Source organism: Trifolium pratense, linkage group LG3, assembly GCF_020283565.1.
Source record: "Trifolium pratense cultivar HEN17-A07 linkage group LG3, ARS_RC_1.1, whole genome shotgun sequence".
NCBI classification, from domain to species: Eukaryota; Viridiplantae; Streptophyta; class Magnoliopsida; order Fabales; family Fabaceae; genus Trifolium; species Trifolium pratense.
The window spans coordinates 42,175,889-42,244,075 of record NC_060061.1 but is presented as its reverse complement, the minus strand read 5'-3'; the positions used below and the strand labels follow the sequence as shown (position 1 = coordinate 42,244,075).

At 32.7% G+C, this 68,187-nt stretch overlaps 6 protein-coding genes across 8 annotated transcripts; 1 reads left to right on the top strand and 5 right to left on the bottom strand.

The window, feature by feature from the left end:
- Positions 1-8,498: 8,498 nt before the first annotated feature.
- Positions 8,499-27,862, bottom strand: LOC123912837 (DExH-box ATP-dependent RNA helicase DExH11). 2 transcript variants are annotated; one of them, XM_045963413.1, is made up of 23 exons: positions 27,484-27,862; positions 26,098-26,343; positions 25,652-25,906; positions 25,459-25,527; positions 25,160-25,238; positions 24,799-24,977; positions 24,561-24,668; positions 22,873-22,974; positions 22,196-22,396; positions 21,983-22,093; positions 18,804-18,871; positions 18,011-18,368; positions 17,476-17,631; positions 17,299-17,409; positions 17,052-17,105; positions 16,230-16,487; positions 14,966-15,075; positions 13,610-13,763; positions 10,403-10,865; positions 9,584-9,798; positions 9,239-9,477; positions 8,930-9,056; positions 8,499-8,831 (listed from the first exon to the last, which is right to left on the bottom strand). In XM_045963413.1, exons 1-23 carry the CDS (start codon positions 27,616-27,618, stop codon positions 8,619-8,621), a joined length of 4,011 nt encoding a protein of 1,336 aa, XP_045819369.1. In that variant the 5' UTR covers positions 27,619-27,862; the 3' UTR covers positions 8,499-8,618. The 2 variants fall into 2 exon arrangements, with proteins under 2 accessions (XP_045819369.1, XP_045819370.1); XM_045963414.1 differs by lacking the exon at positions 27,484-27,862 and having other exon boundaries at positions 26,091-26,228.
- A 2,555-nt stretch (positions 27,863-30,417) lies between these two features.
- LOC123915886 (serine/arginine-rich splicing factor SR45a-like) lies at positions 30,418-33,817 on the top strand. Its single transcript, XM_045967161.1, has 7 exons — positions 30,418-30,604; positions 31,107-31,129; positions 31,226-31,330; positions 31,471-31,579; positions 31,696-31,845; positions 32,841-32,904; positions 32,997-33,817. Exons 1-7 carry the CDS (start codon positions 30,602-30,604, stop codon positions 33,590-33,592), a joined length of 1,050 nt encoding a protein of 349 aa, XP_045823117.1. The 5' UTR covers positions 30,418-30,601; the 3' UTR covers positions 33,593-33,817.
- Positions 33,818-34,938: 1,121 nt separating this feature from the next.
- Positions 34,939-41,922, bottom strand: LOC123916201 (alpha-glucan phosphorylase, H isozyme). Of its 2 annotated transcripts, none has more exons than XM_045967591.1 (16): positions 41,713-41,922; positions 40,944-41,187; positions 39,961-40,140; positions 39,521-39,697; positions 39,345-39,430; positions 39,056-39,245; positions 38,719-38,811; positions 38,321-38,499; positions 38,083-38,200; positions 37,864-37,992; positions 37,432-37,650; positions 37,136-37,339; positions 36,555-36,713; positions 36,102-36,365; positions 35,566-35,756; positions 34,939-35,250 (listed from the first exon to the last, which is right to left on the bottom strand). In XM_045967591.1, the coding sequence occupies exons 2-16, from the start codon at positions 41,163-41,165 to the stop codon at positions 35,124-35,126; spliced, it is 2,538 nt and encodes an 845-aa protein (XP_045823547.1). In that variant the 5' UTR covers positions 41,166-41,187; positions 41,713-41,922; the 3' UTR covers positions 34,939-35,123. The 2 variants fall into 2 exon arrangements, with proteins under 2 accessions (XP_045823547.1, XP_045823546.1); XM_045967590.1 differs by having other exon boundaries at positions 41,623-41,877.
- A 2,079-nt stretch (positions 41,923-44,001) lies between these two features.
- Positions 44,002-47,649, bottom strand: LOC123916895 (calmodulin-binding receptor-like cytoplasmic kinase 2). Its single transcript, XM_045968469.1, has 6 exons — positions 47,208-47,649; positions 46,774-47,015; positions 45,957-46,122; positions 45,755-45,844; positions 44,543-44,841; positions 44,002-44,433 (listed from the first exon to the last, which is right to left on the bottom strand). Exons 1-6 carry the CDS (start codon positions 47,464-47,466, stop codon positions 44,107-44,109), a joined length of 1,383 nt encoding a protein of 460 aa, XP_045824425.1. The 5' UTR covers positions 47,467-47,649; the 3' UTR covers positions 44,002-44,106.
- Positions 47,650-51,454: 3,805 nt separating this feature from the next.
- On the bottom strand, positions 51,455-51,961 carry LOC123913654 (histone H4). The gene has a single exon (XM_045964461.1). It carries the CDS (start codon positions 51,887-51,889, stop codon positions 51,578-51,580), a length of 312 nt encoding a protein of 103 aa, XP_045820417.1. The 5' UTR covers positions 51,890-51,961; the 3' UTR covers positions 51,455-51,577.
- Positions 51,962-54,393: 2,432 nt separating this feature from the next.
- LOC123913653 (histone H4) lies at positions 54,394-54,968 on the bottom strand. The gene has a single exon (XM_045964459.1). It carries the CDS (start codon positions 54,877-54,879, stop codon positions 54,568-54,570), a length of 312 nt encoding a protein of 103 aa, XP_045820415.1. The 5' UTR covers positions 54,880-54,968; the 3' UTR covers positions 54,394-54,567.
- Between the last annotated feature and the right edge of the window lie 13,219 nt (positions 54,969-68,187).

Here is a 68,187-nt window from a genome sequence, read left to right as displayed (position 1 = left end):
TTTCCGGTTCTGCAGACTACCGGTTCTCAGCACTAGCCCGGACCGCTGATGTGTCCGGTTCCCGGTTGAACCGGTTGAACCGGCCGGTCCGGTTCTTAAAACATTGGTTTGAACTATACACATATCAGTGTGTCAAAGTGTCCACGTGTGACAAAACTGATGGAAAAGACTAAATTGAAATCTAATGGAAACGTAAGGATCAAATTAATACTTTTTAAACGTAAAGAACCAAGTTGAACCTAAAATAAACGTAACAGACAAAATGTGTAGTATATAAAAAAATTAACAAACATAATTTATGAACCTATCATAATTGTTCACCTCAACAATATACTGATACACATAAATAAAATGTGTACCAAAAAAATTCAGCTTAAAAAATTTACCTCCTCAAATGACTCAGCTGGATTGATCTGTATGTTGAATGCTGCAAAATAATAGGATGAGGAGGTGGTGTTTGTATGGTGAGTGTAAAAAAATTCCACAGACATTATTATGAAATATAAATATTTATAAAACCAAACAAAAATATTAATCTCAAGCAACCTATTATTATTTTGAGTAAAAATAAATTAATTGAGAAATTTTTAACCAAATTAAAAAATTCCGTAAAAAATTAAAATATTCATTTAAAATTATATCACAAATGAAAAATTTGAAAGACAGTATCATATTTATCTTTTATTTTAAATAGACTTGCACATTGAGACATAATGAAACCAAAACTCATTGGACATGATTAAATACATAACCAAGAGGTATCCCATTAACATGTACTTTTTTTTTTCTTTTTTTTTTTTGACAATAATTTAGGCAAAACATGTATCATTGATGTACTCCTTGAGAAACTAGGAGTATTAATTATCTAATTTAGGTAAGATTAAGAAACATACCAGGAGTAATATTTTCAGGCAATTCATTCATCTCTTCTTGAGAAGCTAACCATGCTAGGAAGGCTTCTGTCTCCAGTGTCTCCTGTGATAACCCAAAATGATTGAGATTAACTAGAGGTAGTACATTATTACACTGATAAATATTAAATCAGAGTTTATTTTGCATTCCAACCATTTTCTCAAACATCATCCGTTACTTAAGTAGCGGACGACGTTTTTCTCTAAAAAATTTCATTTTTACTCATCTTTTATTTAACTAGCAGATGAGTAAAAATATGACATGCGAGAAACTCGTAGGGCGGCAAAAAAAATCTAAAATTAAATTGAAGTGGCCCAAAGTCCATTTTATTCTATAAAGAGGTTTGCTAATAGTGTAACCTACATATAGATGGAGACATTGGTTAAAGATTTCAAGGTTATAGTTGTACAACCACCATTCTATTGCTGAAAAAGAAGGAAAAAATATATACTTTTAGTTACAAGAGTTTGTTGTCACATAATAATTGATAACTCATCATATTATATAGTATAGAATTAATGCATAAGTAGTGATAGATTTCTATAAAAAAAATTGAGAGAAAATCACTATAAAATAATTATTGGTAAAAATATTTACAAAATTTAAAATAAGAAATACAGTACATCATAACAAAAGCACATATACCAAATGTGACAAAAAAGAGGAAGAAACAATAAACGATATTATTAAAATAATTGGTAATTGTGATCCTAAAAATTAATGCAGTATTATATAATTTAACTAGTAAAAATAAACTTGTTTTTTTTACTAATAGTAAAAATAAACTTATATAATTTATATAATACTCCAATTTAAGTTAATGGAGTATACAATTTATAAAATTAATGCATTATTAAAAAAATGGAGTATATAATAATTATTTTTTGACAGAATATTATAATATATAATTATTCAACTTTACATTTAAGTTTAGTCAAACAAAAAAATAAACCGATCTTCTCATTATATTGTATTTTTATTATTTGGAGAATGAGAAGGGTATACTGTATGACTTGAATTGAATGTGTGTGTAATGATCTCCAAATTTTTTTTATAAAAAAAAAAAAAAACTAAAAATGATCTTAAAATATTACGCCAAATTACATATGCAACTCTTTCATTATAGGATTATATTTTTATGGAGGCATAAACTATACATTTTTCATTTCAACATATCAATGCTCGGTTTAAGTTTTTGTTTCTTGTGTCCGGGTTTTCCACATTTTTAGATGGTTAAGGAGAGAATTTGTGTTCCCCAATAATATTGGTCAAATTTTTGAGAGTTTTCTTGGGATTAGTGTGAGGTGCAAGGGGCATCCAGGTATGATGTTAGTGTGACATATTGTTGTGTGGTTTACTTGAACTTTTTGGAATAATGTTAATTTTGTCAGTAGCGCTTCATTGGTGGAAACTCTCTAGTGAATAGGGTGAAACTTTTCTACTAAAGATAATTTATAGCTAAAAACCTTGATAATCTCTGCTCTTTCTAAGAATAAGAGATGCAACATTTCTTGTATTTGGTCTACTGGTGCTTTTGGTGCCCGTTGAGTTGCATTTCTTGGAATGTCTCTCCATGCTAGTTTCTCTCCTCCTCTTTATTTAGGAGTTACTCTTAGGTGTGATGTTTTTCAACGTTTGGGATATCTTTGTTAATTTCCTATTTGCTTTGTTTTTTGAGTACTCCTAGTACTCTTAGCTTGTATTAATAAGCTAGGTCTTGTTATGCTTGTTTGAGGGTCCCCCTCCCCCAATATTCTAAAATAAAAAAGCCAAAGCACATATTGTAAAATGATCATGGTGTTACAAATATTAATAAAATAATAATAATAATAATAATAATAATAATAATAATAATAATAATAATAAATGTGATAATATATAGTCATATTTTAAAATGGGAGCTTTTATTATAAAAAAAAAGGTGAGCTTTTAATTTCTCCAAAGCTAGCTATCAAATAAATATAAAAAAGTTAAATTATGTTTAGAAAAAAACTAGTCAAATTAATTTTATCATTCATTTTTGGAAAATAGAATGATGATGGTCAATGAAAGATATTATTGGTATTTTTTTTTATCACTACCAGTATACGGCCAACCAGACCGCCTAATCTAGTTCGAGAGTCAGTTCTAACATCAAGTAGTCTCAACCGCCTCCTGATCGCTATTGGTATATCTTTTCAATGAAATACACAACTCATCAGGATATATTGTGCGCACTAAATATTAAACAACTAAAAATAAGATGAAATAATTTATGATAAAAGGAAGCAAAATGATGAGCAAAGAAATCTATATCAACAACATGCAAGCTTGAATATCAAAGAATTAATAATATTTAAAAGAATAATAAAACATATATTTTACATACTCTGAAGATCATTGGGATTGAATTGAAGATTGGCCTCATTCCTAAAAACCTCAGCAGTTTGGTGCATGTTGCTTTTCATAAGATAATCATACATGTAGCATTCAACTCTTCAACAACAACAAAAAAAAAAAGGAAAAAAAGTTAGTCAAAAAAATTAAGACCATAATAAGTTGTTAGTCAATGAGAGATCCAAAGAGAAAAAGGAAAAAAAAAGAAATGAAGAGAAAATGAAAAAATAGTGCGAGAGATATATAGATCTATACATATGACGATAGTAGTACTCTGGATCCATGAATGACGTTTGAGTGGGATTATGGTGATGGTGCGAGTTTATAAGAATAAGTAACAAAGAGAAATGTATATATGGTGAATGAATGAAGATGGAATTAGAGAAGAGAGTGAGAGTGAGCTAAATAATGAATGAAAATAATATTGACATTGAAAAAATAAGAAACAGACACATCGAAAAAGAAAAAGAGCCGGAAAGAAGTGCAAATATATCGGTAAAGGGTTCTATGAAACCAATAGATAAAGGACATTAACATCTACAAGATCGTCACCTCGGCTGTATTCCTCTAGTGTGAATGTTACGTTGCTTCTTAAAACCAAACTCTATGTTATGTTGATTATTTCATGCGGTTACAAATTTGAACTGTCGGATTTCAAATCAACGGCTGATATTTACTGCAACGTAAATTCCTATAGCATAGAATTTGTGTCCTTGTTAATAGTTATCACACCCACTTAAGAAAAACACCATTTTTCCATATTTTTATTGATTGTCGTTTTTCATTTTTCATTCTTTTAAGAAAATATTGCTCTAGTGGCCCTTAACTTAATTTCATATAACTCGGAAATCTGGAATCTTCATTTTGAAAAAACCTTGAAATTTCATCAATTCGAAAATCTTTCAAATAAATCAAAATCTTCATCTTCATTAGCGATGACAACAACATAGGAGATTATTCATATATCATGCGAATTTATTCATATATTGTGGATTGCAGAGCTTTAATGGGCTACACCGAAAAATCCTAAATTCCATAATATTGAAAACCCTAACTCTAATAATTGTCGTTTGCTTATGGCATTCAAAATCAACTTTGTTATTGTTAAATATTCATGTAAATCAATTATGTTGTGATTAAATTTCTGATTTTGGCATTGAATTGCATTGGTTGTGATGAAATTTTTCTAGGTTGATTTTTCATGTGTTCTAGTAGTGTTAGTAAGATAAATGAGGAAAATAAAAGAACCTATTTATAGAGTTGAAATTTGATATGATGTTGTAATTATTGGAGATGAAAATTCGGGTTAAATTATTTGAATAGATGGTTCTGGATTTGATGTAATTTCTAGATTGTTTTGAAGATGAAGATTCTGGGTGTTTTGCTTAGTTGAGATGTAATTAAAAATGATAACATCGTTAACATCGCAAAATATAAAAGACCAAATCGTGAAAAAAGGACTAAGATCAATGACTAGATCGTTATCTAAAATCTAGTTAAAAGAAATCGTGAGAGTAATTGTTCCTTCGTTTAGTTATTGTCTTGATATTAAGGTAAATTCTAATATGGACATGGTCCACGGTGAACCATGTCGATAAAATTGTTAAAAACATCAACGATGATAAATGTTGTCTAATGGTCTTCAGAAGATGTTAATGATCTTCATAATTTTAATAATAGAAAAAATGACTAAATTAATATGGTGTGATTAAAACAATGGAAACAAATATGTATCTGCTATTGAAGCGTTATCAATTAGATCATCGTTTAAACCGTAGAAAATGAGGGTCGTGATTTTTTATTTCATAAAAATATAATCGACAATTATTATAATTTCTGATCATTTTTTGACATCGATCCATAGTGGATTACATGAAGAAAAATTGGAGAGGATCCAAATCCCCTATTTAAGTGATCTATGTTAGCACCTGCTTAATATCAATATTTTTTCTTTTATTCTTTAATTTTATATTTACATGTAGTTACGGTAAAACACAAAAATACATTATTTTATTATATGGTGGATTCTAGGAAGAGAGTTGAATTAAGTTAATTACCGGTGGAAAAAAAACAATAGACTATAAGATTTAACTAATGATCTAGATTTGTTTAAACTAACAATAGATCATTATTTGTCACTTAAACATAAAAAAGTTGAATAAATAAGTTTACAAGAAATAATTAACACAATAATTCCACTTATATTTTAACAATATTATCTAACAAATTTTTAAATATTTAATTTTAAATAAATTTTCTACATTAATATAGGTCGAATATCGAATAAAATTCAATAGACACATGCGAATGCACGGGTCTTTAAACTAGTTTCTTTTTTAAATGTAACTCAGTTGTTAATGTTAATATGGCTAGGTTGAACGTTTCTATCCAAATTCGAACCTAAAACCTCACATTTATGTGAGAATTTCATTGATGTTTATCACTTTGTCTACGAACATATAAAATTGTATCTTTTTGTAAAAGTTATATCATAGATTATGAGATTACATAGTTTTTTTTAAACCAAAATTACATCTTTATTTAACTTAATTTTAGATAACGGTATCCAAATTCGAACCTAAAATCTCACATTTATGTGTGAATTTCATTGATGTTTATCACTTTGTCTACGAAACATATAAAATTGTACCTTTTTGTAAAAGTCATATCATAGATTATGAGATTACATAGTTTTTTAAAAAAACCTAAATTGCATCTTTAGTCTTTAACTTAATTTCAGATAATGGTTTAGTCCTTTTTGTTTACATCATCTTTGTCATTTTTGGTCCTTTAGTCATCCTTGTATATGATTTTTCATGCTTCAAATCTATGATATTCTTTTACGGCATAAGATATATTTATGATTGAAAGCGAACAAAGAAAGATGACTAAAAATTTGAAGCTTGAAATTCATATATAAACATGAAAATAAGACTAAAACGTTATAAATAAAAAAAAAAGGACTAAAATGTTAAGTGTAATTAAGTTAAAGGACTAAATATGTAATTTTATTTATTTTTTAATATTTTCTATCAGAACATGTGCAGAATATAAAGATCACTATCACATCATCTTCCTCTTAAAAGAAACTCTAAAATAAAATTAAAAAATAGCTACATCCTCTTCTCCATAGTCCAACCCCTAGATTCTCTCAAATTTAATGTAATTTTCACATTAGACAATTAAGAGCGATCTTTTCACTTCAAAATTAATGGTATTTAATAAAAACATATAAACTATTAATCTTGTTCGATTTCAATAACATGGAGATCTATATGATATAAACTTTCAATCTAATGGTGAATATTATAAAATTTATATTCATTAAAATGTTATTAAAAAGTATAACATTAATCAAATATTACACCAATGTAAAATTCCCTACGTATAATCTTAATTCACAAAGCATAAATTTGTATGTCTTACTTTTTTCGGACTCTTACAACAAGTTGTTTTAAGGGATATAGTTCATCTTATCTTAAGATTTTATTATAATTTAGGCTTAAATGCAGTTTTGCCCCACCTGTTTTAAAACGCGGACTTTTACCCCCCCTGTTTTATAATTTTTTGGATTTTGTCCCCCCTAAAATTCTGATTTCGAGTCACAACTTCAAAGCTTCGCACACAACTCAATTTGGATCAATAATTCACCAAACAGATATCGAAATGACCGTAATCGAGTTATCTTTCCACAGAATCAAACCCCACTAAATTTCGAGTTACAAAAGAGATTAATTACCGTTTTAGTAAAGGTCTGTCCAATTACTAATTTTGTAGAAATCTACTTATGACCTTCAAATTCAGCATCGTCTACCAAACACATCGTAACTCCAAATTTGACGAAATTTAAATGACAACAAGGGTAATTTCGTTAGCTTTCCGGACATGTAAATACTATTAAAAAATGAGCTACAGGGTCAGAGACATGACAAAAATATCAGTAGTAGTTCCATACAATAATTGATTTGGACAGACCTTCACTAAAATGATAATTAATCTCTCTCTGTAACTCCAAATTTAGTGGAGTTTGATTATGTAGAAAGCTAACTCGATTGCGGTCATTTCGGTACCCGTTTGGTGAATTATGGATCCAAATGGAATTTTGTGCGAAGTTTTGAAGTTGTGACTCGAAAGCAGATTTTGTGCAGAATTTTGGGGGACATTTCTTTACCAAAACGGTAATTAATCTCTTTTTGTAACTCCAAATTTAGTGAGGTTTGATTATGTGGAAAGATAACTCGATTACGGTCATTTCGATATACGTTTGGTGAATTACTGATCCAAATTGAGTTGTGTGTGACGCTTTGAAGTTGTGACTCGAAAGCAGAATTTTAGGGGGGGCATAATCCAAAAAATTATAAAACAGAGGGGGTAAAAGTCCGCGTTTTAAAACAGGGGATAAAATTCCGATTTAATCAAAATAGAGTGGGTAAAACTGCATTTAAGCCAAGAATTTATTGTAAAATGATTCCTCTTATTTGAAGCAATCTTCATTTTAGTATCATTATCATGCGTAGTTTTTACAATTAAATAACTTTAATTTTAACATGTCGATATTTAAATCATAGTTTTAATAATGATCTTAGAAACACACTCTCCAAGACACTAACTTATATTAGTTGAAATTTGCGAGTTACACCAAATCATGTAGGATTCATATAAATGGCAGAACCCATAAGAATTTTAATCAATAGATAACAATGTATTGAAATGTGTGTTAGAGATTGTGTTTTTGGTGCTCCAATTTTAATTTTAAAAAGGGATCAATGATGTGAAAAACTACCAAAAGATGTGACAAATTTTGAATGATGAGAGAAAAAAGCTAGTTCCTTTCAAGAAAAGTGTCCAACCAGGACAATATTTAGTTAATGCAAGAAAACAGTAGAGACTAAAGAGAATAGTTGCAATAGGGAAAACTCAAAGGCAAAAGCAATATTTAATCATCTAAAATTTTTCGGTCCTTTCAGACTTGCAATTTTGGTTGTCTAACCACACTGGTCCCACACATGGTTCCTAGCTCAATTGGCTAATTCGGTCGGATTATTAAAACATTGCTCTAAACACTAAATCCATCCAAGAACAAATGACACGTATGTAACAACTGAAATGTGAGGAATAATGTGATGAGTGGTAAGTGCAATATTTGTGATTGAGTTTTAAGTGTGTTATTTTTCATTGGATAGTTTTAAGTTAAAAAAATGAAAATGTAATGTGCACAATGAAGTAGCATATATGTGATATGCATTGAAACCATTATATACAAAAGCATCATTTGATATATGCACTGCACCAAGCTCAAATAAACATAAATTAACGCTTTAAATAAATGATCATACACCAGTAACATACAAGCTAGCTGCAAATACAATGTCACGCTTTATGGCATTAGAAGCGATTTCCATTTTTTTGCAGAGCGCAGAATTACCCATAATTGCTGCAGAATTCTTGAACTCTCGACATGTCTCGTCCAACCTGACAATGGTCCTCACAATCAATCCTTCAGGGACATCAGTCAGTTCACATATTTCAGCAAAAGGAGTACCCTGCATTCAAAGTTATGGATTGGCTTATTAGTCAGGCCATAAATCAGTGATGAAATTATAGAACTAAATAAATAGTGTTATTTGCTGCAGAAGGAAACCTTTGCCCATTCATAAACCACTTCAACGAGACCAAATTTGAGATTTTCTTGGGCATACTCTTCTGGGCTTATTGGGAGATTAAACTGTGCTTGTAGCTCTCCTAGTCTTATAGCTGTTTTGTACAATCTGTAAAAGATTACATATGTTAGAATCCATATGTTGATTCCAATCAGACTTTTGAAGCCGCGGGAAGGCAAAATGATAATAGATGGTACCTTATAAAAATGATTAAGATTTAAGAGGGATTTATTTAATGTTTTTCTTATGAAGACCTAATTAAATACAAATAAAGACAACTGAAATTTTACCTATTTTTCGCATCAGACAGCCTGGGTGTGAGTGAAGGCTCAGATGTATTTTTCTGCTGGAACACAAAAGCAGACATTAACGCCACTACCTCTTCTGGTTCCAGTTCATCAAGCTGGTTCTCAAATAAGCACTCAGTACATATCAATTCCTCCCCAGAATTCATTTCACAAGCAACCCGGCCTTTCATTTGAACAACAAGGTCTTCATCAATGCATCCAATTTCCTTTAGAACATCTATCTGGAGAGAGTAAAATGAAATAGAAGTCACCATAAAATTAGTCCTAAAACAAAATATCAAAATCTATTTACAAGCGCAACTGAATAATAATATTAATGTGGTATACCCGGCCCTGAAAGTCTGGCATCTGTTGAAGTGCTTCATCTGACATTTGAAACTGAAGGGCACATACTTCTTCTTTGTGTGCTTTTATCTCTTTTGCTAACTTGAGGTGGTCTGCCAATTTTATACACCCATTACACTGGTTCTGGGACATCTTCTCCAATAATTTAGTCCACTTACGGTATGTTTCCACAAGTGTTGCCTCTTTCAACTTTAGATCTATAAAAAAGGAAAATAAATTAAGCAATATTAGCTTAAGGTAAGAAACAATTAAAAGAACTTATTTGATGTATCGTCACGTAAGCACTTAGTTTAAGTATCTATAAGAAAAACTGTTTTTATAAGCTCTTATAGATACTTAAACTAAGTGCTTATGTGACGATACATAAAATGCTCATTTTGATAGGCTCAAAGCTCCAAATCCACCCTTCAATTCAAATTTTTCAGTAAGAAAAAAAAACACTATTTTTAAATGCTAGTGACATAAGTTTGCTTTCACATAAACACTTAATTAAGCTATTTATCCAAATACCCCATAAATCTAGGTTTTTAAATCACAGCAGGTAACCGAAGTATTAAAATAAAAGAAGACATTCCACCCAAATGAGGACGCACAACACCTAAGCTCTAGAAACATCAGTGTTCCAGATGGGAGAGATTTTGTTATAAATAAATCATTTGACCAAAAAATGGATTTCATAATAACCATGTCTCGCTTTTGGAACTTTATTATGTTGAAAACTTTTCTTTGGCCAAAAGTGATCCACTTGTTATCTATAAAAAGTAGACACAATCAAATCCTTAAACCTAGAAATGGTAATACCTTTCACAGGATCCAGAGCTGGAGGATACTTATTTCCATCTGATTTCAAATCCTGGAGCAACTGAACAGTCTTTGCATAAACAGAACTGCTGACATCTTCAAGAAGTCCAACTTGGTCAATTTTAATTTTGCTACTGCATATGCATAGAAATTCTTTAATATCTACTTCACGGACTTCATAGCTCATTCCACAGGCAGAACCACGATGAGGCAATTTGATGTTGATGACACCTTTTCCTTTGCGAGCAGAAACAGATGTACTATATTCATCTACAAGACCACGTCTTGATTTTGGCATTACAAAAAAACCTTGGTCAAATTTACTGCTTTTGTCCTGTGAATTGCCACCACTCGAGGCATTTTCCACTGGGAATGGCATGTCAGGTCTAATCACAAAAACAATGTACAGTTTATTATTTGGAGAAGGAGTTTTCACAATCACAGCAAGCAAGTGGTCCTGGGCCTGTAAATCAATCAATTGTGATACAGATTAAGCACCAATTAATGTGTCAGGGAGCTCAATATCTACTAAAGATCCAAACTTAAACAATACATGAACATATTGTAACTCAAGTAGTACACCTTATCTATGCCTGAAGGTTTGTTAAGGACCAAGGGCCATGAAGCAATTATAGACTTGTGGTATAATAATAATAATAATAATAATAATAATAATAATAATAATAATAATAATAATAATAATAATAATAATAAATAATAATAATAATAATAATAATAATAATAATAATAATAATAATAATAATAATAATAATAATAATCAAACTAGAACCACTCTTATATATAGATAGGAAGTACAAAAAAAAAAAAAAAGTATATTTAGATTTATTATGAATCTTAAATCAATGAACCAGATCAAGTGAATATTAAAGCATTCAACAGTATAGACTTTACTATTTGAAGACCACCCTCAAATTATCTAAATGAGTTTTGCTTGCTGACAACAATGTCATCAAAATAACACCAGTTCAAACTTCCTTAAGTAACCCAAAGGCATAGCCATATAGCCGTAGTGTCCTTTATGAGTCATAGAGGCAATCTTATGAACAATTCTTTCCTTCATCCGTATTTGATGATGACAACCAGATTTCAAATGTAGTGGGATGGACATGGAAGTGTGTGGATCATTCTCTGGTGACACTGCAAGTGTAGTCGATCATAAACTTATGTGTGCTTTCCTTGCCGATGAATTTTTTTGAATGTACTAGGCTAAAAGTGTTAGATGAGATGGCAAAACCAAACTGAGCAAAGGCAAGACCAAGTCTGCTCTATTACGGACTTGAGAATAGGCTTGGAAAATGTTCAAAAGTTGCTTGAGTAACTACCACTTAACATTATTATTGATATTAAAGAATAAATAAGTTTCTTGGGATAAAATATGTCAAGGAAGAGTTAAAGAGGGATTAGGTATTAAATATTTGAGAGCATTTAATTTTGCACTGATCGGAAAATGGCATCAGAGGTTAAAGGTGGATAAAAAATCTATATATACAAAAGTCCCGAGGAGAAAATACGGCAGCACAGAAGGTCGGGGGCCAAGGGGTCTACATGGTAGAAGGAAATTTTATCTTTGGAGGGTGCAATTACAGGTTTTCCAGAAATGTGGTTAAGCAACTCAATTGTAAAACCATTGGGCAATGGGGAAACTATTTTTATTTGGCATGATAATCGGCGGAGGGATTCACTCAATGGGGGCTTGAAATGCTAAATGAACTTCAGGAGGTAATATCTAAAGTAAATTTGAATGTAGGGAGTCTGGAAATGGAAAGTGGATCAAGGAGGGAAGTATTCAATCAAGACAATGTATGAGGGACTTATAATGAGAAAACCCTCAAACACGGATTAATTCTTTTCCAAATTACGGAACAAAATTGTACCTCTGAAGGTAACAGGTTTTGTTTGGAGATTTGCAATGAATAGGGTCCAGAAAAGCAAATCTAGTGGAACAAAATACGTAAGCTCTATCAGAATGGATATTTCTTGGTTGTCATTCTGCAGTAGAAACGCCCAATCATTTGTTCTTTGATTGTACTGCTTATTCAGAAGTTTGGAGTTTGTGCCTCAAGTGGATGGATATAACTTCAGTATTATGACTATATGAGTCACTTCTTACAGTCTCAGGGGTTGCTGTGATGCAGAAAGGAGTTTTGTGATGCTTGGCAATCTATATGGTTTGCCATTTTTTGGCTATTTGGTGGTCTCATGATCAGAAGGTGTCAAGTCAGTCTCCTTGGAGGTGGAAAAGATTGTAGAAGTGGCAAAACTGAAAGCAGAGTTGGCTAAGTGCGAGATTATCTGGTTTTAGATACCCTGTATTATATTGGCTGCTAAATCCTGCTGCTTGTTTGGGTGCTTCTGAAAGTTATGCCAAGCAGTTTAATTTTTTAACTTTTGATTTTGTTGTATGGTGTATCCTGTTGGGTTTGGGAGATAGCACTTAGCAGACTTGCTCCATCTCTGGTTGGTTTGTAATTCTATGGTCTAATATTTGGCATTTCTTGTGCCAAATATTAGCTTTTGATCAATAAAATTTGCTAGCTTATAATAAAAAAGGAATAAATAAAATAAACTGCATTTAGAAGAACAATAATAGTAAAGAATTGAAAAGCTTTCTATGATCTTAGAATTTGGGCTTGGGACTAACTCAACCCGACAAAACCAAGTTGCAAGGTGAGGACTGCACAAGCCTTAAAAGAACTACCTAAGTCATATTTATTTCATGAGACTCTCTCAACACATCTACTCATGCTCCAGACTACACATCTGAAGCATGGACTAATGGAAGAAGAATATACATCACATAAACCCTTACATCCACGCCTGAACATCTGGAAAATGAATAAATGTGGGCGGAATAACAAAGATCTTAGCCCAATAGCATATCTAGGATAGCTCTAATACCATCTTAGATGTTGGGTTTGGTCTAATTTAACCCCAAAAAATCTGCTTATAATATTCCGCAACCTTATAAGCACTACTAGGCTACCACTGGTTAATTTGGGACTCACAACATACTCTCCCAGTCGTGCTTAGGACTCGACATATGAAGCATGGACTAATTTAGATGGAATAATATCAATATCAAGCACTCTAATCCTTCAAATGATATAAATCAACTCCCAAAAGCCGTATCAAATTCTACCATTATTTCCTTTAATAAAAATGTGAAAAATGAATTCAAGAACTCACCAATTCTGATTTTATTACAACAACTCTTCCAGTATTGAGAAATGGTAGGGCATGGGAAGACAGCAAAACTGCCTCTGATATCTGGTTGTTGTATACCTCAGCTTCCGCATATAAATCATAGTACTCTTCAATAGTTGGCTCACCCTTTATACATCTGAATGAAAAAAACAGCATGCTTGTAAACTACAGACAGATGTTCAAATTTATGAAGAAAAAATAAATTAAATCAACAGGTAAAAATTAATACTAAGAGTAATCCTTCGTTAGACATCATAAATCATCCAAATTAATCAGGGTTCCTAATAACATGTCCCTTCAAAAGAGAACCTCGTCAATCTGAGGAGACAAGACATTAATCTGATGTATCAGTAGCAGAACAGACCTTTTTTAAAATGAAAAAAAAAAAAAAAAAAAAAAAAAACAGAAAAAAACAGAAAAGAAAAAAGAAAAAAAACTTCAAGTATACTAGTGTATGTTAATATCCTATAATCACTAACTCTCCCCCTTTTTATTAGAATTTAATTTACTGTCCATTAGACAGTTACTCTCTCTTCCCTTATTCCTACCCCCTTCTATTACAATTAATTTCCTACTAAGCAGTTTTCTGTTAAAATGATTCCCTGTGATTCTAATATTAAGTTTATTCCTCTTGAAAACCCTCTTGAGTTGACAGGTGGTTTACTAACTGATTCCCTGTGATTCTAATATCAAGACTTCATTCGTGGGTTCTAATGATCATCTTGCATACATGCTTACCAATTTTTTACTGGGTCCAAGGATAGCTTACATTTGTAACAAGTTGAATGCATCTAAAATATATGCTCCAACTTGAGGGGGAGTTATGATTATGATTACGCCGCTAGTCATTCATCTTCATTAAGCTCTCATATTTTCCTTAGATAACTTATGCCAATTTGATTCTGGTATTATGGAATTGTGTTTCTCTGTGTTCTCTCGTAAATATACTTATAAATCCCTTGTGAATGATTAAGTGAAACACTCAGATTCAAATATCTTCATTAAGCCTGAAGCACTAGGTCAACTTTTTTAGTCACCATATGCTCATACAAGGCAACACAAATGGACAAATGAAAAGGTTGAAGAATTAAGTCCCCCAAAGCTTAAGATATTAAGTGAAAATTAATAAATGGTTTTATATCTAAAATTGTCTTTACTTCAACTTTGTATCAGATTATGTGAACATTTTTCCACTCACCATGGTATCATTCAGGAACTGCCAAACATCTAAAAGTATGAATGAGCATCATAATGTGACAGCAAGCAAGATTGTATTATAAAGAGAAATGAACTTAAGCCTGAAACAACAATATTGAAGAGAAGGGATAATTTACATACTCGATAACCTTTGTAGGCTGATTAAGCTTTCGCTTCAAAAGCTGTTGCATTTCTGGAAGTTTTTTCTGAGCATGGAATTCTGCAAAACTTCTTTTAAGCATGTCCTCTACCTGCAAGCCAATTTTTTGCACAACTTGGTAACAATTCATCAAGAGAGCTAAATGTGCTAACATTAAATGACATTAGTTATAGCAGTTAGTAATAGGTTTTGCACTATTTTGGTATGGTTGAGGCTTTAATTGCACCCTGATTCGATGTTATTTAGTGGTTTACTGAATAGTACAGTGGTACCAAGATGATAGGAGTGTTTTACTGAATATGCCAAAGTTCTGTAGCATATGTTGTTGGTAATCAATCTGCATAGTCTAAGAATGGAAGTTTGAATGAGCCGATATGCGCTTAATGTGGCATACAATACATGGGGACATGCAAGGGACAACTGTTTAAAGTTTTATGGTCAATCAATTTACTGGATAGCAATTTCATCAAGGCACCTGAACCAGATGTTCATTTCTCTCCTAAACAATGCCAGCATCTGTTGACTCTCTTGCAAGCTCAATTGGCTGGAGCAACATTGCATCTACAAGATCAAGTTAATCCTTCAAAATTCATCTGTATGTCCCTTTCTTTTACCAAGTCAGGTCAGTTTTTAACTCTGACACTTATCTTTGATTCAGGAGCTACCTCGCATACATCCTATTCGGTGTAGCAGCCATACTGCCACCTGCTTCACCGCCATAGGATTTTGGGGAATGACCGCAACACTCCGCAATGCGCCACTGACTACATAAAGATCTACGAGCTTCATAGCTTTCAGAATTGAATTCCAAGTTGGGTTCTCTCAATACCCTCCCCACCCAACTTAAGCGGGAGTTTCAGGATACAGTAACTGTTTGAGTTAGACTAGATATATGCATACTTAAGTTACTTGATTAGTTAAGCAATTCTGTTAGTTGATAGTTGTGTGTGTGTGTGTGTGTGTATAAAACGACGTGGGACTCCATCTGTCGATAAATTTTTCAGCTTTCTTCTTTTCTGTGAGTTCAATATACAATGAAGCTTTTTCTCCTCTCTTGTTTGCACTCCCAATAGATATATCCCCCCTTTCATGGAAGAACTATTCATCAAAAAAATTTCCCAATGATCTAATTATATTTTAAATTGGAAAGGAATTTAAATGATACCCCAAGCTGCTCCTCTGCTCAATTTAAATGATACCACATAATATTTTAGAGAAAACACTTAGAATGATTGCTATACACACCTTCAATTCTTCAACTCGAAGGAGATGCAAGATCATAATATAGGTTAGCCGAAATTGAGATTCAAGACGAGTTGCACTTCCAACAATAACATGTTTTAAATCACTCTCTTCTGGGAGCTCATCGCGACACATCAAAATGACAGTACCAATCTTATCGAGTCCTCTTCTGCCAGCACGACCTGCCATTTGGGTATATTCTCCTGGTAGTAACTGCCTAAATTCCTTACCATCAAACTTCCTTACAGTATCAAAGACTACCTGCAAAAGAATATAAATGCAGTCTATGTTAAACAAGATTATATGATATCAAAGATTTCTGTAGTTTTTCTGTCAAACAAAACTTCATTTATCTAACCCTATTATCGCACTGCATTTCTGTTTTTAAGTTTCTGATTCAATTAGCAGTTATAACTGCTTAACTGATTAGTTAGTTATTTAGGTGTGACCCTGGCTTCACCAACTCTATAAGTGGGTACTCTGGTATTCTGTAATACAGTTCAAATCATTCGATACAGAAGTTTATTTTTCTGTCTACTTTTCTTGGAGCTTCCTTCATTACAAATACAAAGGACACTCGCTAATAAAAAGAAATAAAAGAACTGCAACCTCATTTTGACTCAACATGAACCATCATATATCAAACTTTCGATCAATGCATTAACAGCCCATTGTAATAGTGTAGTGATCAGTCAAATGAACAGACATGGACTTAGTTAGGCTAGCAAGTTCAAAATTTAATTAGACTTAGTTGAGCTTTTCAAAAACACATTTGAATTTTGAAATGCGCCACCGATTTTAGCTGAAACGCTTAAAAAGACTCACCGTTCTAGCAGGTGCATTGACTCCCATTGCAAATGTCTCTGTTGAAAACAAGACCTAAACAATAAATGAGTCAAGAAGTCATGCACCAATGTTAAAATAATTTAACAACCAAAACGCAAAAAAAAAAAATTGTAAACCTACTACTTTCGAAATAGAAAGCAGTTTGCTGCATCTTTGACACGCAGCTGGCTAAAATCGAACCAAACAAATGTGAATGTCATACAAAAAAATGAAAATTCCATGTCACCTTGATAACACCACGGCAAAATAGCATTTCAACAACTTCCTTTACAATTGGAAGAAGGCCAGCATGATGTACCCCAATCCCTCTACGAAGAAGATTTTGGACTCGAACAACCTGCATATATAATGTAATTAGAAGCCTAGCTCAATCGGGTAAATGTTAAGCTATATATGAACTGACCTGTGGTAAATTTCTGTCAGATCCCTTCAGCCGTGAAAATGCTTTGTCGCAGAAAAGACGGATCTCACTTTTCTCTGAGCTACTAGTGAGGTCAGTTCCAGTCATTCCATCAGCTGATTTATCACATCGATTCTTAGAAAAACAAAATATAACCACCTGTTCTCCCAAATCAAAATTTCAAATTCCCAATTAAGATTTAAAAATAATATTAATAATGATGTCTTGGTTTGCACCAAAAATATATAAAAAAAATAAAAAAATAGTTCTCAAATGAGGCCCTAAAATTTGTTTCACTTGGATCCTTAACTTTTTTTCAAGGACCCAGTAAAAAACAGTGTGCTTATTGGGGATTGTAAATTAGTCATATAGAGGAGCATTGGAAATGCCAGAACCACTTGAAAGTTAAATCACGATCACCAAATAGTAGCACTCAGTACTAAAATATAAGAAAATCACAAAAATAAAAAATTCTAATATTGGAAAAATTAGCTACTTAGGTGGATCAATAAGTAATTTCTAATTGTTCCTCACTTACAGGCAGTAAGGACTTTTTGGAGAGTTTGTTAATAAGCATCAACCACATTGAAGCTTCTGCTCTCCATCTGCTATGGCCAGTGCTATTATTGTGATAGCCACTCCCAGTTCCAGAGAAATTAGCTCCATGCTGTTTCGTTCGAGATGTATTTTCTCGTTTTTGACCTCGAGCATTGTCATGACCTGCTGAAGTCCCTGGCTTTGGTCCAGAACTAACACCCGCAGTCAAAAGCTTTTTTCTTGAAGCGTCTTTAGCAGCTTTCAAACCCTGAGGCAGAAATATTTCCCTCTCACAAACTTTGTACAGTTCTCCAGAGTAAAAAAGGCAGTGCTCCAATGGGACCGGTCTTTTTGTTGTCCTGGTTGAAAAATTGATCATTATAACAGGAAAGTAACAAGACAACGAGGAGGAATCATCAGAAAGTTTTTTAACTTACAATATGCCCCGTCAGTTTAAATTACAATCTTATAGTACCAATCTTTACAGTCGTAACAAAAGAACTTTATTTTTAGAATGCTCTTCAGTGTTTGAAATTGAAGGAAATCACAAGTTAAAGAGGATATCCTAATAGCCTACCTATAATTTTTATAGTAAAAAAATCATCGAGGCATATGAGCATATAATCAAATATGCCTCAATACCTTCTCTTATAAAAAAAGGGAACAAAATGCACTTCACGCATTATTGCATATTTTCAAAAGGGTTGGATGTGTTCAAATAAATTCCATCACCGGCATTATATTCAACTGCTAATTAACCCTCAATAGACATATAAGATAGATTCACAACTCACCCCGTAACCCGGATTTCCTTTTGTTTTGTCCTGCCAATCCAATCAGCAAATTCAATGGTATTAGGAACCTGCCAATTTTATTTCAAAATGATTAAACCAAAATAATTTTCCTGCAATAACAAAAGTAAAAATGGAAGGCATAACCTAAAGCCAACAGAGATAGGCAACTTATAGTAATCATGTAAAGACGTACTGCCGAAGAAAAAGCAATCTTAAGATAAATGACTACTGTGCTTTCATAAAATCAAAGATATGACATAGGGAAGAAAGGAAAAACTAGCTGTTCTGACATACACAGCCAATAAAACAAGTTAAGAGTATATGCAGTAGCAACCAGCAATTCTGATGTGCTAGAGGATTCAAATGAGTAAGGCAGGTGGATGCATATCACTTTCAAGGTTTCAACACACAAAATTATTCGAGACTTATACTTAAATTACTAAAAAAATTGTAGAGATAGCAAAGATTGTGTTTGGTAAAAGATAAGCTTGTGGCTGAAAAGCTACCAATTAAAATTTACATGTTTGTTTGATTCTTTATATAAATTTTTATAATTTTACAGTCACTATCATTTGAAATAGTATAAATTAAATGATACATCATAAAATTTCTGTTTTAGAAAAAAAAAATTATTTTAGATAGAGGAGCAAAATATTAATAGTAAGGGTAAATGTGAGAGAGAAAATAATAAGCCGTAATCAAATTTTACTTGAAGTAGAATCTAAAAATCTATTACAAAAAAAAATACGCTAGCAATTTGGCCATATTAAACAAAGCCTAAATCTAATTTTTATTATAAAAAATTGAAGAACAATCACATGTAATCTCATCAATATTTAAATGACAATATTCCATTAGTGATTAGTCCAAAACAAAATTCCCATATTTCTGATAACTAAAAGCTAAACTCTGACTCTTTGGACAAATAAAATTGATGTTCATCACCAGAAATGACAAACAATTTCTTTAGAGGACTAAATTAGTGTCATATATATTTTAAAAACCAAGGCTCTGTTTGGCAATGCCAAATTTTGAGCTTATAGCTTATATACAGCCTATAAGCTCGTATAACAAAAAAAGACTCGTATGGTAAAACATTTTTCTCACGAGCTTATAGCAAATTTTGATAAGCTAATTCAATTAGCCTATAGCTTATCATATTTTCTCTCAATTTTAGCCATGTCATCTTACTTGAAAAATTAACCATTAATTAAACATATATTTTTTATGTCATTTCTTATTTATAAGCTAATTCAACTACTAATTTTACGAACAGCACAAGATCGGTGATAAAATCAGTACTATAAGGTCCCATGTCTGTGTTACTACAGTGTTGTTAAATGGTGACAGCCGCCGCAATAGCGAAATGGCATGGCAGACTTTTTGACAACCACCATAGGCAATTTATTAAGAGATGCCCTCCATAGGCCACAATGGCATGTCTACGGCGAAACTTTGGACTGGACGCCATCAACAACACCGGTTATACTAAATTGCCCTCTATTACTGACTCCTTTTTATAATATACTACCTCCGTCCCAAAACAATGGTCCTTACGCATACCAATGCATAATTTGAATCATTAATATCTTTAGTTTTCTTTCATGAAAAATTATAAAAATTTAATATTGTGAAAATATTCATTGAGACAAATCAAACAAGATCTTATTTGCTAATATTTGACCTTATACATTAGTAAAAAAATACGGTCAAAATAAATATCAACAGTCAACAAGGACAATTGTTTTGGGACGGAGGGAGTATTTATTTTATATAATTTTACGAAAATTTATGTAAGTTTATTACTTCAAATTATATATAGCGATAAAAAATAATGTTTCAGAATTACCAATTCAACCATGATTTGATGAGGATCAATTATCTAGGAAAATGTGCCACACCAGTTCAATGACTGGTCCACAAAACATTACTAGTATATACTAAATAGTCAATACACTGCCAATCACATCAGTTCCTGAATGATTTAAGTTATGCTCGAAATTCCTGAATGTACATTTTGTCAATCACACTAGTTCCATCCAACATCACTAGTCCTATTCCTGATAACTGATTTGACCTAAAAAATACACTTTCAAGGATTAATTTGATGGACAAAATGTGTATTCCAGGACCTTGGGTATTGTTTTCATTATTTAGGGTCTAGCTTGTTATAACACAGTAATAATATGTTAGTGCTAGGCCTGGGCAGCGGTTATTTAATAAATAGGCAGGTGTTATTTAAATAGGAAAATGCTAAACAGTGCCCCCGGGCACTAGTTAAGCATATTAATATTTAAACTTCTTGGAATTGGTACATTCAATGTCTTAAAATTGAAGAAAGTTATGTTTCCAACATTAATTTACTCTTTAATTTCCTTTTTTGGTATGTGTAACAAGTGCACCGGGGGCACTGTTTAGCATGACCCATTTAAATAAGGCAGCAGTTATTTAGTAAAGTAATTATAAATAAGAGGAGAGGAGAAGGTATTGGATATTTGTATATTGGTTGGTCTGGGAGAGACTAGGCTCTCTAACTCCTAGTGGGCAATTATTTTCAGTTCTTTCCCCTTTGCTATCTCTTACTGCAGTTTATGTATTTTCGGTATTTCTCTTTTGTAATACAACTCTTGGAAAGTTTTTTGACCAACTCTTGGAAAGTTATGTCCAGAGTTTCATCAATAAATCCACATGTAATTATCCATTAAATTCAGAGAAAAACAGTAGAAGCCAAGCTGATTCTAGCATATTATTAAGGTAAAATTGAAACACCTCAATTGATGTCATCGACCTTATTAGATAATTTAAACAATAAAATTATTCCACTAATAAACACCTTCTCTAAACACAATTCTATGTTTTTGGCTCCCTTTCTTCTACGTTAAGGAATTCTTCAAGTTGTTCGAATGTGAATTGTAAGAGGAAAAAATTTAATTAATAAAAAAACTCCTCAAGCTGGTTTCAAATTTTTTATTCAATTAACGAGCATGCAGTTTTCACAGAACTTTATATTTTTCAGTTATTAAAACATTCATGACAGAACCATAATGCCTCATGTGCTTCGAGTTGCAGAAACAAGTTCAGCATTGGCAGTTTCAGAACCTGATTTATTTATTTTTTATGCAGAATCAAGCAATGCTTATCTCAAGTAATTAGGATATCAACAGAGAACCAACTAATACCGTGGCAGAAAGAAGGATGATATTGATGTGTCTTGGAAGCATGATAATTACTTCTTCCCAAACGACGCCTCTTTCAACATCATTGACATAGTGCACCTCATCAAATATAACCTACCACATTTATGCAGAAAATAAGTCATCAAATCAATATAATTGCAAGAAATTAATAATGACGGTCCTTATATTTTTTAGGAAAAAAAGAAAGTCCATTACCCATTCAATGTCTCGAATTATATCTGCACCGCGATAGAGCATTGATCTCAAAATTTCTGTGGTCATGATGAGACAAGAAGCCTCTGGCCTCAAGCTTACATCGCCAGTAAGAAGCCCAACATCAAACTTCCCACAGAAATCTCTATATTTCTGATTGCTAATGGTTTTTATTGGAGCAGTATAGACAGCTCTAGTGCAGTGCTACATGGATAAAGTTCAAACATAAAATTATTAATAAATTCAAGATATTCCTTCATGTTCTGCAGTCAAATTAATTGAAAGGGGTTTAATATAAAGGAAAAAAAACTTAACAATGTTATAAGATTGGGTCAAATTATCATAAGGGTAGTAGAATAAAAATAATATTGTCAATGTCTCATTATAAGTGTCATTCAAGGTAATGAACAATTTTTAGGAAAATAATAAGTTAAGATAAGAAAAACATCCTTATGCAAAAGTATACATCACATTAATCGGAGTGGTTGAAAGCAGAAATAGCAGAGTACTTAGGTGGTTAAAAAACTTGATAAAAAGAAATAATCCAAACATGACTGCTTTAAATCACAATGCTCCAATGATACGAGCAATATGGTTCATGGTTTCATGCAATCACACTGCCACGATGCAAAAAGGGAGCAATAAGGACATTGAACCAGCAGACAAAAATTCAAGCATACTTTTGATGCTAGAGCAAATGCATATTCAGCAACTACTGTCTTTCCAGCAGATGTGTGAGCAGCCACGAAAACAGATTCCCCCTTTTCAAGATAATAAATAGCCTGCAATCATCATACAAGAAAGAAACAAAATAAAATATCAAAACAAATTAAAGTGGTATATTTATGCTAGAAAGGACATCAAGAGATAATTCAATATAAATGATTTCTCATAGATAGAAACAAAATGAAGAGTAGAAGTATAATATTTTGTATGATGACAAGTTACAAAAAAAAAACATGAGTTTCTTCAACAATAGATGAATCATTATAATCACTACCTATATATAAAGAGGATACCAATTTTTGGTGTAGCCTTTCAATCTTCCAACTTTACCCTTCTTTTAAACTATTTTATTTATAATTGTCTTTCTTTACTTAATCAAATACTAGTAATTTAATTTTTGATACCTATTTATGAAAGGATACCAACTTTTGGTATGACCCTATTTTTTGTTTACAATTTTTCGCTTCTTTATCCAATCAAAGAGTGAAATGAAAACTGAGAACAAAAAAAGAGAACAGATTGGTACATTAGTGCCTGTCTGCATGCTAGTACAGAATAATCTAAATGTGACTAATGTTCCTTTTTTCCCTCCTCCAACCAATCCCATGTGTGCCTCCCATCCCATAATTCTTTCTGCTGGGACATATCCTATACCTCCTTCGTAAATTTTCCGGCCTTAATCTATAGGCACAATCTCTTCCCCCCACTCTCTTTTACCTCTTCTGCATAATGGGCCTACCATATTTTCTCTCCTCCTATACTCATGCTGAACCTGAATGGGCTTATCCCAAACGGCTCCCAATCATTGTACCATGAACGAATTGACAAATGGCTCTAAATAACAGAAACCATCCCCTCCACTCAAGAAGTTAGCATAGAATAGACTCCCAATCCTTGTACCATGAACTGAATACATTTGCAATAACATGTGTCAATTACCAGCAACAAAAAGGAGAAATTCTAACTGGTCACTTCAAATATGAATTTCATCAGAGAATCAGAGAAACAAATTATAAAAGAAAAGGCATAGAAAGTAAGAAGTCTAATACAAAATAAGAAAGAAAATATTTTCGTAGAAAAACGGAGAAAGAAAACTAGATGTTATTTTGCTTTAATGACCGGACAAAAGCAATAGTACAATATATAGACTAAGGCACATAAATGCTAATAATGACCATCCTAAAATTACGGAGAAAATCATAAAAAAGTAAAAGCTATGTAGAGAGAGATCTCCGTATAATAAATACAATGATTTTGCATCATAGTAAGGATGCAAAGGAAGTATTAAATGAACTGTTTAAATCAGACTATCATTGGTCGTTTCTTGCAATTTTGCAACAACGGATAAATATGACTGCAGACCTCAATGATCAATCACTTATTTGAGAACCTCCTGGGGACATTGTCACATAAGTAGAGGGTGACGCAAGTGTAAAGATCAGTTTCCACTTTCCAGCCCAGACCAGGAGTCCACTTTCCAGCCCAGAACAGGAGTAGTGAAGGGAGACACTCCAACATAGTTGTTATTGTGTCAGGTTTATGAAATAATCATTATATTTCTATATTTGTAGTTTCAATCATATGGTATTGAAATATGATCAAGGTACTTGGGTGACTATAAGATGATAAGCAACGTAAATACCTCCTTCTGAAATGCATCCAATTCGAAAGGAAAATCTAGTGCCATGTCAGGAATAAGTTCATGAAAGCGATCAGCAATTTGTTCACTTGCTTCAAGCTTAGCCCAAGCCTGCCAAAATAATAGTTTTCCTATCTCAAGCAGTGCCACAAAAACAGCAAGAAAATAATGATGCATTACAAGAACAACGAAATGTTCTTTTGAGCACAAATCATGACAAGATTGTTGCATAACCACTTACTAGCTTCTTTTGTCCTTGTCCAACTTCGTCACTAAATCCCGCCAAATGCAGTTTTGATCCTTCTGAGTCAACTGATAAAATATCATCAAGTGACATTGCATTCTCGCTAGCTTTGTTGGATACTTCGGTCGTATCAACTTCCACTTCCGATGTAACAGTCTCCACTTCTGATAAATTACCTGAACAAACGCATTGGCATTAGCCACAAAAGAGGGGAAAAGAAGTTTGGTCTAATAAAGATTTGGTGCAGAATTGCAGAGGTTTGGTTCCTTTGATTATAGGGCAATACAACGATTTCCAAACATACAATGTAAGTTGCAAGAACAGCAACTATCAAAAGTTATAAATGTACGTCAAGTACCATCTTCTTCTTGTTCTCCAACAGCATCCTCTTCCCAAGCCCTCTTAAATAAGTCGTCAAACTGTACAGACAATCCACTCTGCATTCCAGCAGTCAACATAAGAAAGAAGATCATGTCTATTTATTTGATTAATAACCAATATAATAAAGCAAGCACATTCTTAAATTGACAGTATCCCTGGTACTAGCAGTAGCGCCATCTGGCATAGGAATTAGGGGCTCTAGAATGTAAACTAAAAGAATGTTCACTGAAACAGCTTTCACAAATTTAGATCCAGAAAATGTTAAGGTTAACTAACCAAATTTTCATCTAATGAGCTCTTTGGTGTATTGGCATCCTTGTAAACATTCCATGACAAGGGAAACCGCTGCAAATAAGGTAAAACAGAACTTGCATGAGTTGCGTCAAATTTTAAACAACGAACAGGATCCAACACAAAACAAGTAGTAGTTTTCCTCATAAATGAATAACAACTAAAAATAAAAATTAACCTTGAGTGCACCGAGGTCCAATCCTTGCTTTAGGCTAGGTGGTATTGTCTGTGCAGGGCCACCATTTAAAATCTCATGCACCCATTCACCATTAGAAGCACCAGGTGGAAGAGTTCTTTCTAGACTTTGTGAATCATCCAAACCTCCTGGACGAAAAGGGCGGTTGTTGATGCTTCCCCTAACAAAATCCTTCCCAGAAGTGCGTGGTAATGGTCCAGATTCTACCGCTCCTGATGCTAGATCAGATACACTCACCTAATACAACATTGTAGGCACCGGTGAAAAGGTGACAAAAATCGATTAGAGCAACTTAAAACTGAGTCTGTTCAAATTTAACCAAATCTTTCCAACAAAGACACAGAATGTGTAAGTTCATATTGTTGTATCAAACTAAATGGACTATTAACTGGGAACACACATATATTAAACCCAGAAGCACCTCACACCTCCTCAAACTTTGGCTTCCAAGTTTCTTTCACTGGACGTCGAAAGGGAGGTTCCCAAATTGGAACTACAACAGTCCGCGGCATTGATGGCTCAAGAGGAACTTCAGCCTTGTCAAACCAATCAAATTCCCACTGCCTCCCAACTTTTTCTGGTGCAAAATCATCCGGGTCCAATCTCGGCTGGAGATAAGTATCTTCTATAAACTTCTTTATAGATTCTGGTGTCTCCTTAGGAAAGGCGGGTGGCTGAAATAAGTACGCAAAAAGTTATCAATAACAATAAAACCAATGTGGTCAAGTGGGGATACAAAACGGCATGAGCCCAGCCATCGAAATTTGCTAAACACAATGCCAACAAGGTGAAATAGTCAAAATGTTAATTGGGTGTTTGGATGAGCATTTTTCAAAGAACAGTTTTGAATAAATTTGATTCTGTAAAATTAATTTAGTTAAACTTGAGTTTGAAGCTTGAGGTGAAGTTGAAGTCATTTATGTTTGGATTTTTTACTTTAAAAACAAATTTGATGAAAAAATTGGTTAATTTTTTTTAAGCTACCACAAAATTACTTTCTAGTTTCTATTATGTTTACTTGAAACAAGGTTTAGAAACAAAAGTAATTTTATTTCAAAATAACCAAACATCTAAACTTTTATCAAAATCATGGTAGATTGGATTGAACATAATTTTGAAGGAATTGAATACAAAAAACCCAACATGCTATATAATAAAATAATAACCAATTGTCAGCTTCGATAGTTGGTACACTTTTTTGTGTTAACCCTCTGGTTCCCAGTAGTAGGGACAGGGAACCTAATAATCCAGAGTTCGGCCACAAGGTAAGTAAAGTCTGACCAGTAATTGTTCCTAGGGGGAGCTCATTAACCACTTGAGCTCGATCACTTTGTTGTAGTTGGTGCACTTAGCCACATGCAAAATAGGGTTTTGTAATAATTGAACATCTGAATCTTGTACTTTTACTACAAATGCTAGGTTTGAGTAGTTCTTTTATACTAAAGCACCAACTATTTTATATTTCCTAGTATGAATTAAAACCAATAAACCAATCCTCTATATAAAACCTACACCTACTCTACTACAGAATACAGATAACAGATTGAAAAATCTCTTATAATACACTATTGAAAAATGTGCTAAATAATCAAGAGACACAGTGAATAATCAATTCATTAATCAATTAATTGATTACTCAATTGATAGTGATTAGGGAGCACATAGAAGGTAACAAAAGCAGAATAATAATTGGAAGAAGTAAAAATATTTTTAGGTTACAATTGGAGTGATAGTGTATTGAAGAAGATGAAGCAAAAACCTAAGAAAATGAAAATGGATTCAAGAAAGAGAGCAAATAGGTCAACGGAACTGACCAGGATGAAATCGGGAATGGACTGCTGTGGTTTGGGACGTTCCACGGTGGTGAGCGGTTCCAACCTGAGATGGCCGCTGTGGCCGGAAAACCCGACCCGGAAAGAGAGTTCGTCGGATACTTTGATCGGATCCATTACACTGTGTTAGTGTGTTTGTTGATTGGCTCTTCGAATTCAGCGTTTGCGTTTTGATCTTTGGGAAGAAACAAATGCAGGGTTTTAATTTTCGCGGGTTTGGGTGAGGTTGCAAAAGAAGGTTAAAAGCCACTTACATGGAAAGAATTACGGTACTAGATAGATAGATGGATAAATTTCATGAAAATATAAAAGTGAAACACAACTGACAAGTAAAGTACAAACCGGTCCAAAATAAAAAAGTACTGTACATACCGTTTGTTCAACAAAATAAAGAACATACAGTTTTGGTAAAAAAAAAGTACATGCAGTTTTGGTAAAAAAATATAGTACATAAAGTATTTAAAAATATTTTAGTATTAACTATTTTTATTTAATTTTGTCAAAAAGAAAACTATTTATATTTTAATTTTAACTTATGCTCGATCTAGCTGGCAAGCGGTCGGACTGTTCTTTGTCTTGGGTTCCGCCGCTTGTCAACAAGGTAGTGCGGCCGATAGAGTGTTTTCCTTGTGTCGGCATGAGGATTACGCTACTATAGGTAGAGTGGCTACGCTGTTTTGGAGTATATGGCACAATCGAAATGATAAAATATGGAATGATAATGTTAGAACGCCAAACCAAGTTGGTCGAGCTGCGCTTGATAATTGGAAGAGTGGTTTGTTGTCCATAAATTGCGAAGTACCGATGATCAGGATGTCCCGCTTGTAAACACAAACCGGTGGGAGAAACCTCGTATAGGATGGTTAAAGTGTAACGTAGATGCATCATTTTTTATTGGCGCAGGCAGGACAACGATGGTTGCTTGTTTTCGTAATAATTCTTGTGAGTTTACTGCTAGACTCATGCAGTGCCAGCAAATGACTTTATCAACAGAGGAGGGTGAAGCATGGGCATTATTGCAAGCAATGAATGAAGCGAAAGATAGAGGCTTAGAACGAGTCCAATTTGAAAGTGATTCTCAATTGTTGGTTGAGGCTATTCGTACCAAGCGGCGAGGCAACTCAGAGTTTCTTTCAATCGTTAATGAAATTGTTCTTGTTATGTTATCATGTGTAAACTTTGAAGTGAAATTTATTAGGAGACAAGTGAATTCGGTTGCTCACACTTTAGCTAGGGCGGCCAATTCTTGGACTAGCTTCCATAGATTTGAGATTATTCCTTCATGTATTGAACTTTTTATAATTAATGAAATGCATTGAGTTTGTTTGGTTCAAAAAAAAGTTTTGTCACGTTTATTTTCAGCATTACACTTGTTCAAGTAGAACTAGATTTTGATATATTAGGGACTCTTTGGATTGATTTATTTTTAAGCTTAGGCAAAACAACTTATACAAATAAATATTGTCAGTTTTTATGCATTATTATAAATTTTGCAAGGTAGCTTACGAGAAAATAGTTTATAAAAATACAATTTTTATTGGTGAAAACTTATAAATTAACATAAAACTTTATTTATTTTCATAAGCTCTAAAATAAGTTGAATCCAAACGGGCCCGTAGAATATTAGGTACCAGCTTATGTAGATGATAAAATATGATTAAGAAAGAAGACTCTACTAAGGTTGGTGATTCAAATTCGCCAATTAAGATTATTCATCGACAAAGCTGATTGATAATTTGCACCAATATATGTGACTGTGTGAGTTTATAAGTATAAGTAAGACTAAGAAATGTATATGGTGAATGAATGACGATGAAATCATATAAAATAGTAAGTGTGGGTTAAATAACAAATGAAAATGATATTGTTGGAACAAAATGTGTTTATAACCCCTATGAATTTTTGATGATAATAAAGTATTAAACGAACAATTGGTAGTACCAATATTTGATCTAGTGTGCAGAAAGATACGTTAAAATTTTATATGCATCATGATCATAACTTATCAAGAAAAGAAGATTTCATGTCCTTAAAGTACAAGTTTTGAAGAGTTTACAAGTCCGGAAAAGTTATAAGTTCTGCAGACAGTCAGAGTCTCTTAGGCTTTGTTTGGATTGGTGGTATGAGATGGAATGGAGTGGTATGTGGTGGTATGAAGTGAAGTTCCATTGTTTGGATTCTTTAAAAATGAATGGAATGGAGTGGTATGTGATGGTATGGATTCCATCTCATTCCATCATTTTCTCTTATTTTTCTTCCCCTTCAATTTGGGGTGTATGGGATGGAATACAAAATGTCCAAACAATGGAATACATTTTATGCTCCATTCCATCCCGCTCCGCTCCATTCCATCTTATTCCATTCCGTTATGTACCATCAATCCAAACATAGCCTTAAAGCTTCAGAAGCTGGAGACCTTCAAAAGTCCTGAAGAAGCCAGAATCTGATATACTGACAAGTCTGCATTCAAATCTGATTCTCTGTTTTGCACATGATTGAAGGACATTCTTTATATGACGACAACTCATGATTGAGGAATAATCAAATAATACATCATTCTTATCTTCAACCTTATTATCAAATGAAGCGTTTTGTACTATTATACTATTCTTACTCCAAATTGTGAAGCGTATCTTTAAAATAATGAGGTAGTGGAATTGAATTACCTCTTTTAGTTAAGAAATTCAATTTTACACATCAAGGATTATGATTCACAACTATCCATCTAAAATCTTCTCTCTTATATATAAATATCGAAGATACTCTATGTCTAAAAGTTTAACGTGGAAATTCCTATTTTTGAAATTTAGGGTATGGGAAAAGAAATAAGTAGTCAAAAGCTTTTATTAAAAAAAAAGTCAAAAGAAAAAAACATAACAAAGATAGGCCGACGGCCCCATAAAGAATTCCAACGTGTCAAATTCTGGTTGAGCGTCTATTCTCCAGAAACTTCTCAGACAAATCACAACCTCACACTTCACCCTATATATATAACGATCTTCAACCTCCCAACGCTATTTTTCTTTCCAAAACAATTAGCGTCGATTCTCAATATTCTCCATATTCGCAAATCTCGAGTTCTCGCTGTTCACCTTCTACAATGGTAAGTTCCAATCTCATCATTCATTGCACATGCCGGGAATTTGTCATCAAATTTTATTGTTATATTCTCATATATGATCAAATTATGTCTATGCATGTATTTGAATTTTTTTAGTTTTATCCAAATATGATCCGTTTATTGTAGAATTTCGTTGATAAGGTGTAGTGTGATTTGATTCTGATATTTAGAAATTTTTGCGACAAGTTAATTAATTGGGAATTCTTTTTAGAATTTTCATTAGTAGAATAATCTGTTGTCTATCTGATAAGTAATCGTGAATTTGATTAATTTCTCTTAATTAACTGTTGGACGAATGATTTGACGAATTGTCAACGTTTATTTGTATTATCAATTCCTTAAGTATTTTTTTAATTTAATCTTATGCATACGTAGACTTAGTCATTTGAATATTGATATTTTAAGTGGATTGGGTAGTGATTCTTGTATCTTCATATTTAATAAAAGTACTGATTTGTTTTCGGGGTTTGATGATTTGTTGCAGACATCCTATTCACGGAGATCAAGGTTAGCTGCCTACTAAATTCTGAAATTTACTATATTTGAATTTTAGTAGCTTGTGTTTTTCCAATTTGGCTTATGCATTTGATTTTGGTTTCACAGGTATTCTGCCTCTCCCTCCCCCTCTCCATCGCCCTCTCCATACAGGCGATACGGTAGGTCTTTGTCCAGGTCTCTATCAAGGTCCATATCCAGAAGCCGTTCAAGGTAGGATTCCCCATCGGTCATTTTCATTTGAATTCACTTTCGGGGGTTGATACAGTTATATGTACTATTGATTATCTGTTCTAATATTAGACTATTTGATTATGCACTCATGTTCAAGTTGTTTTGTTTTGGTAATTTAGGAGCACTTCACGAGATGCAGAAAATCCGGGAAACAATCTGTATGTGACAGGACTGTCTCCCAGGATTACCAAGAGAGAACTGGAAAAACATTTTGCTGCTGAGGGAAAAGTATGTTGTTCATTGTCTTAAATCCATTTTACGCATGTTGTTAGTTTTGAATTCTAACATGTTTATTGAATTCCTTAAAATTTAACTATGTTGCTACATCTGAGTTGTGTTTGTAGGTTGTAGATGTCCATCTGGTTGTTGATCCATGGACAAGGGAGTCACGTGGTTTTGGATTTGTGACAATGGCGACTTTAGAAGAAGCTGATCGATGTGTGAAGTATCTGAATCGCTCTGTACTTGAAGGGCGTGTTATCATGGTGGAGAAGGTACACTAGAAATACTCAAATGTCTCATTTTGGGGATTTGATGCTTAATTTCTTTGATTTTTTCCTTTCAACTTCATTGCACTAGATATATATGAAGCCCATATACGTGACACGATACCAATAAGATACCGATACGGCGATACGGGAAAATTTTCAAAATTCCCAATACTATGCCTGGATACGTTATTTAAAAATTAAATTGAAAATTAAATATATAAATGCACAATATATAAACATAACTAAAATCGATAATGATAACAAATTAACATTCAAATTACTTTACATATCTTAAATTAATAAACTACCCAAGCCAAAAAAGACATAGTTGGTTATCCATAAAGATCATCATACTCTAACATCCATAAAGAACATCATACTCTAACATTCAATACTTAAGAGGAAACACAGATTGTATCAGTCTCCTCTCCTTAGTTTCCATCATCAAAGAACATTAATTACCCAATAGTATCCAACATGTATTGGTCATTTTTTTTTTTAAATTATATTAATTGCCCGGTAATTCTCTGATACGCGTATCGGTATTGGATACGTGTCGGACGTGATACTTCATCATTTTTGGAGTATCAGGGCTTCACATTATGGATGATTTGCTTTTCAAGTTCTTTATAATATTTGAAAGTTTTGTGCTTCTTTCCCTTTGAAGTTTCTGTTGCAGCAGGTTAGCTGTGTGAAGCAGCCCTTCATCAAACTCTCAAATCTCAACTAAACAAACAAATCAAATACATCAACAAGTATCAGATCTTGGGGTTGTATGCCCTGCATTTCCCTCTTCTATTTTTCTTGCATTTTTATCTTTTTATTCCATGTTCCCTTGATTTTTATGGTTATCAAGATCCTACTCTGAAAAATGCTTGGGTTTAGATATATATTAGGCCAAAATATTTAAACTTTGATTCTATATTGACGTTATTGTTGATTACATTCACGTTCATAGCAATACGTCATCCTCATGTTGTTGTCTCTATATACTGCAGGCTAGAAGACGACGCGGTCGAACCCCAACACCTGGGAAATATCTAGGTCTCAGGACTATTCGAGGTGTGTTTCATTGTTCTTTCTTGTGACTTCATTCACGACTGTCCACGAATTTTCTTATTTTTTATAAATCCTTATGATTTTGTTTAATACAGGACGACGTCACTCTCCAAGCTACTCTCCTAGTCCTCGTCGTTCTCCTATCTATTCTCGTTCTCCTATCTATTCTCCCTGTCGTTCACCTTATTCTTCAGATCGCAGTCGAAGTCGCTCTTACTCACCCGAATACAGCCGACGAAGGACCTACTCTCCTGACTACAGGCGAAGGAGGGCATACTCGCCATACTATAGTCGACGCAGGTCATACTATCGTTATGACCGGCACAGGTCTTATTCCCGGTCTCGCTCTCCTTACAGCAGGTCTCCTGTCAGCATGCGTGACAGATCATACTCTCCCTATGGCTCCAGATATGACTCACCTGATGATAGCTACTATAGAAGGTACCGTTACAGATCGGTTTCTCGAAGCGTCTCACCCAGGCCAAGGAGGAGCTACTCGCAGAGTGCCTCTCCTGTTCATAGTGTCTCCCCCAGGCCAAGGAAGAGATCAGGAAGGAGTCATTCAAGAAGCTCTAGAAGGAGTGGTTATTACAAATCTAAGCATTCTCGATCAACTAGCTCAAGTTTGAGTGTTAGTTCCAGATCGTTTTCAAGGTCCAACACTCCCGGATCTACCTCTCCTTCATATTGAACAATTAGTCTTTCCTAGATTAGCTTTAATAATAGTCTTATTAGTATAGAAGCATATATAGAGTAGTAGTATGTGGAGTTCTTAGTTCTTTAGTTTTATTCAAGACTTGTGTTGAGACATGAGACATCTAATGTTATGTTATATACTGTGGGTACTTGAATTACTTTTCTATGTACCAAAACGATCTTTGTTGATTCTTAAGGTTTGGTTGTGGTTTTTAGAGCATGTCTTTCGTTTATTGTTTTTCCTTATTTTTAGAGTAACGTCACAATTCGTAGTTCATTACGTCCAAGATTATACTGAATGATTAAGGTACTCAATTTTAATTTTATGGAATTATAAGGTGTGATTTACAATGACCACTTTGATAAATGGTCTGTAAAATTAAATTTCCTTTCGTTACCGTGTGATACAATAGTAGGTAGCTCTCAGCCTTCAACTTGGTTTATAGTTTACAGTGTAGTTTGATTTTTATTTAATGGTGGAGATTTGTAACTAAGGTGATATTGCAAAGAAATTGTGTTTTATGTCTAACGAGAGACTGAGAGTATTAAGCAATGCGTTCATCGGGAAAAAGCAATGTTTTAACGAGTGGTCATTCATGTGGTCGTAGTCGTAGATCACTTTGCAATTTGAATTGTAATATGATTCTCCATAGAAAGAAAGTAAAAAAAAAGACATTGATCAATATACTCATTGAAAGAAAAATAGTGCATTTTGGGTGGTAAAATGTTTCCGATTTCAGTTTTTATTTTAGTCCATGGCACTGTAATTTTTATATATAATAACTAGGATTTTTCTAATACGTGTGAAACTACAAAATGTTGTGTATAAATCAGGGAGTATTAAATAGAGTTGAATTTTTGTTGACTTATGCTTATATTTAAGTCAGATTTTTTTTGAAGATCTGTGCTTATAATTAAAATAGGAGGGAGTCTATAACATGAGAGTGGTCATTTTGGCATGATTAGGGCTTCTACCACTATCCAAAATTTAGAAATAAGGGACATGATACATGAAGATATATCTAATATCATGATTTTTGAAAAATATCAAATATGGATTTAGCCCTTTAAAATCTTCCCCTCCAAAAAACCCCAAGTGTGTTCCACAACTCCACAACAGCTAAATGAAAATGAGCTTCAACCCAACCAGTTCCAATAAATTGTTGTCCTTGAGCTAAACTCATAAACATAGTATTTAAACTTTCTAAAAGGAAACGACTTTATTCAATCTGAAATGAACCAGAATGAGGACCAGACTAGTGCATTACAAAATATGAAAAGTAGAGTGATCAATTTGGAAGGCTAAAAAAAAGAAAGCAAATTTCAATAACAATCCAAAAATAAAAATATCAAGTTACATGTTTATTTCATATAGAAGCAAATGCGTTGAGAAAGCGGGAACTTACTATAATAATAATACAGTTGAAACCTGATACGATATAAAGTTGTGCCATTTTTATTCATGACTATATATTTCTCATTAATTTAAATGCTCTATGCTATATGCAAAGAATATCGAGCTGAAATTATGGTACGCGGCATTCTTCTATGTTCCAAATTTCCTTAGCATACTGAGCAATTGTCCTGTCACTGCTGAACTTTCCACTCCCAGCAGTGCTTAAGATAGACATTTTTAGCCACCTTTTCTTATCACTGCACCATGCAAAACATACCAAAACAATAATATATATTTAGGACAATTTTATGGGTAAAAAAATGAAAATTGTTCAAAAAATTTGCTTCAGCAAAGTAACAAGTTAACCTGTGTTTCTGCTTTGAAAAAGTTTGATTTGATTAGTTGATGAATTTTTGGTAAATATGGTTTTAAATGAAATTGATTTTGTAAAGTAGCTTCGGTTAAAATTTAGTTTGATACGCGACAAAATCAACTTCGACACTCTAAGGTGAATCCATACTAACTTTAACCAGAAACAACTAGAGGGGAAAATGCAAGAGATTGTGTCTTACCGATATGCTTCATCCACTTTTTCCTGAGCATCCACGTAGCTTGGGAAATCATAACCAACAAGAAAGTAATCACCACGACCATAACCAGAATTTCCTTCCAATGAATCAAGCAATGGGTTGTAGTCATAGCTTCCAAACACTCCACTCCTAATAAACTTCTTTGCCTCTTCGAATCGAGGATCCGGTTTGAACTTCACATCACAAAAAATGGTAATGTTAACAAAAAAGTCATTATGAAAATTGAAAATACCAATGTTTTTACTTCCTGACTTTCAAGTTTTGTATAGAAAACCATCAAAATATTTTCATTATGTCCTATATAAAATATCAAAAACAGGAAACAAAACGACATATTTCGTAATTAAAAGCAAAAACAGTATATTTTTGCATGCCAAACAGATCCTGACGTTCAAGGAATTGGTGTGCATTTCTATTGGCTTATTCTGCAATTCTCTTGCAGCTTTCTAAAAGAGCTTTTGAAATAAAAATAGGTATCATTTTCTTCATATGTTATTTGAATGAATGTAAGTACATACCAATCCATTCTCTCTTTCCTTCCTCAGTCGAGGGACATCATCAGCTGTTGCACCGAAGAGGAAAAAATTCTCCTCACCAATCTCTTCTCTGATTTCCACATTAGCTCCATCTAACGTACCTATAATAAGGCATCCATTCAAAGCAAATTTCATGTTGCTCGTGCCACTTGCTTCCATGCCTGCGGTACTAATATGCTGTGATAGCTCACTACCCGGGATAAGCACCTCCGCCACTGATACATTGTAATTTGGAACAAACACAACCTAAAATAAGGTTTGAACTAAGTAAGAACAAGTTTCATTATAATTTTTTACTTAGTAAGCATAATATCAATGATTGTATGCACCACTAGGTATGATAATTTATGAACAAAGCACTTTGTATAAACAAAATTCAACTTTCAAAAACATAGGGATTACTGCAATATAAAAAGTTGTGCGAAATTAAGTTACCTTCAAGTAGCTATTGACCTCAGGATCACTGTTTACAACAGCACCAACATCATTGACCAGCTTGACTATCCGTTTAGCATTTGTGTATGTTGCAAATGCCTTTCCTCCAATCATGACAGTGCGTGGAGTTGTACTTTTCCGTTCTTCAGGGCTCAACTCCTATTGTTACAGAATAGTTATAAAGAAAATATTTAGTATACTCGTATCATACATATAATGCTGGGATCTTTCTGAAAAGAGTAATCTTTCAAATGGATTCTCTATAGATTAGGGTGCAGTCATGCAGTCCTCTATCGACTTTTATCACCAAATTATCTCTCAAAGATAAAAGTGTCCCTAAATTAGTCCTTAAAAATATTTTCACCAGATTTATTTAGAGGAACTTTAGTGATAATGACACAATGGGATGAATTTGGTGTCAATTTTTTACTTTTGAGGGACTAATTTGGTGGAACATTCTTTTAAGAACTAATATAGTGACAAAATATTTAGAGAACTAATGTGGTGGTGACACCCTAATCTTCGAAGGACTGAATTAAAAGAAAAATGTATTCTATCATGCAGTGAGCTGTTTCTCATACCTTCAACTTTTTATATCTATAGATCACATAAAGAATATTTAGTAGCTGCCTCTTGTATTCATGGATACGCTTGACTTGAATGTCAAATAGAGTATCAGGGTCAATGCTCTCTCCTGTCACCTTCAGAACATACTGTGCCAAGCGCTGCTTATTAGCCTTCTTTGCGGACAGCCACTCTGCTTGTAGATCTTCGTTGTCAGCAAACTATAAGAAAAAAGACCAGGAACTGAATGTTAGAGAATGTTGCAATAATAGGAACCAGTTAGTTACCTGTAGAGAAAAATAAACATACTCACCTCTCGAAGACCTGTTAATAAGTCGAGATTGGTTACCCACTTATCAGTTTTTAACCACTTAGTGATTATTTGGCTTAGCTCAGGACTGCAAAAACTTAGCCATCTTCGAGGTGTAATGCCATTTGTTTTGTTTTGGAACTTTGTTGGCCATATTGAAACATAATTTGCAAATAATTCTGACTTCAATATATCACTGTGTAACTGGGCAACACCGTTCACCTATAATATGACGGGTAGCAAGAAGTAAATAAAACTCAATCGAAATCAATTTCACAAATAATATAAAGAGGGTTACTGAGAGAAAGAAAATCCATCATAGAAACACTAGATGGGGTCGGTTACATGGATCAATCAGCGTCATAAATGTATTTCGAGAAATTAGAGGATAGAAGATGTAAATAGGGTAGGATGGATGGATAGTGCATCACTTACAGTATGAGCAGAAACCACACACAAATTAGCCATCCGAACAACCGGCTTCTGTGGATTATTGTCCAAGATGCGGATGTTGGAAAGTTCACTCTCAAGGTCCAATCGGGTATTAGTTATCAATGTAGTGAACTGCAAGCATTGTATGATTTACACATCAAATATGTCACTACACCTTTCGCAGAGTTTATTGAATAGAAACAACGAAAGTAAGCAACCTACTCTTTTGTCAATTTCTTCTATGATTTCCATGTGGCGAGGAAGCAGTTTCCACATTACAGGTTGAGACCATTTCTCCAGCGCTTCAGGGAGGACAGTGTGATTTGTGTAAGCAATTGTCCTGTTTAAGATATAGCATCACATTTTAGAAGTAAGGAAGAATACGGTAACACACTACAAAAAAATGACAGAAAATGGAAAACTATTCCACACAACGCAACAAGTTCTACAATTTACTGACTTTGATGTCACCTCCCATGCTTCATCCCATCCAAGTCCTTCTTCGTCCATAAGTAATCGCATTAACTCTGGTATTGAAAGGGTTGGGTGAGTATCATTCAGTTGTACGGCAACCTTTGTCGGGAACTCGGACCAGTTCCAGGGTCCTTGCCTCCTCTCCTTGAATCGGGAAATAATGTCCTGTAATTTGTTCAACATGAGAGGACAACAGTAAGAATAGTCCCTCAAACAAAAAATGAAACTATATTTCCTTTTGGCATTTGGTAACATCAAATTATATAACTTCGGTCCTAATTGATTATCTGAATGAAAATATCCACGCCATTGCACCAGAATACATTCTTTGTTACGTAGAGAACACTTGATGGAAATAAAATTTATCAGATGCATTTAACTTACTTGGAGTGATGCACTGCAGAGAAAGTACTGCTGCTTCAGCCGTAAAAGTTTTCCACCTTCTGTGGCATCTCCAGGATACAAAACCGAACAAATCTACAAAACAAATTTTATAATATGAAACTGCTTCACGGAACCTTATTTTTTATTATTCTTTACAGCGAGAGGTGAAAATCCAGGTTGAGGAGACAACAAAATTCAAAAGGACTTGTTCTGAAATCTTTAAAATGCATATGCATGCTTATCTTTGTATGTGTTTCATTTTTATAACTATAATAACAGAAGCTTTAAAAATAACGTAATTATTCCTGAATAGTATTCAATATTCACTGATACCAACCTGTTGAGCTCGTGAGTGAAGCACTGAAGCAGATTCAAGCTGTCCATCATTGAATAAAAATAAATCAAAATCATCAGCACGCGCTTTAGCTTCCCAGAGACGAAGACTGATGGTGTTCTTGGTCTGGTATCCAGGAATCGGCACATCATAAGCTAGTGCTTGCATAACTTCTCCACCAACCCATTTTCGGCTGGCATAAACACCAAACAGTTAATTACTTTTATATTGCTGGCTTTTACTATCATAGGTCAAAGAATCTAATCAGGTAACTCAGTAGATTTACACTTACCTTCCATTAGGACTAACCTCGACCTGGCCAAAGAATCTAATCGGGTACAAAATGTCATGCCTCACAATTTCCCAGGGGCTAAATTTCTGTTTGATTTTCATATGATTTTATGCATCAGTATCCCGTAAATATGTGATATAGTTTCGTGGATTCAAAAGAAGTAATATAAATCAAACCTCAAGCCAGTCTTCTGCAACTTCATCTTGACCTTCTTTTGCGATTATCTGCTTAAATAGTCCATACCTATACCTCAAACCGTACCCCCAAGCAGGCAAATTAAGTGTTGCCATGGAATCCAGAAAGCAAGAAGCAAGCCTACCAAGACCACCATTTCCTAGTGCTGCATCCTTCTCCTGAAAAGATTCATGTCGAAGGGTTCATCAATTGTATTTTATAAGCTAGATATCAAAATCATAGATATTAAGTAATTTATATTTGTACGAAAAGCTTTCATTTTGAGCATTAAAAGTTGAATTTATTACAACTATTCCTTGGTGATTAAATGTGAGAAATTATAATCATTTGAAATAATCCAAAATATTTTACACGGATTGGGACAATTTGATGATAAATACTGCAGAGAATATTTCACATAAAGGTTGCAATTTTGTATTACCTGCTCAGTTATTTCTTCAAGTTCAAGTCCGAATTTGCGCAAAGCATCAGCATATGCATCTTGGATATTCAGATTTCCAATAGCATTTGTCAAAGCTCGACCTTGAAGGAACTCCATTGATAAGTAGTACGTTTGCTTGGGATCAACTTTGTGAAAATGTAAGTATGTTTCATTCCATTGCTGAAATAATTAGCATCAAAGTAACATAACAGCATTAGTCCCTTCCAAACAAAACAATATAATACTAACTTAGGACTTTAAGTTAAAGTGAGGAAAGAACATTTTGCTATTCAATTTTATCTGTTACAATTTAATTACCCTTAGCTTATATAGTTTTAATCTTAACTAAGCTCCATAAAAACTAATCACAACTAGCACAAGTTAATATGACTGAAGTTCAGTTTAACTCAAGTTACACCTGAACAATCATATTGTTGGTATAATCATTTTGTTGTCCTACAACTTTCTGACACAGAAAAAGCAAAGTAACTTAATCCTCATTCAATTGCTATTAAGTTAGAAACATCACCATTATACCTATGACCAATAACCAATGTTTTAAAAACTGGACCGAAGATCGAACCAGTGAGACATCCGAGTCATGATTCAATTGATTCAACAATAGGTAAACTATGACAAAAATAAATAAGCTAAAAAGTAAATAATAAATAAAAATGAAAACTAGTTAAACCAACCGCGATTGAACTAATTCAACCAGAGAGCAATGTAACCGGACCAACCCAACCGCCGAACCGACCAGTTTCCGACTGAACCAGCTGGTTCGATCCGGCTTTTAAAACAACTATAACAATACCATGAAACTTGTTCAAAAAAAAAAAACAATACCATGAAATATGCATTTTCTAGAGGAAAAGTGAACTTCTATATAAATGAAATACCAATGACTCACACAAATGATTATTCAAAAACTAAAACACAAGCATATAGATCCCAATTCTAATGTCAAATGTATCATCATATACCTGAACGAGACGATCACGAACACTCTCAGCAGTTGCATAGTAAGCTTGTTCAAGCTCAAACTTGAAAGGGGAAAAATGGGGGCTATACTGAGCATGGTAACTGATATTAGAAGCAATTTCATCAGGTTTTTCAGCCAGTGGATTTGCAACAGCAGGAACTTTAGCAGAAACTAAAGAACCACCACCACCTTTAGCACCATTAGTCTCTACTTTGGAACCCATTCTCCAAATCCTTATTTTTCACCTATCACAAAACAAAAATTTACACTGACCTATTAATCAAATTGTCACAAAAATACCCTAAACCAGATTATACTGTCCAATGGGCCGTAGCGGTGAAAATAAAAATAAAAAAAATAAATGTCACAAAAATAGGAACTTTATAATTATAATTCAAAATCACCAAACAAAAAAAATACGCTAACCCGTTAATCAAGTTATCACAAAAATAGAAACTTTATAAGTATAGTTCAAAATCACAAAACAAAAAATAACACTAGCCCGTTAATCAAATTATCACAAAAATAGAAACTTTACATAGTATCAATCAAAATGATGATGAACAAAAAGCAAAAAATTACACTAGCCCATTAATGAAATTATCACAAAAATAGAAACTTTATACAGTAAAAATCAAAATGATGATGAACAAAAGGCAACCCAAGTGAGAAAAAAGTACCAGTTCAGAGCTGAAGTTGAATAATTGAATAAATGGGAAAGAAAGAAAGAGATTAATACGGAAAAAGAGAATCTGGGTTTGGAAGCATACGAGAAGATATTTGAAGTAATGGTATTGCTAGGCCACGAAAGAGTATCAGAAGATATGATGCTAGAGGATTCCTTCAAGTGAGACTGAGACACATGAAGTGGACACAGAAAGAGAGGAAAAATATAAGAAAGAGGTTTGGAGTATGTGAAAAGAAAAGGAGAAAATATCTCACATGATGAGTTTTTTTATTTTATTTTATTTTTTGAAAATATGAGATTTTCTTAGGAAATATAATAAATATTTGGTTTTTTTTTAAATAATAATAAATATTTGATTTAATTCTTTAGAAATTGTAGGATTGTTTCCATCTTCGTTTAATTCAAAAGATATTGTCAAAAAAATAAAAACAAAAAATTCAAAAAATATTAATTTTCTTACCCGTGTAAAATGTTTTACTTTGCAGACAAGTTACTTTTTGGACTTCGGCCCTCTTATAATAATTTACTATTTTATGATTACTCATATTTTATTTATAATACTTACGATAGCCCGTATTTATAATTTTAGAAATAGTTATGATTAATGTCAAATATATTTTAATAAAGGATTATAATTGACCGATGGCATAAATATATTTTTATGCATGATATTGTATGTGAATTAAATATTTTAAAATTGAAAAATGTTAGTCTCAAAATATTTTAAAATTGAAAAAATGTTAGTCTTAAGATAATGCTATAGATGATTAATATAATTATTTTTCTTATATAGTTAGTGTAATTTTAAAAATAGTTATGATTAATATTAAATATATTATTGAACTAAAATATAAGTCAACTATATATATTTGGCATGAATTGTGTATTCTCTACACGTTAATGCAAATACTAATCCATAAGCTTTATAGGATTCAAATGGAAGAAATAATATTAAGTAATTAAGTATTTAGTAAAAAAAAAATCATTGAATTGTCTCGTAAGTACATTTATAAGTAAATTTGACTATTTTTTTGACACATTGAATAACATATCTATAGGTCATATACATTCATACATTCATTATTTAATGTATAAAAAAAGTCATATTTACTTATAAATCTGATCGGATAGAGTATAACTTAATTGTAACACGTTGATTTGCAAAGAATTGAGTTGAAACTGAAATTTTTCTACTCTCACTTGATGTGAGAGCTAGCCTTTGGTATACTATTAAGAAAAGTATGATTGAAGTTGAGAAAAGAGAAAGAAATGAGCGTAAAGGAAGGAAGGATCACATGAAATGAAATGGTTAGATTTGGATTTAGCATTGGGATTGCAAAATTTTGGAGGACAAAAAATGCAATGTAGGAATAGAAGAAGATAGTTTTAGAACGGTGAGAAAGTGGACACGTGGTTTCTTCCATTGGAATCGGTTGCAGTAGCACCAAAGTGGAAAGGTTAATGAACGAACGGTGAGAAAGGTGGACCTCACGGACAAAGGTACTAGCGTCGGTGTAAGCTACGTTGTTTTGATATTCATTCATGTGTCACAATGACATGTTCCTTTTAGCACAAAAAAAGGAATGTTATTCTAATCGAAAATATTCATAAGTTTGAGTTTAACTGATAAATACTGATACTGAAATTGTTAGGCTGAATGTCTGTGTTATCTTGAGTTCGAACATAAAATCTCTCATTTATGTGTATGAGTTTCTTGTAATAGTCTGTATGATATTGAACATGTTTAAATATTGATTGAATGATACTTAATGAACAAATCAAACATTGTAACACTTTTTTACAGTAAAAAACTTTATTTCATTTAGGAAAAAAAACGAACGTGAGAGCTAACACGTGACTTTGATGTCTTAGCAACAAGAGTCTAAGTAACTAGGCTTGCTTGCTAGGTAGGATCTTGAGTCACAGATGCAAATTTTTTATGTTGTATTAGAGATAAAGTTTGTTGATAGTTAGTTAAGAGTTGGTTAAGTTAGTTATCATTGTTATAGATTCATATGTATAAATAGGGGTCTCTTTGTATTTATTATTCATCAATTGATAATTGCACATTTTCTATACTTTTGACTTCCATGAAGTTGATGCAGTGACATTTTGTCACATGCCAATAGACTTAATTAGATAACATAATCTTTCGTCCATATATTTTAGCTCAACCAGTAATACTGATATTGTTAGGTTGAATGTCTTCACCCGAATTCAAACTTAGGACCTCACAATGTGTGTAAGTTTCGGTAGTATTTATCACTCCGTCTATAGACCCAAAAAAATAAAATAACATAACGTTCTGACATAGAAAAATCTTGAGAGTTTCAAAATGGAAGAGGGAAAAAACCCTCATGAAACTAATAGCTTAAAGTAATGAACATGATATAAACAAGAGTTGGTATTGTATTGCACTAGCCAAAAACTATCTGATACTTAAAAATCAATGAACAAATTTCAGAAATGAATTTAATTATGCTGATACAAATTTAATTTTCTTATCATCTTCAGTACCAAATGTCTTATGTCTTTTCTTCCTAGAATCTTTTTGAGGAAAATCTGCCGAATGGTGAGGACCAATCGGTGGAGGACGAGAAAAGACTTTTTCTCTAAACTCTTTGCGGATTTCCCATAAAACCTCTTGACAATTCTTCATGGATGGCCGCGATCGTCTAACAGGCGCAAGGCATTGGAAAGCAAGCTTGAGAACCTTTTGTACAGCTTTGTTTGAGGTTGAATTTCTCCTAAGCCTTGGATCCATTGCAATCACAGCTTCTCCTTGTTTCAATAACTGCATTGCCTGCATAAACATAAAGCACGTAAATCATAGCTTAGCAGAAACATGAGACAGGCTGATCTCATTTAGCAAAGATTGTTGCAATGCTCGAATTTGAGAAATATATACTTACCCATTTAATTGTAACTCTCTCATCGAGTAGTTTATGCGGTTCAACTGGATGTCTTCCTGTCATCATTTCAACAAGTAACACGCCAAATGAATAAACATCGCTCTTTACAGTAAGTTGGCGTGTTCTCATGTAATCAGGATCCAAGTAACCAGCTGTTCCTTTAACTTGAGTTGAAATATGAGTTGCATTTGGGTCATCTGGAGCCAACCTAGCAAAACCAAAGTCTGCCACTTTGGCTCTTAGACTGTCTGTTATTAAGATATTTGATGCTTTTATGTCTCTGTGTATAATTGGATGATCTGTCAATCAAAATAACAAGATTAAGAACATCAATAACAAGATTATGGCTTAGGTGTTTTTACACAAACAGCTTAGTTAAGCACTTATGAGTATGGTTCATAGTTTACTAATAAGAAATGGTAACTGTTCAGAGGTGATCTTGTAAAATAGACCATAGTGTTAAACAGAAGCGGTAATTTGTAACCTTATGCTGGAATAATAGAAAGGTACTGCAACCACTCTGTAGTCGGAGACGTAGACACAATTGGCCAAACTACGTGATCAATCTCGTGTGTTCTTTATTCACATTTTCGTTTTTGTTTTTAATCAGGGTTGCTACTCTATTACTAGCATATGTGGACTAAGCGAGATCCTAACAGCCATTTGGTCTCAGCCCGCCTTACATGGTGAGAGGCCCAATACGCCCAAATGATCAATATCACGGTAAACTAGTCAGTCCAGAGGATATGGATGAACCAGGTCGTGGCTATGAGGGATAGGTCCGAGTAAATAGGCCATGTGGGCTGCATATGGAGGTGAAGGTGGAGCCAACTGGTTCCCCACTCCAAGGAGAAGTTATCGCCTTATTAGTTCACTAGGGGCGTATATATACACCTATGACCATTAGGTCAAAGATCACGTTCTACATACATACTACTCTAAGGCTTAGCTCAACATCATTGTCGACTAGGCATTCTCATAAATAACCCTAGCAAGGACAATATGTATACGTTATTTCTCTAAACAGATAGGAAATGTTGTTAACTTGTTGTCATACAAGTTTCAGCCTATTTTAATAAGCTATACTAGATAGTTTATCGACATCTCATCAGCTATTATCATAAGCTCCAAACACTCTGAAAAGTGCTTGTGCTAATAGATTAATTGATAGAATAATTGCACAGTTGAGTATAGGTAGATGCAATACAATACCTGTGTACATATGAAGGTATGTAATTGCATGAGCTATATCAATTGCTATGTCTAGACGCTCACCAACTTCTAGTACATTTCCCCTCACACCTGCATTCATAAGTGACAATCATTATGGCATTGTATCATTTATAGTATGCTATAGCATTTGAGTATAAAGCTAATATATACTGTACTTCAGTAGGCCAGTTCTTAGACTTACCATCTAGATGTTCCCTAAGAGTTCCATTATTTACATATTCAATAACAATAATCTTGTCATCTCCATGCTCCAAATATCCATACCACCTCACAAGATTTAGATGCTCAATTTTGGACAATGTGTTTATTTCATTCTTGAACTCAGCCAAGTGCTTCTTTTGTACATCCTGTCAAAAAACATCTCTATATCAGAAGCTCATTCACAAAAACCAACAAAACAAAACTAAAGAGAGACACATATGATTAACTGATTCTTTTCGTGTATGTTCGCTTCCACTTGTGGAGGATGCAAAATTAACTCTAGAAGTGTAGAATTGATTTTGACATTTTGAGTTTTCTAATTCTAGCATAGAATGGATTTCGCCTCCATAATTTATTCTAGGCATGTGTATCCTGACACATTACCAAACGAGCACTAAGTTGAACCTAAAAATCAGAGCTTTTGTCTCTACAAATGATTTTTACCCTTGAATTTATTGTTCAGCCCACTTTTACAGGAATGTACGCAAACATAATTCACTTTACATTCAACATATTTTTAGTCAGAATCAATTTTACATACTCATTTAGCGTGTATTTGGAAACTACACAATCATGGTACCACCGCACGTCCCTCAAACTCTCCAACTAGTAACTTCCATAAATTCACAGTCAAAATGTTTGGGGACGCGAGAAAATTGAATGTAACGTGTATCCAAACACAAACTTATTCAAAATCAATTATTGCCACCGCAGAACCAAACACACAAATTTCAATCACATTTGAACAAGTTCTATAGATTGAAAATAATAAAAAAGTAAACTTTCTTATGTCATACCTTCCTAGCACACTTTACAGCAACAAGGGTTCCATCATGAAGCTTTCCCTTATATACAATTCCAAAAGCCCCTTCCCCAATAACATTATCTTGGGAGAATTTTCCTGTTGCTTTGTAAAGTTCCTCAAATGTGAAATTTCCCAATCCAACTTGACTATTTGAAGCACTGGATGATGCTGAAGTTTGAGAAGATTTCCATTTTGATGAACCCTTAGAACCATCAGATGATACATCTGTTGAAGCTGCAAATTCCAATAAATCTTAATTTTACAAAAAACATGACTTTGAACTAAGATAAACAAAAAAGTTTTCATTTTTCATAATCTCAACACAAGTATGCATAAAGGGTTGACCATAAAAAAACATAGTAACAATTAAATGATAATTAAATAAAAGAAAATAAAACATATGTTAATTTTATTCATCATACTTACATGATACTCCTCTGACTTTATTATTCCTTGTTGAATCATTTTCAACAGTTGCTGAGGTTGTTTTTGTTTTCCCGGATAGAATCAATGTAAAAAGGCTTTTGACAACAGATTTGACATATGTCATAGTACTATGATCATTCTTAGGATTGTGTTTATTTGTGTAATTTCCATTGCTTTTAGTAGTAGTACCACTTTTTTGACCAATGTTTTTATTTTTTTGGTTAGATTGATGAAGGTTGGGGCTTGGTGGTTTCTTCATGTGTTGAAGCTAAAAAGTATTCAATATCATCTCTTTTTCTCTTTAGCTATATAATCAAAAGTGTTATGTTATTCAAACCTACTATTTTTGTTCTTGTATTGCAAAAGTGTTATTTTATTTTCTTTGTTTCAAAGTTCAACATTTTTTTATAAAGAAAGAGTGTTATGTGCTACCTACCAAGTCAAAGGATCATCAAGGCAAGAAACCAAACAAAAACAAAAAACTTATCCACTTTTCATCCTTCTATTTTCATTGAATTACAATTTTGGCCTCTCATTTCTAAATTAAGTGTATGTTTGGTTGAGCGATACGTCTTAAAATTAAGTTTAAAAGATAAAATAATTTATGTTTAAATACATTTATATAAAGTCAGTTAAATAATACATTTAAATCTAAAATCCAATTATAAAATTGACTTAAATGCAGTTTTGACACCAAGTTTCACAATTGTTTGATTTTGGTCCACCAAGTTTCAATTGCTTGATTTTAACCTCATGAATTTTACAATTTCTCGATTTTGACCCCCAAATTTCAATTGTTCTATTTTAACTAATAATTGCTAATGTGACATTTTAAAATCGAGCAATTGTGAAATTTAGGAGTTAAAATTAAACAATTGAAACCTGGAGGTCAAAATCAAATAATTGTAAAACTCGAAGAAGAAGAATAATAAAATACTCAAATTTAATAGTGCGGAGAGAAAATTTTAAAAATTTAGCAAATTAAAGGACTATACTTCCAAATATAAAAATAAGGAACTAATTAAACTATAAACAAAACAAAAATAGGGAACCATATTGTTTTTTGCTTGCAAAATTCCGAATTCAAACATTTTTCCTGCATATATATAATGTTATGTTACTATCGACTGTTATTTTCATCAGGATTAGGGACCATATTGTATTTAAGCTATAATAAAGATTAAAGAATAGTCTTCATGAGCAGGGGCGGCCTAGGCAAGGTCTCGAGGGTCACAAAAAAAAAATTATAGGGTAGTAGTATTAGTAAGTTAGGGGGTGTAAAAATTAATTATTTATGTTAGAAAATGTTGTAAGGATAGTAAGGCCCAACCCAACCCGTTTTCCTAAGGAAAAAAAAAGCAGACAAGAGAAGTTTATCTTCCTGCGTTTTGCGTTTTGTTATGCGTTCGACGTATTCTTTCTCAAAAACTCCATTAATTCACCACCACCAGGCGTGAGACGTCGACCTGCCACCATCACCGACGACATTAACGTCGGTTAACCTCCTTTCTTCTATTCTCAAAAACTCCATTAAAGTTGAAACAAAGGTAAAAACTAAATTTTGCAAGTTAGGGTTTCTAAAATTTGCAATGTAAAATCACAATTTTTCTATTTTAATTGTGTTTCCTAATTCCCAATTCTCATCATTCTTTAATTACTGAAGTCTTACTTGCGGTCTACCATGTTACAAGAAAGACTTAATGGCTTAGCATTGATAGCAATTGAGAATAATCTCTTGGATGACAAACAATATGAAGATTTGATTGATGAATTTGCTTCAAAAAATGCAGCAAGAATGAGTCGATTTAAGTAGCGAGAATGTTTTTTTTATAAGCAAAGTAACTATAATGTATTTTGTTGTTATTGTTAGACTATGAATCTTTTTTATGTTAATTACAAGAATGATTATAATTTTATGTTATTTTCAATTTAAATCGATGATGGTTTTTTTATAAAAAAAAGTTACTTTTTTTTTTATTAAAGGTCCACTTTCATATTTCGCACAGAGCCTCCAAAAACTCGGAGACGTCACTGTTCGTGAGATTAACTTAGCTTAGCTGGTAGAGACATCGCACTATATGTGCAGGAGCTCGGGTTCGAATCCGGAACGCTCCACTTATTCACCTTTAAGGTGGATTTTCTAGCCACTAGATTACTTGAAAAAAAATAATTAAAGAATAAAATAAACAATATTGAAAATAAATAAAAATAAAAATTGAACTTGGAACTATTCCTTTCCAATGACCACCAGCTGGAGATAGACTTCTATTAGTCACTATACTACGCGGTTTCACATTTGTGACTTCAAAGGACTTTCCTTTTGGTCTTTGTGTTTTAGATGTAGAAATCATTTGACACAAAAATGTCACAAATTTGTTAACAAATTGCCACAAATAGTTGTCTTGTGTTGAACTGAAAATAGACACTGACAAAATCTCGTTATAATACTATTGTTGGGTAAGAGAAACTCATTTTTGCCTCTTTTGTTACTTGTACGTAAGTCATTGAATGATTGACTAAATAGTACTATGTCAATGCTTTTTTTTCTGGAAACCATACCAATATTTACAAAGGACAGTCAATATTAAACTATCAAAGGTGGGAAGTAGGTAATTTTTAGTAAAAAAGAAAACAAAGTTGTTAGAAGATATAGATTGACTACAGTTGTGTGCTAGCTGCAGAAAGTTGTACAAACATTTTCATAAAGTATTCCTTTGATTTTTCTTTTGTTTCTTGTAATGGAAGAAATTACTCGTTTGAAAATTCTTGGAAATTGACATTACCTTATCTAATAGTGCAATGGGAGAAGACATTCCTGGAAATGAATCAGAAGAGAAGACCAACAAAACGTGATGTACTTGCTCAACAAATCACTAATTTTATATATTTTTTATTTATGTCAATGTTCAAACTAGAGTATTTTATTTTGACTATAAAACAAACTAGAAGAATGCATTTTGACTAAAAAATGTGTTACTGACTGTCACTATTTAGCACTTACTAATACTATATCCATTGATCTGAAAGCTTGGAAGGAAATATATGATGCAACAAAGGAATCACTTATTGAAATTAACATGTAGAGGATGCTGCAATAAAATAAATGTCACAGGAAAACACTGATATTGATAATTGTGCTATCTATGGCTTCTGAATTGGGCACAACCTTGTGGCTCGTGTGAACATTACTATTAAACATTTCAAGGTCTTACTTTCATATAATAATGTTGTGGTCAAAATGCTCAATTCAACAAGAAAAAGGAAAATCAAAGGTAAACCAATTAGAATATTAAGAAATACAGTACAATTACAATAAAGACCATAAAAAAGTCTAATTAGCTCTTAAACTCATTGTATTGGATATACTTCAACTGTCCCAAAATATAACTATTTGATCACTGCACACACATCAATACATAATTTTGATTACGAATATCTTTAATTGTGCATTAGTAAAAATTATAGAAATTTAATATTTTGAAATAAATCAAACAAGATCTTATAGGATAATATTTACATTTATATACTTATAGAAAAATATGGTCAAAAAAAGACATGAATAATGCATTTAGTCAAATTATGTCTTATAAAATAGGACGGGGGGAATAGTTATAAAATAACTTCTTTTGTTTTTTCGAGTAGCCTAACTAATTGTTTTGGATCATACTTATAAAAGGAGTAATATTTTTTGTTGAGTAGTTTGGTGATTAAAAATTTATTAGGAAATCAATAATCGAGAAAATTCAATGTCCAAACAACTGGGTTAAAATTACAAAGGAATTTATACCCGAAAATTAATTAATTATTTTGCAGCAGGATCAAATAGACCTAGAACAAAATGACATTCAATCTTTGATTATGAATTCAAGAATAGAGAGACGAGGCAGTAAACCATGTTTAAACTGACAATGAATTTAACAGAATCAAAGTCTGATTATAACTTTGGATAGCTACAACTTACTCCAAAATCAACTAAACTAAGATCATTATGTTAATCCTCCAAAATCAAGCTTATTTATTAAATTTCAGAAAACTAATTTTTTTTTATGGATTAGTATAATAAGCAGCTAAAAACCTCCAAATTCTTTTATTTCTCTGAAAAACATCTCCGAATTATTATGAGTGACAAAAACAACAAGTAAAATTATTTGAAAATTAACAGTTCTTGAAAATTTTATGCATATAGAAAATTAAAAAGAATCATAAATTAAAACTATAAGCTATGTAAAACTGAGCATGCTTCAATCTCACTAGAGAATTACAAGATTCATATTAATCTAGAAAATCATTACAAGAACTCTAAGGTTCAATCGAATATTCAGATTAAAAAGCTAAAGAAATTGAAAATAAACAAGAGTCAATCATCTTCTTTAACCTCCGAATCCATAGAGAGTTCTTCCTTGTCTCTTAAGAGCATAAACAACATCCATGGCGGTAACAGTCTTCCTCCTTGCATGCTCAGTGTATGTAACTGCATCACGAATCACATTCTCCAAGAAGATCTTGAGAACTCCTCTCGTTTCTTCATAGATCAAACCACTGATTCTCTTAACACCACCTCTTCGAGCCAATCGACGAATCGCAGGCTTTGTGATTCCTTGGATGTTATCACGAAGAACCTTTCTGTGCCTCTTTGCTCCTCCCTTTCCGAGTCCCTTACCACCCTTTCCACGACCTGACATTTTCGCAAGAAAATTTTAGAAATTTGGGGATTAGGGTTTCGATTTGAATTCGAGTGGGAAACAATGAATTGGATCTCAGTATTTATCTTTGGTACCGAGCGGGATGAATAAGAGGGAACTCAATTTTGTGTTTTGTTTATTATCGTTGGATTGAATTTAATCGACGGTGTTTTTTTGCGATCCGCGCCTATTGTGCAAGAGAATATTGAACGTCCATAAGAAAAATCTAACGGTCCTAGTTTATTTTGTTCAGCCTACGGATCATCGCTTTCTTTGTGCTATTTTTTTTGTGTTTTTGTTGGGTGTTTTATTATTTTTTGTTAACACATAACTTTTTCTTTTGGCTTAATTAGTCTATTGGTCCCTTAAAGACATTTTAGGTTTTACAATGGTCCCTTAATGAAAAAAAAGGTCCGGATTGGTCCCTTAAAGACACATCTGTTTCTCACATTGGTCTTTTCCGTCAATTTTTCACAAAAAACGTTAGTTTTAGTTGACTGAATTGTGGATGTCGTTAAGTCTAAGTGGTCCATCTAAAAACCTTATTAATTTTAAAAATTTTAACAATTGGAATTTTTTGTTATATTTGGAGTTAAAATTTAACGGAAATTACCAATATGGCAAACATATATGTCTTTAAGGGACCAATCCGGATCTTTTTTTTTTAAGGATCATTCCGGACCTTTTTTTTTTAAGGGACCATTGTGAAACATAAAATATTTTTAAGGGATCAATAGACTAATTAAGCCTTTTCTTTTTTTACTCTTTACTAAACAAGTTAACCTTTTTAGGTTTATGTAGGAGTATCTCGTAAAAAAAAAAAAATCTTATAATAAAAATTGAAGTGAGTATATGACTCGGATCCATTGACTGAATAAATAACTATTATCGAAATTATATCGCTTCATATATAACACTGTGTAGACATTATATTTAATCAATCCTACTATTAAATTAATAATTATTATTATTGAGTAGATCAAATCTATATAGTTCTATACAATTTTAATAAATATGATATTTCATCAAGTAAATTCAATTTTCTTTAACCGCTGGTGTGTAGTGCGCATCATTTCTATGTTTCTGACCCAAATGTATATATTATAAATTTGAGGTCTATATTATAAAATTTTGAGGCTTTTATAAGAGCTCAAAGCCTTGGGGCCTAAAGCCCTAGCTTCACTTGCTTTGGGCTTGGGCCGGCCCTGAAAATAAAAATAGACAATGTTCCTGTTATAAGTGTATAGTTCCTAACATCGTGCACACTAGCAAAATCATAATGACATACATTGTGTGGAGTCCACTTTTAAATTCGTGGATGCAGATGATTAGTCCTCAAATGCGTTCTTTTCATATTTTCATACAGTGACGGTTTGCCCTCACTCAATTCGTCTATATAAATTCTAAGTAATAATTAATACATTTCTTCCTCAATCTTATACCGCTCTTTATTTTCTTTTTCTTATATTTTTATTTTTATTTTCAATTTCTTTCTTAGCTTTTGTCAAATCAACAAGAAGTTCTTGCCATAAATCTCTCCACACTAATCTGTATGCGAGTCATCTTGTAAATTATAAGCATGACAACGGGGTGGGGGAGTGGGCAGATTTTGCCTCTTTGCACCTCCTTTTCTGAGTCGCTTACCATATTGGCTTCAGAAGAGTGCAACAAGAAAGACTATTCCAACAAGAAAACCAATGATCATTGCAAATATATCTATCCATCCTCATTTTAATATGCTGACCAGAAGATCTCTTGTTCGACCAAGTAAACTCAGCTCCTCGGGTCAACAAATCCTTGCGGACCATTTGTTTGAATTTGTCTCTTATCATAAAGCTACACCCATATGCAGATGAACATCCCCGGAAAAAAAAAAGTATTTCCAAATTTCTAAGTCTTGAGCTCATGTTTCAGCTCTTTCAGCTTCTAAGATAAACAAACACTTTGGCACCAAAAAAGTAGGCATCTTCCAAACGTCTTTTTACAAGCATCCAACAATCTAAATGATTGAACCATGGTTCAAAAAATCTTAATCAGTTCTTTGTGGCTTATCTCGAATGCCTTCTTATGAAACACTTTATCTAAGTTGAAGAAAAACTCTATGGCAAAGAACTTATAAAATTTTGATCAGTTCTTTGTGGCTTATCTCAAATGCCTTCTTATGATTCATTGATGTCATGAATTTTTAAGGCCCGATACTATCCTCGGTGTGAAATCCTTAAAGCGAAGAAAGGCTTAACTCAAGCTATGTTTGAAAGAGCATTCATAATGCAATACCAATTGTCAATCATGGCACAAGATAAAAAAATTACCAAGGCAAGGCACACTCCAAAATGATTTTAAGCAAAAAGTGCTACGTAAGTTTAATTATATAAATTAATTCTTAAACAATATATCAAATTATCATGATCTATGATTATATTCCAGATGCACTTCTAATAAAATAGAATCAAAATTCATCAGAAAAGATTCATTGCGCTAAAATTGTAAAATAAGCAAAAAAGAAAAGGTACAAACTAGAATCATAATTCACAAGAAAAGATTTAAATCTTGTTAAAACTTACAAAGGAACAGATCTAGTAAACAAGTAAAATCAAAATTAAACATTATAAAGAACAATTACATGTTCAAATTACACAGTTAAACCATAACACAAGAAGAAAAGTGCTTCATCTTCTTTAACCTCCGAATCCATAGAGGGTTCTTCCTTGTCTCTTAAGAGCATAAACAACATCCATGGCGGTTACAGTCTTCCTCCTTGCATGCTCTGTGTATGTAACTGCATCACGAATCACATTCTCCAAGAAGATCTTCAAAACTCCTCTTGTTTCTTCATAGATCAAACCACTGATTCTCTTAACACCACCTCTTCGAGCCAATCGTCGAATCGCAGGCTTTGTGATTCCTTGGATGTTGTCACGAAGAACCTTTCTGTGTCTCTTTGCACCTCCCTTTCCGAGTCCCTTACCACCCTTTCCACGACCTGACATTTTCGCGAGAAAATTTTAGAAACTGAAGAGATTTTGGAAATTAGGGTTCTGAGATTTTGATTTGAATTTGTGTGGGAAAGATAGAAGGGGAATGGAGTATTTATGTATTGGAGCGAGCGGGAGGAAGAAGGGGGAACTGAGTTTTGTGTTTTGTTCTTAATCGTTGGATTGTATTTAATCGACGGTCTACATTTGGGATCCGCGCATATTGTATAAAATTAATATGGAACGTCGATAAGTATATTTTAACGGTCCCGATTGTATTTAGTTGCGTGTGTGCGGATCCTTCTTTTGTGCTAGTTTATGTGTGTTTCTGGGCAACTGATGGGAAAAAAAATCTGTACCCGTGGATATATGCGGATAAAATCCGTCGTTGGTACGGAGCGGATAATCTAATGAATATTCGTGGATAAAATAAGTGGATATTTCCATTATCCGTAATTGATGGATACGGATGCAGGTTTAATGCTATACGCGCCCGTGAATATCCATACCCGCTAAATAATTAGTGAAATTACTTAAATATTCATCTTTAAATATAAATTATAGTATTTTTCTTGTATAAAATAAATTTTTTTTATAAGGAAATTTGAACTTTGAACCTCCAACTTAACCAGTCGAGCTACCAATCCCACCCAACTATTTTCACTATTAATTTCGATACATCTTTTCAATGAATCTCTTAGGGTGCGTTTGATTCGTAAAACAGCAAGAACTGGACAGAACAGTACAGGACAGCACAAGATAATACAGGACAGGACAAAACTGTACCGGAGAGATATAAGGCGATAATATTTTTATATTTGAAAATAAAATGGGTATTTTCGTGTTTTTTATAGTTGTACTGTGGACAAAAAGTTGTCCCGTGGTTCAGTTTTATCTTGTCCCTTGCTGCCTAATTTATCCAGTTCCATAGCCTGTTTCAAATCAAACAGGCTTTGCCTCTTTTATATCGTCCGATCATTTTCTAAAAAGTCATAGTAGCGAATGTAGTGTCTAAAATTCTTAAAAGTAACAAGATTTATGGATTAGTTGCGTAATAAGAAAAAATTTGTTTTTTAAATTCATTGAGTTTTTAATGTATCTAATCCAGCGGCGGTTCTATGTGTTACACATTTGGGGCTCAAGCCCTAAGCAAGCAAATTTTATTTATCATAATACTATAATATATTTTTCATTGTAAACAAGATTCTATTATAATATTTTATGCCCCCACAAAATTGAAAATAAAATACTATTATAATTTTTTTAAGTCCCCAATAAATTATCTTACAAAGATTAGTCATTATTAAACGTCGGAGAAAATTTATATCACTATATATAATATATAATATGGTAACGAAAAAATAATTAAACATCTAAATTTCTTTTCATTGGTTGTAATATTTTCTAGCCCCCACCAAAGAAAATTTCTGGATCCGCCACTGATCTAACCTATAATATAGTCCTAATACATTAGAAATACAATGAATCTAAAAAGTAAATATTCTCTTATATTAAGTACCGGAGAGAGTATAAGACATTTTTGTAAAAAAAAAAAAAAATTGTACAATTTTACAAGATCATTTTCAAAGTTTAAGGTACATTAATTAAATTTTCACAAAACATCCATAATTAAATAAAGAGAAATAAAAGATCATCTCTTAATAATTGAAAGGTAATTTTGAAAAGAGAATGTATGTACTAATTAACAAATTTGATGCAAAAACAATTTTCTTAATTTTTGTGTTTCTTAATTTTTGTGTTTCTATCAAATAAATCTTATATATTGGAACATAGATAATAGGTAGTAATAATCCCGTAAACATAGCTCAATTGGTAGACATATTGCATTTTATATGTAGGACCGAGGTTCGAACTCGTGATCTCTCCCTTATTCACCTTGAGAGTATAATTTCTAGTCATTTCATATTTCAATCGTAATTTAACATGCTGCCCAAAACTAGAATTAATCATTGATCATGCATAATTTTAAATAAATAATTTATAGTGCTATATAGTAATAACCATCTCACTATCTCAATTTGTATAAATTTATGATTTATCTCATCCTCTAATTCACTCTATACAATTTGTTAATATTTCTTCTTAAGAATCAATCACTAACAATGAGCGTGGAACATACAATTGTGATGCCTATGGATGTAATAGGTCCTTCAAAAGAGAACAAGATTTGAAAACCCATAGAAATGTTCACAAAGAGAAAGTACCAACAAGATGTGGACAATGTTGCAAAGAATTCGAATCTGCCAGAGCTTGTGCTGTTCATATGGGGCAACATAAAGTGCAAAATTTTCCTGCACCATTTGCACAAGGTGCAAGCGCAACCACTGAATGTAGAATGTCCAAACTGTAGAATGCCTATTCCATTTGCAAACTTTGCAAATCACACGAATGAATGTGGTTCTCACTCTAGTTCTTATAAATAAATAGCTAGAGACAATAAATAAATTTTACTTATAAAAAAATAACTAACAGAAATAACAGAATTGTTAGATAATTAGATAATGGCAGTATATTATATAAGGATAGTTTAATTTTTTATAATATCTAGTTTATACATACTCTATTGTGTAACTATTGCTTAATTAAGCTAAATGGCGTTCCCTTCTCCTCTATATTTCTATATGTTCCACATTGTTAACAAGAAGGCAAATGCTAAATAGTGCCCCCGTGACACTCTTTAAGCCCTTAAATAGTAAGTTTTTTATAGAATTTTTATCGGAATGCGTAAAGTCAACACATTGAAAATTGTAGTGTTTAACTTTTTGAATAAAAAATTTCTTTAAATTCAGGAACAATTGGGGTTATTGTAGTTTAATTTTTGTTTGAATTTCTTGAACTCTACAACTCTTCGAAATTTTTAATCACACAAAAATGAACTTTTTTTAACTAATTGCTTCAACTCTTGTTTGTTTTATCTATGTATTTTGTCTCTGGGGTCAATTTTGTCAACTCAATCGAGTTTATTCCATACGGAATAAGCAGGGTCGAAAACACTATTTTTATCCTCTAATCAAAGCTCAAAACTCTATAAAAGATTAAAACACTACGGTGTATAAAAATTGGAAATTCCTAAAAGAAAATTAAGTAAAAAAGATCACTTTTTTGAACAAGAGTAAAAAAGATCACTTCATAGTTAGAATGTCATGGACCAGCTTGTTTGCCAGAAAGTCATGTACCAAATTTAAAATTGTCTGCAACATCAAAAACATCAGATTTTTTAACATTCCTGCTCTTTTACCTAGAAATAAACAGAGTCCTGTGAATCAAGCTTCATTTACTTTGTAATAACTACCTAGAACTTCTTGCATAGTTGTCTCCTGCGCTTCCGATACACTTCTACCATCTGTACAAACATTGTATACAAATTAGAATTAGTTTAATCTTTAAGAAATTGATTCCCAAGCCTATAGCAAATCTCTCTTTACAAAGCCAAAATTGAACCATTATATTTTGTGCTTTCCATGAAAATAATTGTAAACAAAGATATTTGAGGCAATAATGGATCTAAGCATTGGGTTTTGTTTTTGTTGTCAAAAAAACAGTTGGCTCTCTTTATCATCTATTCACATGTATACTACTAATTTGCGATTGCATCATCAACATATGTTCGTTTAAAGCAGTCTGAAACTGAAGAAGTAGAGAGCAAACAAGGAAAATACTAATAGTAATAGATAAACCATTTTCTAACATTCAATAATATCTTGATTAACAATTTATTATGCAACTTAAATTTAAAAATCTGCAAATATTCAGGAAATGAAAATATGTTCAATTATATCACAAGGAATGCTAACTAGTCCCAACTAGGAGTGGAAATAAGCTAGTCCGAGCTAAGTTTTGAAAGGCTTGAGTCTGACCTCTTACTTGTTATAGGCTTATTTTTGAGCATGAGTCTTGTCTTTTTTAAAGTCTTGTATGACATGTTAGCCTACTTAAAAGACGATTTCTTTTTAACGTGTAAAACTAATAGGTTAATGAGACAGTTTTCAATCATATGTTATAATAATATATTTAGGTATCGTTTGGCCTGACTTTTTTTCCTCTTATTTAGAGCTTATGCAAACAACTTATGCAATTTTTATATATTATTATAAGTTTGTCAAGGTAGTTTTTGATAAAATAGCTTATAAAATTACAATTTTCACTAGTGTGAACTTATAAAATAGCATAAAACTTAATTTATATTGCATAAACTGTTTGCATAAGCTCTAAAAAAAGTTAGGCCAAACGGACCCTTAGATATGTCAAATATTAATGTAAGCTAACATGTTTAAATTAATTAAAATGGTTTCCATATGAAATTGAAAATGTTTTAATAGAAAGAAAGAAGCATAGGAATTCATTGAATTGGTATAAACATGGCATAGCCTAGGCTAGGGCTTAAGCTTATGCCCCTATCGGGTGTGAACTTTTTTTTTTTTTATGTCAAGTAACCTAGTGGATAAAATTTCACCATTAAGATGAATAAGTGAAGTGTCCGAGGTTTAAACCCCGACTTCTACATATAAAATATAATGTCCATACAAACAGAGTTAAACACGTAAACTCACTAGAGACCGGTGTGAACTATATTTACTACTAAAATAGCTGGATATCAAATCTACTATACTAAAAGACTTGAAAATTTGAAGTTATCTATATGAGTAATCTTCAAAATAATGAAACCATATGAAACACATTCTAATCTATAAATCTCATTGCCTGAATGTCATTCATGACAATCATATGACAAATCCATACATAGAAACAATACCACTTTCAAAAAACTTATACATCTCAAGACTCAAAACAATTTACTAATGTAAGAGTTGAAACAACAAAATTTAACAAAGTAAATTGAAACAAAAGGAGTAAAAATAAATTCAACCTGCGAAAAATTACCTCTAAACTTGAGTATCCAAACCTGGTTCAACTTTAACACGTCTCGTCCTTCGAAATTCCCCGCAATTCATATTCCCGTGCCACGGAACCTTACATTGCGCACAGAATAGCCTATGACAAGCCGGACACTCGCAGCTAGTCACAACTTCACTCCTCTCATTATCATTTACCAACAAAACCGAACAATTCTTAAATGGACAATAAGTCTTTTGCTCCAAATCAATTTTAGAAACATACTTAGCTAATTCCCATTTATCACTAGTTTCTTTTGGCAAAATGTATTGCAAATTTTCTCGCTTCAATTTCGCAAAACAATTTTGAATTGGACAATAGACCTTAACCACTTTGTTGTTAATTTCAGAAACCACATATTGTGAAATACAATCAACACAACAGTGGTGGTTGCAGCTTTTTTGTTTGAACATATTAGAATCATTTTTGAAAATAAAGCATATACCACATAATTTTGGCTTCTGATCAATGATTTGTGACGGTGACGGTGAAGGTGAGTGCTCCGTGATCGGTTCTGCTTTCACTACCACCGGCGGTGTTGGCTGGTGAGAGGGATCCATGATCGATTTGATTTTGGACAGAGTTTTGAAAAACCGCCAAATGAATAGTTTGTGGATTTGAACAATTACCGTGACTGGTGAAGAGATTTTAGGGTTTTTAGAGATTTTTTTAGGGATTTGAAGAGATTAGTCCAAAAAGGGTCAAGTTATTTATTTTTTTCTTTTTTTGGATTACAAGTTAATTTATTTTTATTAAGGCTCTTTTGGTAAATATGCTATAAGCTGGTACTAATAGTTGATAGCCGAAAAAAGAACTAGCTTATAGCTGAAAAATTAGTAGAGGGAAATTAAAGTGTTTAGGAAATTTAGTTTGTCATAAGTAAAAATGTCATAAAAATATGAGTACAAGTTATTACATTTAAAAATAAATAAAAAATAATAAATAAAAATAATAAAGTAAAAACTGGATATAATGTAAAAAATTATAAGTTCGTACACTGCTTGAAATCTCAAAAAACACTATAAGTTAATTAAATAAACTATTTACCAAACACGTCAATTTTTATCAAACAAACTTATAAGTTAATCTAATAAACTATAAGTTAGCTTATTAAACTTATCAAACACACCCTAAATGAAAAATGTTACTACTTTTTCACTTGTTGTCTAATCTCTTGGAAAAGAAAAAACAGTTAATCAATAGTGCATTGGGTTAAAGTAGTTTTTAGACTAAAGTGGTTAATGAACTCTTTTTGGATGAATTGTTTAAAAAAACCGAATGTTATTTTTAGTGAAAATAATTATTTGATCCGACTTTAGTTACTTTAAAACCGAAATATGGATTACAAATGTTAATACCAAAAAATAAAAATTGTACTGTAATCTACAAATTCAAATTAAAAAATGGAATTAATAATAGAGTATTTATTTACGTATTTTTTATTTTAACGATGAAATTTTTTCGCTACTCTCTCTTTGTTTCCGATGCGTCATTTATTTGCTTAACCACTTTTCTAGGCATGTCATCTTCCCACTTTTTGATTTTCTATAAAAAAAAAAAAAGAAATTCATTTTCCTACTCTCTCTCTGTTTTCGATGCCATTTTGCTTAACCTTATCTTCCCCCTGTCTATCATGTTCATCTTCCCACTTTTTGATTTTCTATTAAAAAAAATAATCATTTTCCCTACTCTCTCTTTGTTTTCGATGCCCCATTTATTTATTTGTTTAACCACTTATCTTCCCTGTCTATTAATTTTTTAGACATGTTCATCTTTCCACTAGGCATGGCAACAGAACCCGTACCTGCGGGTACCCGCCCGAACCCACCTCGAGTTTGATGGGGAAAAACTAATTTGACTGGGTTTGGGTTCGGGTTTTGGTTTTTCCCGATTTCAAAACATGGGGATGGGGCGGGTAACGGAGATATTGGTACCCACCCCGAACTCGTCCCCGAACCCGCCCGTTTATATAAAATTACTATATTACCCCTATTTATTTATTTATAATGTCACAGATCATATAGTTTATCTACTTGAGTTAGGATTTTTAATGAACAATGGTTCTTAGTTATTTGTTTTTTTAGCAATTTCAGTGAACAATGATGTAGAACATTCTTGGTTATGTGGTTGTTTTGACGGTATTTTGGAATATTGGTTTGTACCGGTACTATTTTATGGTTTTGATAATTTTGGTTTGATATTTTGGAATATCATTTCATTTGTATGTTTAATGCATTGAAATTTTGGTTTGTACTTTATTATTTGAAATTTTTTGTATTGTATGTATGTCAGTGTTCGGGAAAATTTTGGGTTCGGGTAAGGTTCAGCAGGGCAGGGCAAGGTTCGGGGATACCCGAACCCATTTGGGTATACCCGAACCCATTTGGGACGGGGATTGGGTTCAATTTTTCATCCCTGTTGGGTAATGGGCGGGGAACAGGTATTTATCAATGATTCGGGTATGGGGAACGGAGAAGGTAAAAACCGTACCCGCGGGTACCCATTGCCATGCCTGCTTCCCACTTTTGATTTCTATTAAAATTTTTATATTTGTATTCTTAACTAGTGTTTTTCCTTTTTATTTTTAATTTTCTATAGGTAATTTCAATTTTCTCTCTCTTTTTTTTTTACAAAATTTTTCTCTCTATATCATTGATTTTTATCTCGCATTTAATTCATGGATTGGATTCTCTACCTAAATTTTCTACTCATCGGTACCAAATTATACGTGAAAAAATTCGTATCAAATTATAAGTGACTTTACATTATCAATTAATTATTTAATGTTATTTTTTCTATTATACCTTTAATTATTTACTATTATCTTTTCTTTCAATTCTTTAATTTATCTTTTTTATATGATTAATGAAGGACAATTTTGTAAACTAACTCATAACTTCTTTTTTCCATGCAACATTAAGTACGTTTCTTAATTGGTATAATTTGGCCAAAGTGACATATATATAATTGTGATACAAATGGAATAATTTTTTTTTTTAATATTTAAGACAAAAGTTTGTTAAAAAGTGAAAACGTTGTAGTATGTGTAAGTGCATTTATATGAGGTTCAACTTCAAATCTTGAATTCTTTATTTTTTTACAATGATAAAGTGTGAGTTTAGCCATTAGTCTATTGAAATAAAAAAAAAAAGTGAATTATTTTTATTTGTATAGTTAACGGCAACAATATTTAAGTGTTTTGTAAAGACGCTAACAAAAATCTTTTTCAAGGTTGCAACTACAAGAATGTTTCTAACGCTTATAATTCAAAATCGTTGCTATTAATTTTAGGTCAAACAAAACTCAATCCAACTCGAAGTAGGTCAGTCCCAATCCAATAGTTTAGAGTTAGTCTAAACTCTCTCCAACACATTTTTTATTATTTTTTTACAAAATATACCGTCCAAAGAATAACCCGGCATAAGTATGAATTGATCATCGAGTCCGATCGGAGTCATCCGACTCGTCATGTATTTAATTCTAATAACAATTAAATCTATGACGTCAACAATAGAAGATGATTTGGATACCGCATGAACGCGATGTCTTCCCTTAAAATTAAGAGTGCAGGGGACTTCGACTGCCTTAGAATCTAGTTACAATTTTTTTGTATCATATAACGAGTTGTTATTAACCTTTTTCATTTTCTATGCACCACATATTTGAATGTCACGTTTTTAAAAGCTCAACTTTATCAAGAGTTTAAACAAAAATACAGGATTCTTGTTAGAAAATTAAAACTATTCTATGAAAAACATAAAGAAAGACAAGTAAATTCATTCATTTAATTGATTAAGTTAAAAGGTCACAAACACCGGATATTACTATATGGTATAGTATTTCTAAATGGATAACAAGCTAAATGAGCTAACAAAGGTCCAACTAGAATTCAACTAAATAATATGACCAAAAACAAATTCATATAAACATTGAACAAATTCAAGTTTCATCCTTGAATCGATTTGCATATACATTAGTGTATGTTTAATATTACTGTTAAAATTACGGTGATTAGAAGCTACATAATGTAATTTTTGGAGAATTATGGTGGAAACTTGATAAAAGAAAAATAACCAAATAAGCCAGAATGTCATGACCAACTTTTTTGCTAGAAAGTCAAGTGCCAAAGTTAAAATTGTCTACGACATGAAAACATTAGTAATTTTTTATAACTTCCTTTTCCTCATACCAACCTCAGAACTACGATTACTTAAGTCATCAGACTACTAGAACACCATATAAAAATTGAAAATTGATAAAAGAAAAATAACCAAATAAGCTAGAATGTCATGGACCAACTTTTTTGCAAAAAAGTCAAGTGCCAACAATCATGGTAAACAAAGAGATTATTTTCTAAGCACTCTAAGCACATCTCTAAGCACTCTTCTATATTGACCGATTATTTTCTAATAAAAAGTCATAGTAGAGAATGCATTGTCCAAAACTCCTAAAAGTATAAAATAGTTGGATATGGATATCAAATCTACTATATTATGCAAAAGACTTGAAAATTTAAAGTTTATTAAATCATATGATTCACATTCTATACCAAATACTATACTAAGGGGTGATCCAATTTCACTATGGGAGGTTAATTTAAGTGCAAAATTTTGTATGAACTAATTCATTGAAATTGATACCAGAGGGAATTGAACCTCACAAAATACTATTGTTGTTTATAGATACATTCAAAGTTTGATGTATCTAGACTATAATATATACTAGATTCATCAAACTTTTAATGTACCTTAAAAAATTAATCTTTTTCTTATAATTAGGACGATCATTGCCTTAATTTAGAAGACTGCCTTGAAAAACATATATATCTCAAGACTCAAAACAACGTACTATTAATTTGAGAGTTGAAACAAATATTTTTGACAGAGGGAATTGAAACATAGGGAGTAAAAATTACCTCTAATTAAAATAGTAAAATCAAGAATGTCTTCTTCTTCTTGTTGTAAAAAAATAAGAATGTCTTAAATATTAGTGATTTTTGAGTCATATGATTTTTATGTGATTAAAAAACCTCCTACTCATTCAGAATGCAAAAATAAAAATAAAAAATAAAAATAAATAAAAAAAATAAAAAATAAAAATACGAATGTCTTGTTCTTCTTCTTCTATTGCATAAATGTCCAAACTTCCATTTCTTCCCACAATGGTAGCAGAAGCTACATTTACACCTGAAAAAAAAAAATGCAGCTAGTATAGTTATGTTTATCATGCGAAAACGATAAAGATTAGTTAGGCGAATCTCGAATACAAAACAAACCTGCATTTGATTTGTTCGCATCCACTTGTTCTCTTGACATAGATAGAACATTTTGGACATCTCTGCCACTTCTTTCTTTTAGCCAAATTCAAAAACTTGTTATCTAAATCTTGTTCACCTTTATCGCGTTTCGAATTTTGAAATTCGCAACACTGCATCTCTGAGTGCCATGGAACTTTACATTGGGCACAAAATAACCTATGACAAGCCGGACACTCGCAGCTAGTGATAATTTCTCTCGTATCATTGTCATTCACCAACAAAATCGAACAATCCTTAAATGGACAATAAGTCTTTTGCTCCCATGAAATTTTGTTAGATAATATATAAATAATATATTATATTAAGGGTAGTTTAGTCTTTTATACTTTAGTATTTATACCTTTCTATTATTTTGTACTCAATCACTTTTTGATTATTCCTAATGAAACCCTAGCCACTTTATGTTTTCTCTTTCTATGGATTGTTAACATGGTATCAGAGCCGGGTTAAGGACTGCAATGTGGGCATTTGACCCAAGACCACGCTAGGCGTGAGGGTGGGTGTTGAATATGTAGTTTGTGTTGTTGGAATTTGTTTGAAGTCCCACATTGCTTAGGTTCCCGGGATGTGAAGTGTATAAATATGTGAGGGCAACCTCACCCTTTGAGCTAGCTTTTGGGGTTGAGATCCAAGCATATTTAACATGGTATCAAAGAGCTTGGTTGATTCGATCAGAACTTGAAAAGTTAAGGTTTGGTTTATTCTCTCCCTGGATCTTTGGATTAGTGTCTTTCATACTTTGAATTGTTGGAACGTGAGTTTATTTATAATTAATAGTATTGGCACTTTTTTTTTTGATTTTGTGTTGAGTATTTTGGAAGTACCTGTGATCAATCGGTTAACATACTTGGAGCATCTTTTTTATTGCATTTGGTGTTGGCAACAATTTCAATTTGGAGCATCTTTGTGATTCAATTTGTTACGGCAACAATCGGTTAACATATATTCTTTGTGATTGAATTTTGTTTCGGCAACAATTAAAGTTTGGTTTCCCTTGATTTTTCATAGTATATTGTAATGGCTAGTGACAAAGATGATTCTCTTCAATCTATTAGTGTCCAATTGAAAGGAGAAAATTATCCTTATTGGAGTTATGTAATGAGAAATTTTTTGAAAGGAAAAAGGGTGTGGAGTTATGTTGATGGAACCTATGTTAAGCCCACTGATAAAAAAGATGAAGTAAAGTATGCAACAGAGTTAGATACATGGGAGACTAGTAATTCGAAGATCATTACTTGGATCAATAATTCTGTTTCTCAGTCAATAGGTATGCAATTAGCAAAATATGATACTGCTAAAGAGGTTTGGGAACATTTAGAACGATTGTATAAGCAGTCTAATTTTGCTAAACGTTATCAGTTGGAAAGTGACATTAGAGCTCTTAAGCAAAATAATACGAGCATTCAAGAATTTTATTCGGCTATGACTAATTTATGGGACCAATTGGCTCTCATGGAACCAGATGAATTAAAAGCTGTCAAAGCATACCTTGACCATAGAGAAGAGCAACGATTAGTTCAATTTTTGATGGCTCTTCGTGACGAATTTGAGGCACTGCGTGGGGGTATTTTACATCGTACTCCTCTTCCCAAGGTTGACTCGGTTGTTAATGAACTATTGGCAGAAGAAATTAGACTCAAGTCTCACTCTCTTTCGCATTTGGATAAAGAAATTCCTCCATCTGTCTTTGCTGCTCCTTTTAACAAAGGAAAACCTCAAGGGAGGGTTGGTGTTGGTATTGATGAATGTGCTTTTTGCAAGCAAAAGGGGCATTGGAAATCAAACTGTCCGCAATTGATGAAAGCGGGAAGAAAAAATTTTAAGGCTCCCTCATCTAATGTTGCTGCTGCTACTTCTTCTATTGTTGCTCCTCCGTCCGTTGGTTCTGGTATTGGTTCTGCATATCCATCTGAGACTAATTCACATGTATTTGATCTTGCTGAGCAGTTTCAAAAGTTTCTCGCAACTCAGCCACATGCTATGTCTGCCTCCTCTATCAAAGGTTTGAATCCCTCTAGCTTGTCAGGTATATCTTCTTCCATATGGATTTTTGATTCCGGTGCATCCCATCATATGTCATATGATCATAAGTCATTTGTGTCCTTAAATCCTAAATCATCTATGTCGGTCTTGACTGCTGATGGCACTCCTATGCCACTAGCAGGCATTGGGTCTGTCTCCACAACTAACTTGTCTTTATCTAATGTATATTATATTCCTAACCTCACTTTGAGTCTTGTTTCTGTTAGTCAATTATGTGATTCTGGTTATTCAGTTGTGTTTTCTTCCACTTCTTGTTATGTGCAGGATCAACAATCCGGGAGGAAGATTGGGACAGGCCGTAGACAGGGGGGACTTTATATTTTGGATGAGTTGAGAGTTCCAGATACTGCAGCCTCAATGTCTCCTTCGACTGTTGATTTATCATCTTTTCGTTTAAATTCGTCTTCTAGTAGCTTTTATTTATGGCATTCTCGCCTTGGACATGTTTCTGCCTCTAGATTAAAGTACTTGGCTTCTACCGGAGCTTTAGGAAAGTTGCAAACTAGTGATATTTCTGATTGTTGTGGTTGCAAACTTGCAAAATTTTCTGCTTTGCCCTTTAATAAAAGTACTTCTGTTTCTAATGCACCTTTTGATTTAGTTCATTCTGATGTATGGGGTCCATCATCGGTTCTTACCAAAGGTGGATCTAGATATTATGTCTGTTTTATTGATGATTATAGTCGTTATTGTTGGGTTTATCTTATGAAAAATCGTTCAGAATTTTATGATATTTATCGTATGTTTCGTGCTATGGTTAAAACTCAACATAATGCTGTTATAAAGTGTTTTCGTTGTGACCAAGGTGGAGAGTATACTTCTAATAAATTCTCTGAGTTGCTTGCTTATGATGGTACTATTCACCAGACTTCATGTACCGATACTCCTCAACAAAATGGCGTTGCCGAAAGAAAGCATCGTCATATTGTTGAAACTGCTCGTTCTCTTTTGTTGTCTGCAACAGTTCCAGGTGAATTTTGGGGTGAAGCTATTCGTACAGCTGTCCATGTCATTAATAAAATTCCATCATCTGTCACTTCAGGTTTGTC

Coding starts and splice junctions, on each gene's coding strand:
- LOC123912837 (XM_045963413.1), bottom strand. CDS start 27,618: ATGGATCCGATCAAAGTATCCGACGAACTCTCTTTCCGGGTCGGGTTT. Junction 17,410..17,475: donor CTGACAGAAATTTACCACAG/GTCAGTTCATAT, acceptor TTATATATGCAG/GTTGTTCGAGTCCAAAATCT. Junction 17,106..17,298: donor TTTGCCGTGGTGTTATCAAG/GTGACATGGAAT, acceptor TTTATTGTTTAG/GTCTTGTTTTCAACAGAGAC.
- LOC123915886 (XM_045967161.1), top strand. Junction 31,130..31,225: donor TCCTATTCACGGAGATCAAG/GTTAGCTGCCTA, acceptor TTGGTTTCACAG/GTATTCTGCCTCTCCCTCCC. Junction 31,580..31,695: donor ATTTTGCTGCTGAGGGAAAA/GTATGTTGTTCA, acceptor TTGTGTTTGTAG/GTTGTAGATGTCCATCTGGT.
- LOC123916201 (XM_045967591.1), bottom strand. CDS start 41,165: ATGGGTTCCAAAGTAGAGACTAATGGTGCTAAAGGTGGTGGTGGTTCT. Junction 40,141..40,943: donor TTCGTGATCGTCTCGTTCAG/GTATATGATGAT, acceptor TAATTATTTCAG/CAATGGAATGAAACATACTT. Junction 38,500..38,718: donor TCTGCAGTGCATCACTCCAA/GTAAGTTAAATG, acceptor AACAAATTACAG/GACATTATTTCCCGATTCAA.
- LOC123916895 (XM_045968469.1), bottom strand. CDS start 47,466: ATGAAGAAACCACCAAGCCCCAACCTTCATCAATCTAACCAAAAAAAT. Junction 46,123..46,773: donor CTGTAAAGTGTGCTAGGAAG/GTATGACATAAG, acceptor GTTTTTTGACAG/GATGTACAAAAGAAGCACTT. Junction 44,434..44,542: donor AGAGAGTTACAATTAAATGG/GTAAGTATATAT, acceptor ATGTTTATGCAG/GCAATGCAGTTATTGAAACA.
- LOC123913654 (XM_045964461.1), bottom strand. CDS start 51,889: ATGTCAGGTCGTGGAAAGGGTGGTAAGGGACTCGGAAAGGGAGGAGCA.
- LOC123913653 (XM_045964459.1), bottom strand. CDS start 54,879: ATGTCAGGTCGTGGAAAGGGTGGTAAGGGACTCGGAAAGGGAGGTGCA.